Genomic DNA, 72,089 nt, shown 5'->3' with positions numbered 1-72,089 from the left:
GTGCCACAGTAATTTGTCATTTGGGAGGGCTGTGGATTCTGTAAGGGCAACACATCATGTGCAACGTGTGTTCTTTGTGTTTCAAGAATCTGGGGGGTGCACCAGCATTTTCTGTGGATGAAATCAGTGTGAGTTGGTTTCTAAAGAAATAAATTCCCCTGAACTCTTTGCTTTACTCTTTGTCTTCTGTAAAAGTGAGAGAGCTTAACGTGGGTGAAATAACCTGTTTGAAAAATGTGTCAAACTACTGAAAAGAATATGCAAAAAATAAAACAAAACCCTGCAGTGTCTGGGATCTTTGAGGTAATTAAGACAATTTATTGGTGGGTTTAGACCAGATATAGACCCACATTTCTGCATGTGGGAGCTTAATTCCTGCTCTGTCACAGGCATTGTCCGTGGGTGGTTTCAGAATATCCTCGTGGGTCATGAGGCCCTTTACAGACAGGTTTGACAAGTGTGTCCAGAAAAGTAATGGAACACCTCCAACAACATGCTTTCTACTTGCTTTGCCTCTAGACTTGAAGGGAGAGTATTTGGAGAGTGACAGCAGCAGAGAGTCAGTGGGAGGGGTGTGAGGAACAAGCTGGCAACTCTACAGGGACTTGCTTGGGGCCATGGTTGTACCTGCTGAGGGAGATTTTCCTCTAAAATCTGCTCAGGAATGGGACTTTCTGCTGCAAGGTCTTGGGTTGCTGGCAAAGAACATCATGAGAGGCTGGCTATAAACAGCCATGAGACAAGGTAGGCTGTTGCCTCAATGCTACCCCCATTCTGTGTTAATCAGATTTTGTTGTCACAGCAGCAGACAATGCTTTCAGATGTTGCTAACATGGTAAATATAAATATTGTGTGGCTGTGTCTAAAATGGTGTTTTTTCCACAGAGCAGCAGCAGCAGCTCATGCTGAACACATGTCATGTTTACAGAAGTTTCCATGATTTATCATCCAAAAGACACAAAGAGCTCATGGAAAGGAAAATTGTGGCTAAGCATCAGCCAATGACAAAAATTACCACCGCTCTGTAGGATAAATCATAGTAGTAAGGGAAAACACAAAAATCTAAAGGAACTTATCTAGTCTTACAAGTATTTATCCAAAAGGCTTCTTTTCGTGCACCTCTCCCATGAAATCATAGTCTTGCCACAGTGAGGACTCAGCAGCAGAGTGGAAGCACCTCTGCAGTTGCTTGAGAAGGAGGGGCTGTTCTGGCATTCCAGAAAAAATTCCCTGACCATGCACATGATCTCATCTATTCCTTGGGAGGTGTGTGCTATGGTGTATTAGTGTATTACAGTATTAATTGGAATGGGATGGAAGTAAAGGAATGCTTCCCAATGTCCAGTGTGTACCTGCACTGGCACAGCTTTGAACCATTCCCACATTCCTATTACTGGATCCCAGGGAGAAGAGCCCAAAACCTCCCTCTTCACTTCCCCACCTCAGGGACTTGGACAGTTCTGCCTTTCTAATGGACATAGAGCCTGCTGTAGGACAGCTGCTTGACTCTACAATTCTTTGTGTAAACTCATTCAAAACTTCCTACCCATGGAATCCTGTACACTGGGAATCACGCTGCTGATGGCATTATCTTTACTTCCAGTTTCACCTCATGCCAGAGCAAATCACTGGCCAAATGTCCTCATTCCCACCAAAGAACCAGTAGGTTTTGTCCTCTTCCATCTGCACATCTCAGCTACAACATGACTTTCCCAAAAAATTATTTCCTGCTGGCATTTCTCTGTGTCTCTGTTCTCCATCTCTCCTCCAGCCTGATGACACTTGAGAATATTTGTCCCAGCCCCAAGGTAAAGACAGCAAATTTTTTGAGTGCTAGCAAATCAGCCTTCACATTTCTCCTACTGACAGAGAGTTTATATTATCCAATTGTCCTGGGGGTGTTTCATTTCAGTATCAGACAATGTTTACCTGATACATGTAATTACTTTTCCTGCATGTAAAAGCAAGAACTAAATTTAAACACCAGGCTATGTATCCATTTTCTGAAAGCTTTTTTTTAATCAGCAGTTAATGAAACAACCTGTCATCAGCGAGCTGTGCTGCTGAAGTTACACAAAAGCAAAGCCACAAGTAAGTTTGTTTGTAGGCTTTCACCTAAGTTTGGGGCTGGTGGTGATTTGTTGTTTTTTCTGCAGTTTAACCTTGTTTGGTCTAGCTGGAGACGTGGCACTGGTGATGTCAGTATTTGCCAAGAGCTATACTTTTACAGGAAGCAGTAATGGACATAATTCAAGGTTCTGACAAGATTTCACACAGCATAGCAGGGCAATCCAGCACAAATTCATCATCATTCCAAGCCCATTCTGGGTGATGTGCTCATAAAGTCACACATGTGGCCCATGTGTAGCTGAATGGAACTATTCAGTCACTGCTTTGCCTGAAATGTTGGAATGCTGTGACAAATGTCTATTAAAATGCTTTGCTGCTAATGTGGATGTAGAGACATTAAAACATCAACACTCTGTGATACAGCATTGCTTGAGGTCACAAGAAATCAGAAAGCTCAGATTCAAGGATCATCATTTTCACACTATTTTTTTGTTCTCTGTGCTGCTGTGTGCCCTCCAAGCATTCTCATTGTCTTTGTTTTCTTCCTTTCAGATGTGTACCTGCCCAAAAGCAAAAAAAATATTCTTATAATTCTCTCCCTACTTGGTCTTTACATAGTTTGGCACATGTGAGGCTGATTTGTTGTTGGTGGTTTTGTGGATGTGTGTTTGGAATACTTGTATTTTGTCAGCTGATCTTGAATTATTGAGATCAATGCTCTTCCCTTTTCAGATTGCTAGGTAATATCCTGTAGTTTCTGGTCAGCAGGAGAAATCATTAGAGTCATAAGCCTAAAATCTATCACAGAGTGGCCTACATTGGAAGGGACCTTAAATTCGTCCAGTTCCAGCATCCTGTCAATGGCAGGGACACCTTCCACTGTCCCAGGTTGTTTCAAGCCCCATCCACCCTGGTCTGGAACATTTCCAGGGATGGGGCAGCCACAGCTTCTCTGGGCAACCTGTTCCAGTGCCTCCCCACCCTCACAGGAAAGAATTTTCTCCCAAAATCCCATTTAATGGTCCCCTGTTTCAGTTTGAAGACACTGCCCCTTGTCCTGTCCCTCCAGGCTCCTGTAAATAGTGTTTCTCCATCTCTTTTTAGCTATTGGAAGCCTTTTCTCTCCAGGCTGAACAATCCCAGCTCTCCCAGTATTTCCTCCCAGCAGAGCTACACCATCCCTCTGCTCATCCTGATGCCTCTTCTGGACTCTCTCCAGCAGCTCCAGGTCCTTCCTGTGCTGGGCCCCAGGGCTGGGGCAGCTCTGCAGGGGGGGTCTCACCTGAGAAGGGCAGAGGGGCAGTATCCCCCCTTTCCTGCTGCCCACAGGGCTTGGATGCAGCCCAGGGGGGTTTCTGGGCTCCCAGAGCTCATTGCTGGGCCAGGTTCCCACGACAAATAGCATCCCCTCCAATTCCAAAGGCTTCTCTACTTCATACCTTTCCTCATTTTATTTTATTCCCTGTATTTTTTCCCTATAGGAAAGGGATTGCTGCAAATAGAACTATATTTTCTCATTTTATATGGCAAATTCACTACACTTGCATTAAAATCGAGTTGCTGCAGCTTTGTGAAGATGACCTTGCAACCAGGACATTTTGCTGACAGTGATTTTTTTAGGCAATCAAATTTGCTAAATGTACAAAATGCAGGCCAATCACTCTTCAAAAGTCTTGACCTACTTTCCCCTTGAACCCATTCCAAAATAATAATAATAAAAAATAACCATGGAGAGAGCAGATTACACAGCTCTATAATTTCACTGATGGGAATGTGAATGCCATTAAAGCAAAAGTGCTTCCTGCTGGCAGCCCAAGTCTGTATTTGTGTGGTTGTAACTCCTCAATACTCATTCAGACTTTGGGAGAGAGACAAGGCCAGGGAAGGACACTCATGCTGACTTAAACATGATCTTTTCTACTCTGTGGGCCCTTTTATTGAATTTCTCTTAATTTATCTGTGTAAAAATGCACAGAATGGAATCTAGAGGTTTGGGGGTTTTTAAGAATCCACTTTTCACATGATTTAAGCAAAGTTTGAAGAGCCTTTTTCTTGTAAGAGTTTGTAATTCTAATTCATTATTGAGTCATTGCTGCTTAACTTGTATATTTTCATATAGATGTCTTCCTGGATATTCTGATTTTTGATGCTTTAAACAAACAATGTAGTGACATAATTCTTGTGGATTTCTCCCTTTGTTCTGCCTTTTCCATGTTAAAGTACTTCCTTATCTTTGGGGAAGGGGGGAGAGGGAATGTGCTCTTGTGCTCAAAGGTGTGTTTAAAAGCAGATCTGGAGTCTTGTGTTTTTCAAGCCCCATGTGAAATAGAGACAGGATGACTGTGTCAGTTCTGAAAGCTTTTAAGAACCTTGCTTTACTGGCAAAGGTATTAATGAGCTTTAAAAAGGGGCAAGGGAGTTGACAGGAAGAATTAATCCCTCCCAATCCTAAACAAAACTCCAGAAATGCTGCATTTCCTTCCTCCCAGCATCATACAAATTGTACGGTTTCAGTGTTCCACCCTTGCTTTAACCTCCCCCAGCTCCTCAGGAGAGTTATTCTGTCATTTCCAGTAGGGAGATGATTTGCATGAACCGGTTCCTTTTCATGATTAGCTTCAGGAAATCAGCATTATAATCTGATGCTGGTTTGCTTTTGTCCTGGAAGTTGTTAAACTGAGTCATCTGTCAAAATCTAATCCCATTTCTAACCATATACGGACATGTGTGGAACAGAGGATGAGGCTGTGTGGTTTTGTATTGGTGTATTTGACAAACTCAACAGCCAGATTCCTTCTAGGATTTTAATTTTGCAAAGCACTTGGGCACTGAAAAGTAATTACACACACTGCCTCAGTAGGCTCCATGTGAGCAAGGAATTGTCCTATAAGCATGATGGTATGAACAGCAGTTCAAAAGGGTTTAAAAATTAATTTATGGAAGGAAGATGCGTGCTGTAGTGTGGTAATTCTCCCCCTGAATCTGTTTTCCATAGGTTGTATTCTCCTCCAGATCTTAGCCCTAAAGAATTTTCTATTCAGCACAAATAGTCAATTTTGCCTTTTATTGTCATAAATCCTGGTTATGAATTGAAGAAATGCCTCCTGCCAGCTTCAGAGGGAAGTCTGCTCAAAGCAAGCCTGCACACTGTTGGACCTTTCTTCTTTCTTTCTCTTGTGTTGAATCATAGAATCACAGAATGGTTTGGGTTGGAAAGGATCTTAAAGATCATCCAGTCCCACCTTCCACTATCCCAGTTGCTCAGAGCATCATCCACCCCAGATTTAAACATTTCCAAGGGTGGGGTAGCCACTGCTTCTCTGGGCAACCTGTGCCAGGACCTCACCAACTCTCAGAGGGAAGAATTTCCTGCTACTCTCTCACCTGAACTTACTCTTTCATTTTTTAAGCCATTCCCCCTTGTCCTGTCTCTTGCAAAAAGTCCCTCTTCACCTTTCTTGTAGGCTCATGATATTTGAAAAATCCTGGCAGTCGGGTGAAGCCCCAGGTGACTGGAAAAAGGGAAACATCTTTTAAAGGGGTGGAAAGGAGGGGATTCCAGGAACTGCTGAGCTGTCAGCCTCAGTTTTGTGCCTGGGAAGATCACGGAGATCCTCCTGATAATAGAGGCCTCAATTAAGGCATCTGCCATAGAAAAACACTGAGTTATGGCCAAATAATGTAGGTTGGGATAGCTCTATCAAGGCCATACAAACCAAAGCTCCTCCCTCTCCTGGGGCTCTCTCAAATTGTCCCTCCTGCGGCCACCTCCATCCCCAGCCCCAGCAGAGCAGTGAGGCTGCAGGGCTGGCGCCTGCTCCTGGGGTGCAGGGAAGCCAGGGCTGGTTAAATTGTCTGCACCCCAAGCCAAAAGTCAGGAAATTATGACATTCCAAGTGGGAACAAAGTCTCTGTGCCATCCTTGTTTCTTGTACAGCTCCGTGATTTTCCCTGGTGTGCAGGGAAACCACCCTTCCCAATTTTGTAAGTTCTTTATTCCTACCCCGATGAGTCCTGACAGCTTGGGAAAGCATTGAGGCAAAACTAAACTAAGGTTTGGCACAAAAACATCGCTGAGTAGTGGGGCAGGAGTGGATGGGCTGTTATTTTTCATTGTTCCAAGATGTTTCAATGCAGTTTGTAGTAGAAAACTTACTATGGCAAGCACCAGAGTGTTAAATCTCAGATAAATCTCCCAGTTGCTGTGAACCAAAGCCAAGCCGTGGATGTCTGGCTGACCCTTTAGATCTAAGGACCCACAAATTGTTCTGTGGAGTCACTTTTCAAAGAGATGGATATTCTCTGGGGAAGGGAATATCTGCTGCTCTGTGGGTATCAGATTGCTGCTGTCTTGATCTCTTAAATCCCTGTTTAACAGACAGGAGTCAGGTGAATTTTTGATCCCCATGTTCAGCGCTGAGGTTCTCATCCTGCTCTTGGCATTCTGTTCATCTCCCAACACCATGGAGCAGGATGTGGACAACGACTGCACAGAAAAAGATGCTCTGGGTTTCAGTAAACTTTGAATATCTTCCCTACAGTGCTTGGTTTCGGCATTTAAAACCATGACAAAATTGACATGTTCACGTTTGTCCCCATCTTCTGCAGTTAGTTTGGTGTTTTTAAAACTCCATGGTGGCAGACTTGGCCAGAGGGCAGGCTGAAAGTGCAACAACGACCCACCTTTGCAGAGGAGATGGGAAGTAATGTGCTGATGTGGAATAGTGTTCTAAAAGCCCCAACTCACTGTGTTTATAAATTCTTGTAAGTGCTTAAATGCCTAGGACAGGACATGCATATTTTTTCATCATCACAAGGTCCAGCTTCCATCTGTCTCTCAGTGACACCAGAAGTGTTTAGTCCATGTAAATCAAAGGTGATCTGTGGGGAATTTTCCAGTGCTGGCCTGGCATCATCTTTACATTTTTCACACTGTAATAGGGTTTGCTGTTCAGATGCAGTGAAGGGTACAAGTTGCATTTAAACAGCAGCTAAAACAAACCCAGAAAACCTCCCTCCCATGAATTACCTATGAGGAGATAACATTTTGTCAGTGATTCTTCTAATTAGATGCCCTATAACTTTAAGAAACAAGCTTAATAATTTTCAGCCAGTGGGACAGAATTCCGGAATTTTCTCTTTTATTTGAAGGAAAGAATTCTCACGAGAACAGAAAGAACTCTACCTGTGAGATACAATTCACATATTCTGCCTTCTAAATGTCACTTTCTTCTTGTAATGGATTTGGTAGGAAACTCTGCCCTTTCCTTTGAGTGACTCATGATGTAATGTCCTCACAGATTAGAAACACGATTTGAGCAACGCACTCATGGCATTAAGTGAGGTTTTGCCCATTCTGTCACGTTTATTCTGGTGGAAACCTAACACTGCATCACTTGTGCTAATATTAGTGTGTTTAGGTCATTAGTGCAGAAAATCTTGCTGAAATTCATGTGTGGATATGCTTTCCCTTCATGCTAACAATGTGTTTTTTCATGTCAAAACTTTGAATTCTTACACTCGTAAATGTTATTGCTTAAAACTGAGCATGAGAAGCACTTTATTAATGCCTCATTTGTATCTGTCAGAGATGTCTAAATGACATACAAGTGCACATTTATTTTAATACGAGAAAGGTCTTACCTGGCTGATCTGGAATTCAATATTCATAATATTTGCAGAATTGAACAAGATTCCTAATAAGCCTGGTGAATAAAGGAGCTCTGCCATTGGACAGAAGCATGAATGTCCCATTTGTTTCTGCTTTGCATACTCTGTTTTTTCTTTTAAGCCATAAAGAGAGCATTTAAGTAGTATTTTATTTCAGAGGAGTGTTTCATATTTTGGGCTTCTGGTGCCCTGCCAACGTCAGAGAGGAAGGATGAAGTCACAGGCTTGATGCCTGTAGAAATGACAGCCCGCTCAGATGTGAAGTCATCATTTTCACAGATGGATTCTGTTTGCTCATGCCAAGGGCATGGGACATGTTGAGGACATGTGGCCTCTGCAGGAGTGTTGGGAACAGCCAGCTGTGGCTCAGTCATCTGGCAATTTCCTTTATAACTGTGAGATACTGAAATAGTTAATGGCTCAAACATTGTTAAAATCACTGAAGGACTTGGCACATTGTAGAAAACTGTGGAAAGAAGCAACATAAATGATCGAAGATCCCCAAAGCTGCCCCAGACCTTTTCCTGAGGCCTTCCACCAGGGTAAAACTCTCCCCTAGGGAGATACCTGGGCTTTCCCATAGATGCCTGAACATCCATTGAATTCTATTTTTTCTTGGGATGGCCCTGCCACTGCCTTAAGGGTGAGAAATTACCCTGTAAGGTTAAAAGTGGATCTATGGCAATCCCAACTCCAAAGACTTCAAAGAAGCAGACTTCAAACAAAATTTTGAACTCTTTCAATTGACATCCTCATGGGGTTTGTTGGCTTTTTTTTCCCCTATTGTAGCAATACCCAAAGAGGGAACTTTATCTTTCCTGTAATCTTTATCAAAGTGAAATTTCAAAGTTCATTGGCACGATCCAGTTCCCAAATGTCTGATGCCACTTGAGAGGCTCTGGGGACCAACCTGGCTCCAGCTGCCAGGTCAGAAAGGTCTGCTGGAGGTCTTGTCTCACATCTGCCACCTTCTTGGTAACATCTTAGATCCTCTGACATCTCAAATGACACCTGACAGTGTCTCTGTCAGGGGAGCTGAACTGAGCTAACTGTATATGTTAATGGATACAAACCTCAATTATCGTCAACACTAATAACACATGGAATAATTCAAATTTGGATTTGAGCTTATGCAATAAAGTCATCTTCAAAATCCATACACTGTTTTTTTCCTTAATGCTTTTAGTAGCTGATTTTTCAGAATGTGTAATTCAAAATCTATCTCTTCATTCATAGATTTCTCTTTTTTTAGACTATTTACCTATTTATCTTTTCAGATTTGCCACAAACCAGGTGTTATTTAAATGACTTGTTTCCAGTTCTGAAATGCATAAACAGCCAAAATTTCGATTCGGTCACTCAAGTACATTTATTTATGTCCTTGTCAAATACTAACTTGGAATATCAATACATAATTGCATGTAAATAGCTGTTCTTTTCAGAGAAAATATAGTATTTTTTCTGCACAAAATACAGTTTTTTAAAAGGTTCAAAGTGACGGGAGCCAAAAGGATGACACCAAAATGCTTTTACTTACAGAGTCATCCAGTGGAAGCCCTGACAAGAGAAGGACACTTACGAGGGCTTAAATTTACTACCTTTCCTGGATTAATGATTGAAGTAAATGTTTGGCATGTTATTAATTATTCTGCTGTGGGGAGGACAGCTTTGAACTTCTTCCTTAAAGCACAAAAGAATTGCTATTAAGAAGTGTTAAACAGCTGCTGTGTGGATGCAAGTTTTTCTTGGGAATTATTTGGTAGATTGGATGGCCAAATTTCTCAACTGAAAGAGAAGCTGTAATTGAAAAGAGAATTTGGATAAATATTCAGCTTCAATTTCTTAATATGAAAACATTAATATGAATAACATTATAAAATACCTTCATGTTTAAAATCAGCCAAGGGAGATATTTTGTGAGTTTGAAATCACAAACATGTTGAGGCATTAATATGGAGTAAAATCAACTCATACTTTTACTCAATTCCAGATTCCTATTTTCAAAGCTGGAGGAGTTGAATCAGTGTAATGAGAAAAATTAATAATCCTTTGGAGAACATATTTTTCCTACCAAAGCAACGCAATTTTTGCCTGAAGCAAAAAAGCTTGTCTGAAATCATGTGCCTCAGACCTGTTGAATTCCTTTATTTGAGAAGTAAATACTGAATGTATTTTTGGTGAAGTCCAAATGCATACGTTTTTATTTGCTTCAACCTGAGACGAAGCAGGAAGGAAATATTTCCTACAAAAGAAAAGATTTGATCTCAAAATATTTTCCCTCAATTTCTAGCCTCAGGACACCATCACATGTTTCACTGATATAATTTCTTTTTATATTAATGCTTTTTGGAGAATATATTAAAATTCTGCCAACAAGTACAGACCACACAACTGTTTGTCTGAAGTGCCTACCTTGTTATTTTGGAAGATAGAAAAATGAAGATTCTGAAGCATTACCTTGTGTCTTTTCTTTTCAAAAGTCATATATTTCTTACAGATCATTTCTCTTAACCTGGCAAGCCTTTTGAGCACTGCTTGTTTCTTTGCTTGGCTCTATTTTTGGGTTGAATCACCAGCAAAAGTATCAGAAAAAGCAGGTTTTATATAAATGTGAAAGTGTGACAAAGTTTTTTGGCAAGGTTCACTCTAGCACTTCCATTGTGTTTAAGGCACAGAGAGAAAAGCAAACTAAAATCTAAAATCAATTAATCCAAACCCAAAATCATCCCCAAAATTATCTGCATGGAGGCAGTTGAGGGAAGAGGGTGGGGAAAGGGTAAAGATGAAAAGGAAAAAGGAAGATGTTCCAGTTCACTCACAAGATTCAGAATGAACTCACTTGCCAAACTGAGCACTGGAATTGAAAAACGGTTTGGGTTTAAAGGTTTATCATCACTTAATTGATAGCTTAGGTTAATTTAACAAGAACTCATATAGATTTTACCATAAGCACAACAGTCACTTACAGGCCTGACTTGTTTAAAAGTCTAAAGTGCTTAAGCTTCTAAGAGAGCAACACTCACCTTTGTTTGGAAGCACCTTTGTTGCCCTGCCTGTGCCCTGCAAGGGCTCTGTCTTTGTGCAGGGTGTTCTCCAAAACTGGGAGCTGAAAGGCCAAATTCCCTGCCAATGGAAAGCTGCACTTTTCCTTGGATTTCTACCTCATCTTCAAGTGTGGCCTTAAAAATCATCACCATTAGAAAAACAAAGGACCACTGAGAGCTTGGTGAAAAAACTCAGAGGCATCAATGACTGTCTAATTTGGTGGTGTTCAGACCTGCTGGAGGCTGCAGTGTGTGCAGAACTCCTGGCTTGGGTATGGCATTCATACTGAAAATATACCATGTCCTTTGAGTTATGAGGCATTGGAATGTGATCCCAAACTGTATCTAAGTATTTCCTCATCCAGGCAACCTGGCTTGGACCAGGATATCCTAAGGAAAGGAGTCCCAAAGTGGACTCAGCCAGTAGCTGTCCTCTCACTGGGCTGTACTGATGGTGAGAGGTGTGATATTGCCAGCACTCCTTTACTTTGTGCTCTGGCTGAAAATAAACAACTCCCTCCTCCTCCTCCTTTGTTTTCGGTTGTGTGGTTTTGGTTTTGGTTTTTGCTGGGTAGATCAGAAGAAAATGAAGCAGTGAGGGCTAAACCCAACATTTTGTATCACATAAACATGCACAGCAATTGAAGCCTTTCCAAGCAGTGATATGGGCATAAAGGAACAATCTTCTCTTTAACAGGAATGTGTTTTCTCCTTTATATCTCTTTTCTTCTCATCCCTTTTTCCAAGTTCTGCCACTTCATGGTACAGATGGGACTGTTCCTGTCTTGCCTTCCTTTTCAGTCCTTCATTTATATCTTAACTCCCTTTTATTCCTCTGCTCTTGATCTCCCCACCATTTCTTTTTACCCACTCTTGGAGTGTGTTTCACCCTCACCCTCAGCTTCTGCCCATGCCCTCATCCAGACCTGGCTTCAAATGTTCCTTTTCCCTCTGGTAAGGGCACAGAAAATCCCTAGAGATAGATTTGTCTGTTCCTTTTTCCAATAGCATCCAATATTTGGTCCCCAGCCCTTTTCAAGATGTCAGGGGGTGGTTTTGTGTCACACTCTTTGGCAGAATCACAAAATCACTGAATTGTGTAGATTGGAAATGACCTCTGGAGATCTTTTAGTTCAACCCCCTTGCCAAGGCAGGGTCACCTACAGCACTTTGAGAAATTAGATTTCACCCAATATTCCTTAAAAATGCCATTTTTCACTGCCAAACAAATGGGATTTGAATTCCAAAGCAGATCTTCCAGGATCTGACCTTTCCTCAACACTCTGAAGAGCAGTCATAAAAATGTGGGGAAGTTACCCAGTTTGGACCAGAGCTGCTCATGGACTTCAGAAAAAGGGATCTGGAAGAAACACTGCTCATTTAACACGAGGCCCACAGTGTTTCCCGAGTTAAAAAATGAAAAGTATTTTGGCTATGCATCTGAATGAAGGTGGGAGGAAGATTGTGTTTCAAGAGAAGGGGTTTGTTTTTATTTCTTTATTTCTCTGTCTGTGTTATAGCTATTAAACCCTGATAAACTGATCTCATTTGCACTGATTTAGGTTCTTAGCTTAATCAGTTCAACAGATTTTGTTTTGGCAGGAGCCATCATAATTCCCAGAAAGAAGGATCTGAAGCAAAGCCCTATGTGTAATAATTTCAACTGTTTTAAGAAAATCCAGTCTCCTTTCTAATCTATAAACCAGATTCTTTGTTACTTTTTTTTATTTTAATAAAACTCAAGATCCCTTGCTTTGAAAAAAGGAGTAAATTACCTTTTCCACCTTGAAACAGAAATCAGCATTAAAAAGTGAGTCTATTTCAGGCAAGCAAAGCCTAATTTCTAAGCATGTACTTAATCTCTCTGCCAAATGTGCAAAGATAAGACGGTGGAAGCTATTTTCAGCTCCAGGTCCATTTCCACCTCTGTCTCACATTCCCACAGTTTTTAAAGGCAAAATTTTCCTCCTATTGTATGCAAATTCCAGCTCTGTGCAGGAGGCTCACCTAAGGCATGTCATGCTGCCTAAATTCTGCTAAAATCCACATTGTGGACAGAGACACTTTCAATATATCTTGTGTTTGCAGAATGAATTTTGCCTCAAGTTGATATTTTGTGCCTGAGACTGAGTACTGATCAAAGTGTATAATGGGCTGAAATCCTGTGTTCCATTTGCGGTCTGCTACAGCCAAGTACATAAGAATGCAAATCATATTTTTATAGTATTTGCAGTATTTTGGCCTATTTTTCTGTAAAGTACTGAGAATTGAGAAGGAAAAAAAAGGAAAATAATGTAGTTGTTTCAATCCCAGTCTATATAGATTATTAAAAATGCATTGAAAGTAATTTTGAGGATTATTGTGATAATCTCATGATGGCCTTTTTAAACAGATAAGATGGTCTCACATATAAAGAGGATTTTTATTTAAATACCACCTTGTTTCTTGTGTAATTTAAGGTTAATTCTTCTCATATGCATGATACCTTTCTGATTTTGACAGATACTGTAATTAAGCATTACACAGATGAGACTGCTCACACCAGATTTAATTAAGAGTACCAAACTTTCAGCCTTAAAGCTTAATGAGGTATCCCAGTTTCAACATCTATAGGATGGCATTGTTAATTATCAATTATGTCCCTTGCAAATAAACTGCTTCAGACAAGCCATGTACATGAAGTGCTTTGAGATATTTTTATGAGACATCATCATCTGTTCTACTTCAACCCCACTGTCTTGCACAGGAAACTTCTGCAAACTCATTTTTAATGAGTTTATAATGAAAAATACATGTACATATAGTGGAGGCCACTACTTGGCCCATTTACAATCAGTTGTTTTTGGGTTTTTTTGTTATGGGCTGTGGAGTCACTGTGCTTTATTTATTCTTTAGGCCTCTGGTATTTTTGCTGCTCCAGCCTATTTTTTATTTTTATTATATTTAAGTCTCCAGTGCACTGGAAGACAAACTCTGCAAAATCATCAGGTTATAATGGATGGCCAAGGATGATTAATGGCACATGTTAGCTTTGGAGGGCTTTGGGATGCAGATATAGTGCAGACTGTGGTGTTTTGAGGAATTTTAGTTTGAAGTGCAGCCTGTCCGTGTCCTCCACACATTGTTTGATGGTTGTCACTGATTAATCACATCTATTGCAGCTGTCACATTTCTCCTTTTATTTCCCATTTTGTCGTGCTATAGAACAAAAATTACACTTGAGCAAAATATTCATTCTGCCCTTTATGTGGTTTTGAAATGTAAAGTTAATTGACTGTGTTTGCTTTCAGTACATTTGAAGCTGGACAAGTTTATTAATTAAAGTTTATTCTGTAGGCTTTACCTACAGAATAAGTAGGGCAGTAAGGGCAGTAAGGGCAGTAAGGGCAAATTCTCCATTTCCTTATGGATCTTTATTTATTTTTATGGAGATATTGGTGCAGCTGAATAAAATGTATTTCCCAAAGATACTAAATCCTTCAGCTCCTATTGACACCAGTGGCACTATGGAGAGATTATCAAAATGAACAACTTTTGTGTGTTGGGTACAGGAACCCAATTCTAGACATACTTTTAAAACTCAGAATCTGCGATATTGATCCTTTGGGATAATTATGAATGGAGGATAGAGATAAGGGACTTTGTCAAACAACAAACGTTTTGCATCCAGTGAACAGGTTTTGTAAAATGACTGCTGTCATTTTTTTCATATATCCAGTTTTCACCTTATATAAATTAATTAAAAAGAACTTTTCTGGAGTAAGATTAAGTGCAGAACAAATTTTGTCCCATGAATGTATTTAAGTCACAGTTTATTACTAATTGGCAGAAGAAAACTAAAAGAGAACTTTTATGATTTGAGATAACCTCGTGATATCTTCTGGGAGATATTTTTGTCCCAGGGGGAGGCACTTGAGTTTACAACCTTAATTTGATGTATAATTAATTGTTTGTCCAAGGCATTGTGTTTCTGTATTGATCTGAAGAGGATCTGTTCATGCACAGACACTTTCTGGTCTTGAATTCCAAGATTCTTGTTGTTTGAAGAACATGATACAAAAAATGCATCGTGAACAAAGTGTTTTCCCCCCTTCATTAAATTCTTCTCTGCATTCCTAGTCTGTTCTTTGAATAATATAATAAGACCTCTCTGACATAGCCTGTTGTTTCCATAATCCCATTTTGTTTTTGGACCTCAGCACTGCCGAAGTTTCAGCGCAGTCATCACAAGTAACATCAGCAGCATGTGGTAAGCATTGTTCTAAATTCAAGCAAAATCACATCTTTAAGATTTTTTTCCTTTAAACATTTTAGGTATTTCTATTTTACAAACAAAAAAAAGTGATGGATTATATTAGAATTGGAATGATATGTCAGCCTCATGGAGTTTGGCTTTATGCTCTCTTAATTTATATCCATCATTTTGAAAAGAAAGATGAATGGTAGAGGCCATATTTGCTGATCTACCGCAGATTTTTTAACCACCTTGGCAACCCTGGCTTCAGTTACAATTTGTGAAATTAAACTTTAATGGGTTTTCAGATTCAAAGGGATATTGGAAAAAAAGAGATTATTTGTACTGGAAGAACTTTATGCCTGGTTTCTGGGAAACATCCCCTCACCATTGTACTCCAGCCCTGGATAAACCAATTTTTCTTTTCTTTCTTATTTTATGAACCACCTCCCACATTTTCATGTTTGCCCATGCTTTTCTACAATGTGGGTGTTATAAAAACCCATAAGCTTTGTCTGGGTTGGGGGCAGCCTTAAGGGTCAGCATTTTTGAAGGAAGTATTTCGTAGATGCCAACATCCAAATGTGGGCAGGGATATCAATATTTTATCACTTTCTATAGTATGCTCAGTCTTTTAATTGGTTATTGACTTGAACATATGGACCAGAACATATTCCATTTGATTAGAATATACAGACACTTGGAAAATCTGGTTGCACTAATTTGATTTTGTATTCCCTGTCTGACAAACACTGGAGGCCCTTGATTTTCAGTAATAACGAGTTTTCCTAAAGTGTTTCAGAAGGACATGCAAGGTCCCTTACCAGCATAGAAATTATTGAGGATTATTTCAAACTATTGATTATCAAGTGCTGCGATATTTGTGAAAATATTTATTGGCACAAAGAAAAATTATGTATTTTGCAGCTGCTCTTAAAAATGGATCCAACTATCCTTTTGCCTTCACCATGAAAACCACAATTTCTCTCTGAGTAAGATGTGTTTGTAATCAAGGTAAAAGACAAAGAACATACCAGTCATAGCCCCCAGTATAAAATGAGCAAATTATCTCTGAAGAAAGAACCTGAATTATTTGATTTTTGATTTGCTCTGTTGAAAATCATGCAGAGTCAGAAAAAATGGCTGCATTGACTAAGACTGGGACTGTATTTATGTTTGTCTTTGTCTAGGAATATGGGAATGAAGAAAGACCATTTTTTATTGCCATATTTTCACTGAATGCTGGATTTTTAAGATGTTAGGAGATGTCAGTGTTTAGCTAAGATCCCAAAGATTAGCAGGCAGAAATGGGGGTTATATTTTTCATGTTTCTGCACAGTGTAGTTGGAGTCAATTGCTAGTGGCCTGGCCTCATCCCTTTGGGATTTTTGATTTATTTCCAAACCCACTGCACAGACTCTCAGTCTCTGAATTATGCCAGGCCCCAGACAGTTTCAACTCCTCCTTCTGAGCAGCAAAGTCAGTATTGGATAAGAACACTTCACAGTCTGCACAAATGCACCTCTTAAGTCCTAAAAGGCAGGAGGTATTTTGATAAAGAGAGGAAAATACAATAAAGCTTTAAATAAAACAGGAATTGCTGGAAACCTTCTGTGTGTGTAAATTCTAAAGCCCATTATACCTTACAGAAATGACAGCACACATTGGAATTGCACTCTGTAAACTCAGGACTCTTGTTTATCCTTTAAATTCAACTGATGTGACCAAAGAAGGACTGGTGTTGCTGTTTCAGATTTTTTGGGACTGAATTATCTTTTGGCAACACTGAGATTTATTAGGACTCTTGGGTCTCATTTACTTGAAGACTTGCTTAGCACATACCTTTTTTTCTTTTCTTTCTCTCTGTGCTTCTTAGTATGCTGTCAACAACTAACTTCAGGAGATATCTGAAGGCCAGGACTTCTTTTCCTTGCCAGCATAATATTTCAGAGGAAAATAAAACTCTATCTTAATTTATGATTCCCTTTCGGTTTCCCAAAATCAGCATTAATAACCCCTGCAATTTCAGAAAGGAAAGGTGAGAGAAGTTTGAAAACTCATGTTGTGACTCAGTAGCAATATTGTTGGGGTTTAAATTAATGCACAGGTGTCCTTAGGCTGGGACTTCTTGGGAAATTCCAGTGAAGGAGGGGTTTGGGGTGAAAGGGGGATATGTCTTGACCAATTATTCAGGAAAACCAGTTGACATACAGTTTTACAGCTGGTATTGAAAAAGGTAGATTGCTGAGATGTGGAGATGAGAAAGATGAGAAAATAAATTTTAAAAGAGACCAAATAAATAAAAGACCATGAAGTACAGAGAGTGCGTTTATACAACATAAAGTGAGGATGTACATCAAAATAATTATATCAATCAGTTTATCTTTCTCTTTCTCCCTCTCTAAACTGAGTAGTGTCAAGTACATCTGAATACCAGTAGAATTCTCTTTTCAAAGCCACGTTCAAGCACATCTCTTTCCACTGCTGACATGTTCCCACTGTCATGTTCCCACTATACTTCAAAAAAGGATGTTGGACACTCAGGGGACAACATAAAGGAGTATATAAGGAAGTACATGATTTTACATGACCTTTAATGACATAAATTTGGTAGGCACTTTGTAGGGGGTGTCTTTACTCCAGGGATTACTCTCCTCAGACAAACAGTGAAATTCTGAGCAGCTGAGTCATTGAGGAAATGGGGCAGGTTTTCAAAACGGATCCCTGGCCATTGACGTCGATGTGAGAATAGAAACGTTTGTGTTTTACGGGAATGGAACATCCTAAGGAGAGGGGTGGGAAGGAAATCCAGCCCAACCAGGAGCACACATCACGTTCATCTCTGGCCTGCCTGGCCCAGGAGCCCAGGGCATGCCAAATATTTAAATTATAACCCAAGTGGACCATTCAGCCTGAGTTCTGTTACCTGGTAAGAATGGGACGTTCTGACACGCACCCCTCCCACTTTCTCTCTAATTCCAACAGGAAAATTAAGTCACTGGGAAGCAAAGACACACACCCACAGCCTGCCTGTGAAAAACTTGTGATTCTGCACTTCTATCAGCTGAGGGATTCATTTCCTGAAGGCAAAACCAGATTTTTTGGGGAAGAGATAGCAGTACCCACTGCAGTGAATGGAATAACCAAGAATATTTTAAAATATTAATATTGATTCTCACAAATACTCATTCCCCTCTCTATATGTATCTGCAGCAAAAGGGAAAAATAGCAAAAGGCTTTTAACAAAGTCACTGAGAGTATTCAGCAGCTCAGAGTTTTAAGCCCTATTCTGAATTCAAACACAAGCATTAAGCTCAGATTTTTGGAGCAGGCAATTGGAAATCGTTGCATTTCTTTGCCCACTCCTGATCAGTCCTTTCCAAAAGCACCACATTCCCACTCACAGGATGTGTAGGAACAATGTTCAGCTTCCCCAGCTGAAAACTGCCTGAGAGTTTTGTGCCAGCACTTGCAGCAGCAGCAGTGTTTATGTGCTGTATTGCCACTGGATGAAAGATAGACCCGAAAAAGTTTAGACTGGCAAAATCCTGCCTTCAATATGCAAGTCAAGATAAAATATATTTTTCACAAGAACAGTTAGGCAAAGAATAAGAGAGGAATCAGATACTCTGCATTGACTTGTTTAATTGCTTCAGACAATGGACCTCCTTTGTGTTTTTCTGTTTTCCAACAGGCCTAATTCTAAAGCTTTTAAAGCAATTGGAGAGCTTTCAGGGATTTTATTTTTCATATAATAGTGGGGAAAATGACCAAAATGTCTCAGTGTTTCTATAGAATGAGACACAGGCTGAGACTATTGAAGATATTTTTCAGAAGAAAACATTTTCCCTTTTATTTCTTTTGCTTCCTTTTACCTTTTGCAGATTTTTTTTTTTTTTTATCTGACCCCTACTCTATATTAGGCAGCATCTAGTTTTTGGATTAAGGCTCATAAAAACAGCTATTATTCCTGATGCTTTTGCCCAAGTTTGTGCAAGGCAAATTTTTTCTCCTTTAACTGCTCCAAAATACAACTGAGGTGCTAAGTGAAGAGGCCAGGGGTGCAGTCCCAGTTTGTTTTTGAGGAACTTGATGTGGAACACACATGGCCAAAGGAAAATGGAGATTGCAATTATGTTTTCTTGGGGCTGTTAGTTCTCAGGAGGGTTTCAAATCTTTTGTCACTTCGCAGATGGGCTGTCCCCTTTCCGTGAGGCAGATGGGCAGTGCCTCTCCTTCCCGGCATGAAAATGATCCTGGCCCTGCAGCTCCAGGAGAGGATCTGGCAGCCCTGCCTGCCAAATTTTTGCATCCAGGGATAGCAAGTTATTAAAAAAAAAAAAAAGAAAGACCTTTTTAGGCAGCAGAACAGGATTAAATGAAATCTACTTAGCTACTGCAGAACAGGCAGGGATGCTGGTACACACATGTTAAATGATTCATTGACTTCTTGCTGTGACCCCACTGACATTTGCAGCTCTGAAACAATGATTTCTCATACTGATATTCAGAATGAATTTCCCAGAGCAGCCCATCCCACTTGTTGGCTTTAATGACACCAGTTCAGGAAAAGCTGAACTCTTTATTGTGCTCTGAGAGTTTCATTCAGAATCCATGGAAGCAGTTACTCTGCAGGAAAGACCACTAAAAAAAAAAGATATTCCCTTAGTTTCACCTTTTCCTAACTTTTTTTTCTGTTTGATCTTGGCCTGCAAGTTGTTCAAATTCTTTTTAGAGGAAGAGAACTGTTTTATAGAGCATGTAGATGAAGCAGCAGCCTATGGTAAATCTTGCTTTTGAACTCATGGTAATGTGAATCTTCACAGTGGATGAAGACTCTTCATGTGTTGATTGATCGACACCAACTTTTCACAGGCTGAGACAATGTACTGAAGGAACAGAAGCTTTCCCAGAATTAATTTTTAGAGCATTTCTGAGGGAAATGGAAAAAAAAAACCCCACCCAAAACTACCTTGGCCTTGCAGTTGTTGCATCTTCTTGTAGGCCTTTTATATTGTACAGTTCTACAGCAAATGGAGTAAAATATTTATTGATAACCTAAAGACCTCTTGAAAAAATTGTTTTCCCTTGAGATGGTCATGATAATTTTATTTCACTGCTCCATTCACTCCAATAGTATTTCATAAAAATGACTCCTGCCTTACCACACTATTTAAACACACAGTGATGTGTTTTGTTAACAAAGGCAAAATCCTTCCTTCCCTACAGGGAAGTTTTTACCTGCTTTTCCAGCCAAAATTCCTGAGCACTCAGCAGATGGTGGTGCTGTGGTTGGGTTTGTAAAAAATGTACAGAGCTTTATGCTGGATGCCAGGGGTGAGTGAGGGTGAGCTGGGGCAGCGGTGGCCATCCGAGGATGTTGGATTTTGGGTGTTGCTGCTGCCAGCTGGGTGCTGCACTGAGCAGCAGAGGTGCTCACAGCTGGCACAGCTACAGCTCTGTCTTGTGGGTACAGAAAGGAATTGTTGTCATTTGTTCCAGTCTCCCAAAATAGAAAAAAAGAAAATTTAATTACTTGTAGTTTAAGCATTCAGAGGTCTCCTGAGGCTTCCAGAATTTGCTTTTTCATCCGGATACTTTCCCCTTTAAAGCATACACATTTTTTTTCCCCCAATAGCATACACATTTTTCAACAGCTAATATTTTCCTTTGCATAGCTATATATACCCCCTCTCCCCACGTGCTAGAGAAACACGTGCCCAAAGTGAAACCACACACACCATCTCACTCAAAATCCTCTCCATGTGCATCTGCTTCTCATTAGATTTTCCCTCTGCTGTACACACAGACTTTCCTTTAAGAAGTGTCATTACATTCGTTTGTGTTACAGGGTTATTTTTCACTCAGCTGGGCACCAGTGAGGTGACCAAACACTTCCTTTGGAATTTCATATGGGGTTTTGAAGACAGAATTGGGCCATTACTTTTGTCAGCAGCACACAGACATGTATATTCACACATCAAAGAAAGCAGCATTTTTAACCCATGTTTTAGCAAATATTGGGATTACATTTCCTAAATATAATGGATGTGTGGTGTGGTTTGTACCTGTATTTTCTCAGCATGCAAAAAGCTTCTCTGTGAATACACATGTGAGGGAAACAAGTACAGAGTCTTGACCTGTGTCTGCCTGAGCTCTGCATCTGTCCCCAGGTTCCTCTTCACTGAAATTTATTTAAGCGCCTGCACAACTCAGGTTAGGAGGGTGTCCAAGGGACCACCTGGACTAATAAAATCAGTTTACTATACAGAGTAATACTGTAAATATCAAAATATACTTATAGGTTATCAATGCCATGATATTGATTGGACACTATAGGCCTTATATAAAACAAACAAACAAACAAAAACCCCAAAAGGATATTTTATATTTATACTTGTACATTTTAACATATAGGCATTTCTATAGGAAGTTGTGCTACCTGAGCAAAAGAGCAGGAGAAGGAAAAAATAAACCTTGATTTAAACATTCATTACAAATAAAATATGGCAAAGAGCAGTGTCAAAACGCACAATGGTGCTTTGGGATTAAATTCAGTGATCATTGGACCATTGGCAAAATTCACCATTGCCTTGCTGCTTGTAAAAAAATTGGGAGAAAAGAGATAAAACACTTTTCAAAATTGTTTCTTTAAGGTAATTCTTTAGGCTTTTTATTCTGACTAATATTTTCCTTAAATCCACGAATGTACACATCACAGTTATTGGAGGGTTTCCCCAAGAATTGTTAATTGGCTAGGAAATAACAGACCTTATCAAGACAATTGAAATTTAGAGATAATATTTAATGTTCACTCTGTCTTTCTTTAATAAAACAGATATTTCTTACAAATAATTGCAGTAAATTTGGGATGCATTTCCCAGTGGTTTTGAGATGATTTTTCATCTCTGCCTTCTGCAGAAAGGTGATGCATCTGAAGGTCAGCATATAAAAATTCAAAGCTGGATGTTTTTTCATTCATCTGAAGAATGAATACTAAATGAAGTTTTTATAATTACTGGACAGGAGAAAATGTTGAAGCTTGTAATTAAATATTAACTTTGCTTGTAAAATTTGCCACAATCTACATGTTGAAACTGTACATCTGAAACAGCAAGGTTATTTCAAGCTAATTCTTGAGCTGGTTTGCATAATTTTAACATTTTTAATATTTAATATTTCAGTAGGTGGTGCCATAAATCCATGTACAGTTGTGCTAAAGCAAAATTCAGTGTAGTAAAAAGTAATGACTTATAATTTCAGGAATGGCAACATTCAATCCAAATTTATTGTGCTCTTGGAAAAGAAAGTGCACAGAGTCCATTTTTGGAGTTTTTAGTGAGTCCTTGATATAAAGAAAGTGCAGTGTCTTATAGAGAACTTGTCATTAGCCTGAAGTTTTACAGAAATGTTTCAGAATTCTGCTGACTGTGCCTGGAAGTGCTCATTTGCTGAGTAAAGTCATGAGCCCTCAGCAGATTCAGCATTTCCTTTAAAAGGTGCTGACTCAGAAGTCTAAAAGGCTTTGAACAAAGAACATTCCTCGTTACAAAATATGTGCAGGGAAACCACACGGCATTTTACACATGGAAATAGAAGAAAATGGTTGGATAGCACTGTTGAAGAAGCAATAAAACTATATTTAAAAGGCACTGAAAATCAACAGGGGAATGGGATAAACTTAGGGTTCTCAGAAACTGCAGAAAAACCAAGATGAATTCAGGACAAATGCAGTGCATGGATTTTCTTGGACATATTGTCAAAAGCTTTGGAGATGACTTTAGCAAGTCCACAAGTTTGCTGGGTGCTGCGTACCTTTGAACACAGAACTTTAGATGCAAAGCAAATGCTGTTTCTATGGCTCGACAAATGCTGGAATTTATTATCTTGAATTTCACTAAATCCAGCCACCTACATATCTCCCTGTATTTATGGGCAGGTGTATATACAGATGGATGGATGGGTGGATGGATGGATGGATGGACGGATGGACTCAGAGGTGTTTTTTGGGCTGCAAAACATCCCTCTCATACTGTAGAGGCTGCTTCAGCCTGCTGCTGGGCCAGTGCTTCCATGCTGGAGAAGAGTCTGAGTCAGTGTCTGGAAGGGGTTTCTGAACACAGGATTCTAGGCCCAGCTTCCCAACAAGCAATACTTTGTAGGATTTGTGCATGTGGCCCAAAAGTGTATCAGTGAGAACACAAAATTAAGGTGTTAAAGGATTTCTACTCTACCCTTTGGCCTTTCAAGCTGACCTTTGGGGTCTGTGAGGGAAATCTGTGGGTTTTGCTTTGCCTTTTATCAGTGAAATGCAGGTTACAGTGAAGGTCTCACTAGTTCAGTCCCCTCAGGATGTGGGTGGAGAGTGTGCAATTACCTCTCCAGCTTCAGGATGACAAAAGCAGGTCCTCCTGCAGATTGGTTCCCATCTTCCTCAGAGGCTAAATCTGCTGGGAAAGATCTGAATCCCATTTTCATGCATGTTTTTGTAGGTCCTCTGTCCATGATAGGTGCTCAAGCAGAGCTCCTGTGTGTTCCTGTGTATATTTGGGGCATAGAGGGAAGGTGAAATAATTTACATGGACTATGGCAAATAAATGTAAAAGCTGTGCAAGACCAAGTATCCAGTTACTGGCTGCCAGGGCAAAGGATGTAGCACATCACAGACTCCTTGAAGTCTCTTTATTTTTCTTTTGAAGTAATTGTTTCATTACAAAATATCTGTAAGCTTGATTTAAACAAAAACAAAAAAAAAAAAAAAAAAAAAAAAAAAAAAAAAAAAAAAAAAAAAAAACCACACCCAAATTTGAAATTGCCAGGATGAAAATTAACTGGGTATTTTTCAATCCAAAAGTACTAAAAGAGTCCTTTCCTTAGAAAATTTGAAAACTCTGATGTTGCTCCAACTGAAAAGTAATTTCTTTCTGTTTGCTGAGAACTGCCAGTGACTCAGGTACACATGTCAGAGCTTTGGATTATTAAACAGTAGATACATGCCTGAAACAGAAACAAACTTAGGAGCTAATAAGATTACACAAAATTAAAAATGGCAGAATAGTAAAATTCAGTGACAACCTGAGGCTGTTTCCCCTTGTCCTGTCCCTTTTCCCTGGGAGCAGAGCCCGAACCCCCCCTGGCTGTCCCCTCCTGTCAGGGAGCTGTGCAGAGCCACAAGGTCCCCTCTGAGCCTCCTTTTCTCCAGGCTGAGCCCCTTTCCCAGCTCCCTCAGCCCCTCCTGGGGCTCCAGCCCCTTCCCCAGCTCCGTTCCCTGCCCTGGACATGCTCCAGCCCCTCCATGTCCTTCTTGGAGCGAGGTGCCCAAAACTGGACACAACACTCCAGGTGTGGCCTCAGCATATGGGGATGAGAGAAGGTCCTGCAAGAGCCTCAGAAAAAAATTCTTCCCAGTGGAGGATTAATGATAACTGAAGAGAATAAAGACTTTGTTGTGGGGAACCAGGCCTCTGAGGGTGCTGCAGAGGGGGTGGTGTGTCTGGCACTTCCCTGGAGGACATCAGCTCCCTGAGGGGGTTGGCCAGTCCCCGTTACCCCAGTTGAATACTTCCTGGTACGTTAACTGTCTTGTTTATGATTGGATGTTGCTTTGTACCCCAGTTCTGTCCCCTGATTGGCCCGCTTTGAATCCCTTCCCTGGTTGGTTGGTTTCTGGTCTTTCCCTGATTGGTCCAAGTTTCAATCCCCTAATTTGTTTATTAATGTACCCTTTGATTGGTTCCTTTTCTCAACCATTAATCCCATTGGCTGTTTATGAAACCCCGCCCCTTTTTGTGACTGTATAAAACCCCGCTGACTGAGCACCTCGGGGTCTTCAAGTCATCGGCGGGGATGGAATAAAGAAGACTCTCAGAGATCATCTTTGGCTCCCGAGTGATTCCTCTGCGTCGCCTGAGATCGCCTCCACCAGGGAGAGCCACTTCGGCCTAGAAGCCTGGTTAGAGCTCATGGGCTTTTCCCTCACAATAGAGCTGAAATGACTGCACCGGGGTGCCTGCGCCACCTGAACTGAGGCTGCCTCTTTAGAGGCAACTCGCTAGGGAAGGTTGCTGCCCCCAGAAGAGCTAGCCAGTGGCCTTGGCGGGGTGGCAACACTTTGTCCTTGTGTTGGTATTTGCCTTCAAATCCATTCTCTTAGATTGAGCTAGGAGGAACACCATCTCTGAAGCGTAATGAAGCTGGGCCATGCTGTGGCTGTAACCAAATTTCTCTGTGGCAGTGCTCACTGAGGCTGTGCAGGTGAGATGGCAGCCTTTTGTCCTTTCTGTACATGGACATTTTATCACATATGGTGAAAACATGCATTTTTCTGTCCTACCAGGTGTAAAAGCCACATTGTAAGAGTGCTAACACTAAATTATTTGGATTTGCCCAGGGATGTGCCTCTGACTCAGTCCAAACATTGATAGTGACAAAGCTGTAATTGTTTTCAGGCTTCACTTCTGAGCAGAGGAAATCCCACTCTTTTGACCCTGAAAAGTGATTCCATTGGACTCCAGAGCTCAGAGAGAAAATACACCTGGTTCTAGGGCGTTCAGCTGGAAAAAGGCTGTACCTGTGTGCTGGTTTGACAGGGAATTGGGAAAAGAGCTGCTCCTTTGCATGGAGAATTCTGCCTGCTGCTCACATGAATGCTCCTTAGCAGCTCTTTAACAGACAGAAAATCAAATCATTAATTAATTAAACAAATACAGTTTACACCAACAGATATAACTCTTCCTTCCCCCAGGGGAAAAAAAACCTCAAATCATATATATTGTTTCCATGCTGCCACTGAAAAGAGAGTGGTAAATTTTATGTATTAAGTGTAAGGAACAAATGGCATTTTTAGGAATCTTGATGCAACCTGCTTGTGCAGTCGTGTTGTTATCCAAGTGTCTGATACTTGTTTATGAAATATTTTCATTTTCTAGGCAAGCATACTAAGCGAAATTCTAATTTTAGTGATGAAAAGTGGATGGTTGATAACTTCTGTGCTCCAATAGCTGCTGAGCATGTGATAGCTGAGATTTCATCACAGCTCAAGATCAAAGTATTGCTGTCATTTTCTATGTATCTAAACTATGTGAACATTAGTTATTTAACCTTTTTTTCTAACATGAAGAATTATTACACTAAAAATATCAAATTCTAGTACATTTTGGGAACTGTCTCCAAGTCAACTTTCATAGGGAGGCATAAACCAACTCAGGAAGGCCATAACATCTAATTTTGAATAAAACTCTTATATTTAATACTCTGAGAAGTTCTGCTTAAAAATAACTTGAGTAACATGTTCATAAGTCACTATTTACTGATAATTCTGTGACTGTGGGCTAGGATTTTAAAAGAAAGATAAGAAACTTTGACTCTTGTTCAAACAGAGTGGAAGTTAGGCAGCAGGATAGCTTGTTCCCATCGGAAACCTGAGTGATAATCCCCATGTTCAAATGCCTCTGAGTCACCATTTTCACATCCAGTACTCTGTTATAATAGAAATTAATGTGTCAATATTCTTCCTGGCTCAGCAAGGCTTCCTGGAAAATGTGGGTAAATTATCTCTTTTCAGTTTCTTGCCCATTGAGTTGTTGATCCAGGTGTTTTCCTTTCTTCTCTTCCTTATGTTTAACTTATGAAAATTAGCTGTAAAAAAGGAGGAACACAAAGAAAAAAAGGTGGGCAGCAAGAATTTTGCAAAGCTGCGTTTTAATGGGGAACTCCAACAAGTGTTAGAGAAACAGGACTGATTTTTTCCAGCAGTGTGGACAGGGCAAGGCCATGACCTGGGTTATTTTATACCATCTCATGTCAGCCTGGGGGATGGGGGAGTGGTCTCTGACAAGTTGTTTAATGAATGTTTTGCATTTAAGAAGTTTATTGCAGTTGGTACTGTAAATCTTTAAGCTCTCATGTCCACACCTTGAGAAAGAAAAAGAAGAGAGAAGAAGATCTGTGACTGTAAGTTGTGAGTGGTAGAATTAGTAAAGTCTCAATGTGACTTTAGAAATCAGAAAAACTGAAATCTATGCCCAGAACTCAGGAAACTATTTGTTCCTGGTCCCAGAAGGGTCAAGATTCATCTCATTTGGCCTTTGCTGTTTGTCAAGTAGAGTCAACATCCTAACCAGGAATCCCAGGCTCCTTTAATTGTCAGAGGAGACCATGAGGATATTTTAAGATTTCCCTGACCTATTCTAGATTTTTACTACAGGATGAGATGTGTAGTGGCCTACATTCCATTGACTGGGTGAAGTCAGGGTGAATCAAACTTCCCCTTAAACTTGCTGAGCACAGCAAGATTGAACTAAAAATAAAATAATATTATTTACTGAATTTACTGATCTCATCTGGAAGCAAGAAATCTGCAGATGGTGCTGATGATAGCCAAATATTATTGCTTCAACATGAGGTGGTCAAGCCTTTGATCCTTACCCGTGTCACCAACAAAATCAGAGTGCCTTTTGAAAAGTTACACACACGGTTGAGAGACTCAAGCCGCCTGGAACAAGTGAGGTTGTGACACTGAAGCAGAGTTCAGAATGCCTGCAGAGGGAGATCAGTATCCTGAGCCATGCAGGACCAGGGAAAGAGTAAAAAAGTGCTCTCATTTTGCATAATTGCTGTGCCCACTAATTCTGGCTAAAGGGCAGCAACTCATAAGTTAAAACAAGTTTGGCCTCAGGAAATAAAATCTTAGAACATCAATTTGTGCTGCAATATCTCTGCATGGGTATTGTTTTTAAACATCTACATAAACTCTGCTTTCAACAGGGTATTATGGACACCCTGTAATGCACTCATACATTGATTTTGTTTAACCTCAGTTTATTAGTGAGCTGGGACATAGCAGAACAGATGCAGGGGAAGGAAAACACTACTGACCAAGCAGTACCTTGGTATTTGTTGTTCTCTGTAAGTTGCTTTTATTGCATACCATTGGACTCCTATTTTTTCCTTTTAAGTATGTGTCTTTTTTGGAGGAACAGCAGTAAACTTGGTTTTTTTCCACTTATACTTTAAAGCTCTCTGTGTTTAATAAGAAATGGTCATTAATTCTTCTCTGACTAACACTGTGGTCCCTGGACTTCCTGTAAAGTGCAAATAAAACCCTCAGGCCAAATGGTAAAGTATTTAATTTCATTGGAGACATCATTTTAGTGTTACTCAGGGCAAGATTTAGTCTGTTGAAAGAGTAAACCTCTGGTTTTTTGGTGTCTGTTTGACTGCCCTGGTTTCAAAGCCATAACTTGTAGTTCTTGTGAGAGCTGAGTTGTTCTCATGTCAGGGACTGAAGTCACACAGAGTTTTCTCAGTCCTTTATCCCTTTCCAAGGGAGGACACACTAACTTGGGATAGATATGAAGCAGTTGTTACTGAGCATAATATTTCAGTACCCACTATTATCTGTAGTACTGCTGATATCAGAGAAGGAGCTGAGGGAAAGAGGTTTTTTAAGGGTTGCTGACTTTTGATGTTCCAGTAAACTTACAGGGATCTTTCCTTTTGAACTGCCACCTATATGTTAAGCTAAGCTGTAAACTGTAGTTACCTTTAAATTTGCAAATTAAATAGTTCTCAGGCTGCTCTTTCCTTCTTAGAGCTGATGTGTTTCTCTGAGGAGCATGTGTACACAAATAAAGAGGCACCAAATAATATGTGTACACACTTGTGAAAAAACAAAGCAAAACAAACCAAACTAAACCAACCCAAATAAATGGATAACGTACTTTAAATGAAGCATTAGGATGTAATCTTTACTCTGACGAAGTTTCATCAGCTGGCAAGCTCCCTTAGCTCATGAACAGGTCATTGTATAGACAGTTGCTCAGAGTATTTCTATCTTGTGTTCCTGGTTCATTTCCAAAGGAAATGGATGTTTACAGTCTGGCATGAAAGGAGGATTATTGTCACTTTTAACCCTTTTCTCTATAACGGTGTTGCTTCATTGCATGAACAGAGAAGGTAAAATATAAGTTGGAAAATTCTTGCTTCTTGGCTCTTCTTTTTGTTTCTCACATCACTCCTGTTCCCTTTGTCTTTCAGATCTCTCAACTCCTTTTCCAGTTGTCTCATGTCAGTCCTGTCAGCTCAGGACAAAATGTAAATTGGGGTCGGGTTGCCATGTCTCACCCACACCCACCCATCCCTCTGGGCTGTGAGCATCTCCCCAGGGTGGCACCTCCCATGGAGGGACAGCTCTGCTGCAAGCCCTGTAAAATTCTCTTCCCCAATCCCTGCAGATTCCCAGAGATCCCCATAGACTCAAGTGTTTCCTGCTTGCCCCTGAATGTGAGCACACCCCAAAGCTACACTGGTGCAACTGAAACCTGATTTTCTCTATCTCCTGAGAAGGCTCCTACCCCGATATAAGCAAGTTCTTTTCATCAGAGATGTTTGCTTTAATAAGGAAAAACAACCCAAGAGCTAATTCAGTCCTTTCTAATGCTGTTAAATTGAGAAAACAATGGAGAAAACAATTTGTGAGTCTGGCAGAAGACAAGGACACATGATTGTGTCCTTTCAGGTAGCTGCAGGTGGCTGTGTCTGTCCCTGTCTAGCAGGAATCTCTGCTGACCATTTGTTTCTCAGCATCCTTCTTGCAGGCTTTGGCTTGTTCTGTGGCTGCAGACTGAAACACTTTATTAAGTTGGTTGATATGTTCTCTGGAGCTTGCAGGCATCACATGAAGCCGATGAGGAGCAGTGGAGTCATGGCCTCACAGCCCTCACCAGAGCTGGGGCTGATCGTGTTGCAGATCCATCATGGGCCACTTTTAAACTCTGGTGCTTCTCTCCTGCTCCTCAGACAGGAACAAAGATTTTAGGGGAAATGTTAGAGCCCTGCAAGATGCAATGTTAAATAAAACCAATTGCATTGAGTATAAGAGAGTACTTATTCCTAAATGCTTATATCTATGCATAAATAATTAAAACCATTCTAGATCATGTGCAGAATCCTCTACTATCAGCTTGAAAACTTTGTAGTGATATTAATGCTTAGAAACTGCTTTTTCAATCAGTGTGGTTTTTTTATTTTAAATTAATCAGACATTTCTGTAAATATTGACACAAAAATAAAGGACATTATTAACATTTGGCTTTATCCACATAAATCTGTCTTACTGTTTTCCCCCAAAGGGACAGCTTCTTAAATTATTCTGAGAATCAAATATATTTGACGTAAAAAATCATTAAGTGTGACGCAGACTATGCATTAACAGAAAACTTGAAAGGGGCATTTGGCACCCAACTTATGTCCCAAAATAATCAAAGGACTGGTGAGAGAGAGACACTTTCTTGCCCCAAAGAGCAGTAATGACCAATGTGAAACCCCTATTGCTATGTTGAAATATTTCAGTTTAATTTAACTTAAGAACTTATGCTTTGGAGGTCACTCAGTCTCAATTCACTCTGCATTTCCTAGACATAAAGTAAAAGCATAACTGAGCTATTTGCTTTCCTTGAAAGATCCTGGGATGGCACATGGCAAAGTAGAATAAAAAAGCTGAAGGAGGAGTCATTCTTACAGGCATCATTAATTAATTCAGCATCTAGGTTTGACTTGTGACAGTTTCAAAATACAAAATGGAAGCAGTTTGTATAGTCTTGGAAAGGCATTCAATTTTGATCACACTGAAGTGAGGAATATCCCTTTTCTGCTCTTCCTTCATTTTCACTGGAACAGTGCAGAAGGGTGATAGAAGATTTTGCAGTGCTTTTTTTATGATAATTGTTCCCAGTCAGAGGTTCCCAGCTGATAGGAAATATTTATTAGCTATTGGGCATTTTGTGCAGAGACAAAGGAAAAAAACCCAATCACAAACCTCATTAATGACCTTATATTTTAAGAAAAAAAGGTATTTATCTCTCCAGCTGATACCTACATTTCAGAGCAGTGGCAGCTATGGGCATTGGAAGTGGGAGCATCTGCAGGTGAATGTATCACATCAGCCAGCACTGATATTGAAGCTTTGGCTCCTTCTTTGATCTCCTCTGCAGCACCCAGATGAATTCATGACCCACAATCTGCAGATGGAGAACTACCTTGACAAAGTCTGCCTGATGAACCTCTGCTGAGAGCATTCACCATTTCTCTCCAGCCCATCCTTTCAATTAAAGAAGCTTAGCAAGAGCATCTGAGCTCTCTTTTTCACTTGGAGCCAGGATCAGGAAGCCAAGCTTTAAGGAGAGGAAAGGATCCCTAAGTAACTCAGCAGAGTCAACTCTGAATTCAGCAGCCAAGAAGCTCAGGGATCACAAATGTGTGCTTATACTTTGAACATCTGCAGTGGCTGGGAACTTCACAGGGGTTGAGTTTGCAAGAATACTTTGCATTTTTCATTTCTAGCCTGATTGCTGATCAAACTGTGCTGTTGTCTGCCTTGTTGCTTCCAGCAATGAAAATTTTCCATGGATCCAAAAGGAAGATGAGCAACTCTCTGACTGGGACAGGCTTGAGCCAGTGCTCTGGAAAATAAATGCAAAGTGCTTCATTAGCAGCAGCAGGCGTTAGATCAGACCCACTGTCTACTTATCCAATTATGCAGTGCGATTAGGATAAAAATTGCTTCCTGGCCTCCCTTGTAGGTAAACTTTAAGAGTGAGGGTTTATTCTCCCATTTTACTATAGTCTGCATAGCTTGCATTACTTTTATTATTGTTTTACAAGCATTCCAATCCAGCTCTTCAAAACCCCTGCTTCAATAGCAGTGTCCCTGAACCAGTGGCTTCCAGGTTATGCACTGAAAAAATAATCTTTATTTCACTAGAGCACATTTTCCAGGTGCATTTTTGTTCTGATTCTGGAAATAACAAAGGAAGAATATTTATAATTATTCTGTTTTTCTACATAATTCAAAATTAGTAAAAAAAAAAAGTTTCTAACTAATTCACTTGCCTGAATTTATATGAATTTTATATGAATTTATATGAGATTTAACCTGACAATTTAAGGAAGCCACACGACAGTATTAAATGACATTACATGCATGAATGTACAAGATTTTTAAGTGATGTCATTGCCATTCAATTTACAGAAAAAAAAAAGTAACAAACAAACCTCTGGCAAAACTAAACAAACAAAAGAAAAAAGTATGTGTGATGTGTACATGATCCTGCAAACCTTACATCTTAAAATAATCAGTTTATGGTTTTCTTTCCTGTTGCTCATTTGCCAGTTCTTTTTTCAAATACAGTCTCTTCATGGAAGCTGCACATATGATCAACATGTCTTATGATCAATTCCATTACAATAATTCTGTGTATTAAAGGATTCTAAATCCCCCCCTCCCCCTTTTTATGCCCCTTTGCATAGATTTTAATAGGACTATGACAATTTTTAAATAGCCAGATGAGAAGAAATCATCTCTTTAGCTATGGGCCACCTGACATTTACATTTTGGCTTTCAGTGTGGTCCATTGGGCTGCGGAAAAGACAGACCAATGTGAGAATAAACATTTCAAAGATGAGATGACAGTGATGGATTTGGGTGTCCCTGTCTGTCCCTCTCCCACAGGCCTATGAACTGCTGCAGTGTGAGTTTTTCTGAGCAGAACAGAGACAGATGTTACAAGGATGAGATGGAGATGGACACAAGGATGTGCCTGGAGAGGGCAGGAGAGCTGAGGAAGATCTGTGGAGGGAGGCCTCTCCAAGGGTTGTTGTTTGCTGTAGCCACCAGCTTGTCCTTGTCCTAGCCACCCTCGTGACTGTACAAGGCAAACAGGAATGATGTGGAGGAGGAAGGTGGACAGGCAGAATCTTTTTCCACTTCATCTCATCTTTATTTTTCACTGATAGTTCTGGAAAAATAATTTCTGGCTCACATACAGCATGAACCACAGAGGTATCAGCTGTAACAAGTCCCCAGTCAGGCCTGGTACACTGATGACAGTTCCTTGGCACCACAGGAGACCCCACAGAAACTTGCATTGGCAGCTCGTGTTTTGTGTTACTGCCATCCTTGGTTTCCAGTGGTTTGCAAGTCCTTTTAAAACCTCTCAGCAGAGTATTGCTGTGCTGTGGTAGAACATCTCATGTGTATTGTTCTGGAAGAATTTAAGAGCTCAATCAGACAGCACGACATATAATTTCTAATTTCCCTAAAATATGTGAATATCAATTAATTTTTTATGTTGTTAGTGGATTCATCTTCAAAAAGAACGAAGGAATTCTTCCTGTTTCCTTCTGGACCATCTCACCATGGCTTTTACTCTCTCCCTCTACTGACATTGCTTTACGCTCTTATACAAAGTTTTTTCCAAGGCTGCATGGTTTGCTGCTTAGCACTAAGATCAGATAAAGCATGGTAGCAAAAAAAGTAAAACTAAAAAGGACAAAGAGCTAAAGGAGTAAAATAGAGATATAGCTTTGAAAATATTTGCCTTCCCTTAGAGATATGAGTGAAATCAGACTTTCGTGTGCAGTTCACAGAAGTCACTCAAGAAATGGAGTGGATGAACATGGTGACCAGAGTAGTAGAGAAAAGATAGAACTGCAAATAATTTCAAGAAAAAACAGTAAATCAAATCAATTTAGGGCATGTCTATTTTTTCACACTTAAGTACACCAAATATATTACGAAAGTTAAAAAAATCTCAGGGCTAATTCTTGTCAAAATGAGACCTCATTAAGCTATTTTAGTGGGGTAAAATATTCTTAGACTGGAAATGAATTACAATTATGTCTATCTTCTACTTGACCTGAAGTGTACATATGACTCAGGTGTGTATTTGACTAAATACTGCAAAATAAATGTTGCACATTTCAGATAGTGTTTGCTAATTTTAAATAACATTGCCGAGAACTCAGTGCTACTTTGGCCTGAGGCCTCTGGAAAACCTGTCAGGAACAAATTTATAGTAAACTCAAATGTGTATTGGCAGCCTTGGTTTCATTTAAAAACGTCAGATGTTTCTCCAGAACAGGTGGCACTAAAAAGAAATTGGTTATGGAAAATGAATCCTGCTTACAAGGAAAATATCCACTTTCACAGATTGGGAATAAAAACCATTGCACAGCTGATCTGTGAACTCGTGGTGCTTTTAATGTGTTTTCCTTAAAATTGCTTTGAGAAGTTCATGGCCAAACCTTCCCCTGTTACTGTTTGGTGTTAGGTTTCTTTTATTCCATAGTTCAGTGTAGTGAAGCTTAGCAAGTGAGACCTGAGCCATTAAAGAGTCTTTATGTATGATCTTGGCACCTGGACCAGTGATGGGAACACTTGCCTGCTGCTGTTACCCCATAAATCACAAAGGACTTACTGTGTCTTCAGACTGGGACAAACAGCCAGGATGGGGTCTGCAGTCATGCAGCACTCACAACAAATTATTTACTTGGTGGTTCCCATCACACATCTCCCTTGGGCTTGTGCTTCCCACTGTTTCGCGTGAGCAGTGTATAAACAGTAAAGGACTGATCACTGAGTTTTATTCAACCCCTCCTCCAGCAACAATGGTTTGCCTTTAAACTGAATAAGGAGAATCATGTCCTCAGATTTCATCACAGTTTTATTTTTACTGGCAATTTACCAACATGGCACTGTGTTAAGGTCAGAGAAGCTCTGTGTCCTCAGCATGCTTCAGCTGATGGCACAGCCCCCCTGTTTTTAGGTTCTCCAGGCTGTGTAGCACAAAATGTACTTCAGAGAACACAGGTGAATAAAATAGAAAGAAGCACACGAATACAATAAATGAGAAAACCATTAACTGTTTTTCCATTTTTTGGTATTGCTATGGAATATTTGAGTTGCACTTCCCTAGCAAGGCACAGCTGCCCAGCCAAGATGAGCTTGCCTACATATGAGCAAAAAAAAATGACAGAAGGTTTATAAGAGTCCTGAGTGTATTAATTCCTGAAAAACTGGCCACACACCTCCCTGGCAAAACAGGCTGGTTGTATCTTTCCAACCCAGAATCCCTTACTCCCTTGGCATCTGTGGGACATTGCTGCTGGTACAAGCAAAAAATCGTGGTATCAGAAGTGATGGGGTTTTTTCTAGCATCCCAACATTTCCCATATGAATCAGAGGTGCCTTTCAGAAGATGAGTGGCCAGGAATTAAGAGATGGTAACTCTCAGGATAGTTTCTCTATACCATCCCCACATTTCTCATGGGAATACTACTTAGTACCAGAGCATGTGACTCACACAGAGCATCACAAATTAATTTGTGATCTATGTAGTTACTTTACAGAGTGAAGCGGGAGGACTTCTAAATGTTTAGATATTTAAATTACTGTTCTCCTCTCTCTTTCTTACCTGGTAAAAAAAAAATCTTCAGTTCATTCAGCTTTTTTCACTTGTCACAGCAATTAGAGAGTGGCTCAGAGTTACAGGCAAAGCATATTCCTCATGCTTTGCTCATTCCAGTTCCACATGGCTGGCAAGGAGTCTTGCTAATTGAAACAGAATCGTGTAGGCAGTTTGGCACCTTCCTTTCCTTCCTTCCTCCGTGTCCTCTGAGGGGGATATGACATCTGGGGTGTGGGCTCTGTGTCACTGCTGGCACCGTGCTGCAATCTACAGGGTTTAACCTTTATCAGGTGCTGTGCTCGAGGTTAAGAACAATAAAAAATAGGAGCACTGGGGAAGGGTGTATATAATGGACCTCAAAACACCCACTGTGGGCAAAGCTCAGGAAATGCCTGACCTTAAAAATGTCCTTCTCAGTTTCATGTAAAGAAAGTAAGAAAAAAATACTCATTCTCTCCTAGGCATTAATATCAAGGTTATTAAATTTAAGGGTAGATTGAGTTCTTTCCTTGCATTCAGTTGCCTTTGTTGAGTAGTGGTATATTCTGGTTCCTAGCAGCACACAACTGTTTACGCTGGTTACTAAAGGAATAAATTGTTCTGAGGATGCAGATGTCCAAGCAGTTAACATTACAGCCTCCAGATATTGCCAAGGAAGTAGGAAAACCTGAGTTACTCTCCTGCAGAACCACTTTGTTAAGCTATGTTTCTAACTTATGTCATCCTTAGCTCTCTCCCTTTACGCAACATCCCCGGGTGATGTCGGTGGGTGCAGAGCCCTGTGCCCAGAGGTCACAGCTGGTGACACAGATTTTGTGAGTCTAGAATGTGAGCAGAAGCGATGGTGCCTGTAGAGGCCTCCATTTTGATTTGCCCACCTTCAACACCCTGAAACCAGCCAGAATTTAAGTCTGGGTCTGCCTGAGCACCCAGAGCAGCAGATCTGTTGAAAATCACGGAAGGTCACGTAAAAATACTTGTAAAATTACATCTCATGAAGATCACCTCTCTATTTCAATGCTTTATTTATAGGCTTCTGGCTTCAATACTTATATATTTATTAAATGTCCTAATATCTGGTATTTCTGTCTTTTAAACTTTTCCAAGGAATAATTTTATTGTTGTTTATAGAAATAGGCACTTTGTAAAGAAACATACCAAAAAAAGATTCCAGTTGAGTCCAGAGGATATTTCACTGACTTCTTATAAAGTTCAGGGAATAATGGGTGAAAGGAGATTCAATATATTGACATCATCTAGATTTTTCCCATGGTAATTCATCTGGCTAAGAACCATCAGTTGTTGCTAATTAAAAAGTGTCTACTCTGATTTTTCTAATTTTTCCTTTTAACATGAAAACTTGCAAGGAGTTTGTGGAAATGTCCACATTTTTATTCTATACATTACATATATATTTATATATATATATATATATATATGTAAAAAACACAAGGTATTTTAGCTGAAGTTTTGTCTGGTACAAAATACTGGAAAGGCAGGAAATTTAAAGTTGAGTCTAAAGTTAATATAAACAATCAAAAACCAATACAGGTTTGGGTCTCTGTGAAGTCTATGCACTGTTAGAAATGAGGTATGAAAGGAGATTTGATTCTTTTCATTTTTATACCATCAGAACCAGAAATGGTCTTGGTGTAACACTTGCAATGAGACAGGAAAATGGGATGAAAAAATTAAAAATTCTAAAATTGAGACTCTTCAACAGTGATCAGGACAGGGAGAGAAAACTGAGTGTCCTCAGTGCCCTCCCTGCTGTGGTGAGTTCCTGGCTACCTTTCCTTTCCTGTGGAAAAGTGATGTTACTCTGTGTCGCTTTTTGTATTCCCCTTTTCTCCAGGGTTCCTCAGAAGACCACGAGGGAAAAAGGCAAAGCTCCAGAGTGCTCAGTTGTGCATTTGACCACCAATTCAAGCACCCACCTGCATTCTGTCTGTCACCATCTATGACCCTTGACAATCTGAACTCAGCAGCTCCTATTTAGAAGTCCAGAAATGCACCTGGAGAGCTGGAAATCCTTCCCAAGAGATCTCTTCTGGGTGTATAGAGACAAATTCTTTTCTAATTTAAGCAAAAGATGCCAAATTTTGGCACTGTCATGTGGAGTTTTTTTAACTAAGGCCACCATTTTAATAACAGGGAGTGTCTACTTGAGATCAGATCTTGTCATTGAGGTCTCCAGGCCCAGTGACAAGACACATAAAAAGCTTGTCTTACCTGAAAACTACTTTTGGGGTGCAATTTAAAAGGAAATATTGACTGAATTTGCATGACAGTTTCTCTCACTAATAGCAACAACCTGTGGGAGAGGGAAAATCTCCATGTCTGGCCCACTGAACATCTTAATCTCCTGCTGGTGTTGATAGCTCATGGCATCCACAGAAATTTTTCTCAAAGTTCATGGATAGTTCCTTCCATTCTCATTTCAGAAGATTGAGCTGTTTTGGTAGCAAATAACTTCACTGCTACTCACAGGACCAAGTAATTGCCGAAGACAATGATTTACAAAGCTGCTTGTAAAAACTCAATTGTGGTGTTGCCAGATGCCTGCTCACACAGATTGTGCATCCGTTCTGCAACAAGTCAGGGGGCATCCAGTGCTCCTGATTTATGTAGCCCTTCAAATCTGGGCTGGGACAGCTGCAAACAGCTGTGTGCTTTATCACTTTTTGCCTGAATTTTCTGTAGATGTACCTCCAAGGTCTGTAGGGAAGAGTAGGCCAGTAGCTGCTATTTCAATGCCATAAATGCTCAATCTCCCTTTTGTTCCTGCTCTAGCTCAAGGGCTTCTTTAGCACTGGGGTCATCACTTAGCGAAGCACAGTTAATGTTTACATGAGATTCTAGGAGGAAATTTTTTACTGTGAGGTTGAGTTCTTGGCATAGGGCACCCAGAGAAGCTGTGTCTGCCCCTGAATTCCTGAAAGTGTCCAAGCCAGGTTGGACAGGGGTAGGATCAACCTGGGATACTGAAAATTGTCCCCGCCCATGGCTTTGGTTACAATGCCAGCTCAACTCACTGACTTCAGCTCAAAGCAGCCATTTTCTTGTCTTTTAATGCTTTGGAGGTAGAATTACTCCATCCAGACCACATGCTGAGAGAACTAATTTCCAAGGGCCTCTTCTGCTGTGAGCAGCTGAAATATGAAGATCCAAGGCTTCGAGCCAGGTTTTGATTTCTGTTGAGCTGGCATGAATGGAACCACTCCAGTTTTAACGAGCATAACTAGAGCTGGAGAGTACTTGGGCCTCCTCAAAGCAAATTTCTGAGAGTCATGCTGGAAAACAAAGGTCTGTCAAACAGCTCCCTGTTACCTTCTGGGTTTGAATGGATCAGACTGTTTTGAAAACTTGTAATCTTTGAAATCACAAAAAAAGAGTTTGTTTCTAGACTTTGCAAATGTAGGGGAGATTTACTGCAGTGAAAAATAAAAAGCTTTATGGTATAACAGCTTCACTTGAAGTGCTCAGAGTAATGATGGACATGATAAATCACACTTTTTAGGGCAATAACATTACCTCATGGGCTAAATTTAATTAAAACCAGCGATACTGTTGCATAGCTTGCTTGAGGAAATGAGAAGGACACTGGCTAACTTTCACCACTAATTTTTGTCATACCTTCTGATGCAGACAGCTGGTCTTGAGTTCATCATTACAAAGTAGCAGGCTCAGACTTGAGGGTGTCCCATAAGGGATATCAGCCCATAAATTCATGGCATAATGTATGGGCTGTTGAGAAAGCTGACAGAACAGAGCCTGGATTTTTCACAGGTCATTTCCTCACAAGGGAAGATTTTGGAGCTGTGACTGTTATTTCAGAACCTTTCTTCCTGGTCATGCTCAATACAGAGCTCCTTTTTGGGGGGAGGTCATGCATTGGTTGGCAGAATGTATCTTGGAGCAAATGCTGTTTACAAAGTGGAGGTCATGATCTTGGAAGTGCAAGTGGAAATGGGGTCATGGGAAAAGCTGAGAATTGTTGGAATGTGGTGAAAGCAAAGTAATCTATAGATGTTTATGTTGACAGCAGCCACAAAATGGTTCCTTGAGGAATTCAGATGGAGTTATCACAGGGAGTAATGGCTGGCAAGGTTGAACTGACATAAATAGCTCAAGGTTTAGATTTGCTGTGCTTATAAAAAACTTTACGTAGTTCAGCTCTCTTAAAGCTAAACCATGGGCTGTGATACCCTTTTAATCACAGAAATCAGGCTTTGTGGGGAAATTTTCTTTAAATGCACAAGCAAGATCACTTCTTTCTGGCAAACACGAAGCTTCCTCTCCTGATAGTGATAACACTTTCACATGTCATGTGCCACAGTCATCAAAAATTTTCACCTTCATTTTGTAGTAAATATTTCCATATATGCCTATGTTTAATTTTTCAGCAAAGGGCTCTCCTGCCCTCTGAGGTGGGAAGACTAAAACTAGAGGAGTGTTGGTTTTCAGAAGAGAAATTGTGGGTTTGCCTATTATGTACAAATCCTCAGGTCAGCAGAATTTTTTTTCAATGAGCAGATTTTTCACACTAGAAATTTACAGCACTACAAAGCTGTGTCTGTGTTCCTGCAGAATGTAGGTGGCTGAGTTGTATGATTGCCTCAAATTGGGTCAGTTTAATGTTCTCTTTCCTACATATGGCAGTTTGCTCATCCCACTGAAAAATATTCTCTGTTCAATAGAATTTCAATAGATAGCATGATTGAACATTATTAAGAAGTAATCAACTAATACATAGGAAAAGAATTTCAGATGCAGAACACAATCCTGAAAACAAGCCCAAGCTTGTTGAGTGTGTAAGTGTCCTTTTGCATTGCCTTTTGTGAGGTGAAATTATTGCATGATTCAGTGGAAGACACTGGCGTTTGTCATTAAAATTATAAAACAAATGTCTAATAAAATGGCAGTCTTATAGAAAATAAAAGTTCAATCCTTAGTGTTGCTATTATAAAAATGTTTTACTTTAGACGGTATTAGGCATCTAACATAAAAAACCCCCCATTTCTCTTGTATTTCCATTTGACATAATGATGTCCACAACAGACAAAAAGATCCCATATTTCCTCTGTAAAACATTTATAAAAATTCTAGAGTGCCGGACTGAAAAACCATCAGGAAATCAAAAGTGCCTGCCTTAATCAAGTTACCTTGTGCTTTGTGGAACTGGCAAATACACACAGGGCACTGTGTAAGCTGTAACCTTTCCTGCAGATTCAGCCCTGCAAACCCAAGGGGAATTAGGCAACTGAAATCCAAATCTAACACCCACAAGCCCCAGGAAGTCACATAAGCGAAGTAAGTATCAGACTGATTTTCACAGATAAAACATTGCCCTTGCCAAGGCAGGGGCTGTATTTCAGTTTTAAGCTGGCCAGCATGTGCAGTAGTCTGGAAAACAAGTAATAATATAATAATATAAGCAACATGTAAATTTCGAACTCTGGTACCAGCCTTAGGAGGAAATTCAGCCAATGCTGTCAGCAATGGGTTTCCATAAATGAGAATTTCTACCCCCTGCCTCTTCCATCTTCCTATCTCACAGTACCCAAGTACTGAAATTTCACCAGTCCTTGCACTGAATGAAGATCAACTAAGGCAGTCATTTCCATTTGTATAACAGTATGCCTGCCTTAAAGACAGAAAAATTTTGCCTTCTCTGTTCCTTTTCCATGTTATCAGACAGGAAGATGGGAAGAAGAGGCTACCATTTCTCAGGAAGATCAAACATTGCTCCTCACTGTTACAAACAATGTCGTATGTCAAGACAGGCAGGATTTTCTTGCCCTCACAAAGCCCCAGTACTCATTCCAGACTCTGCATTGTCCATGGATAAACTCCTGCCTGGGCTTTACCCTGCCTGCACCAAACCAAGCAAGGCCCGCTCAGCGAGGTGAAAGCCAACAATGAAATTTGTATCTTAAACACAACAGCAACATGCCTGTTGCTTGTGGCTCAGTGAGGATGACAGGGTGACACATTCGTGCTATTTCCAGCTCTGGAGATCCCTTCTGTGGGATGTAAACAGGCCCTGCAGGAACTGAGGTGCTGAGCGAGTCCACAGGGCCTGACATCTGCACCAAGGACAAGAGGCAGCGTCCACACAGTCCCAGACCGAAAAATAGACTTAAACTCAGCCACAACTGAACTGTAATAAAAGCAGCTCTGTAGAAATTTTCTGTGGATGGCAGGGACAAGGAACTTTGCAGACTTGAGATGCTCTAGAAACACGTGGCTTTATTATTACAAGGGTCGTGGGTAAAGAGGGCCTGCTTTTAGCCCCCAGCCTCGGCTGGAGCAAAGCCCTAAAGAGAGAATGGGGAGAGAGAGAGATAGAAGAGAGAGTAGGGGGAAAAAGGGGAGAGGCAAGAGGGCAGAGGGGCAGAACAAGAGAGAAAAGAGAGGAGTGGGGAAGGGCAAAAAAGAGCAGCCAGAGAAAAGAACGATCACCTTGTTACAATACATTATATCTCTTTTTGTGTTGAATATTCTAATTTACAGCGACCAACCTGTGCAAGATACAAAACTTACAAACTTTGCATGCAGCAAGAACTATAAGAACTATTACATTACTATGTCATTTTATATTCTAAACTCTATAGACTCCTTTTTTATGTACTTGTTCCCTGATGCCTTTGCAGGGTGGAAAGGCAACATTCCTGAGTTTTTTGGTTTTTTCTCTTTTAACCCATCTTCAAGCTAATCACTGTCTTCCTGCCTGCCATGCTTATATCTCGAAACTAGCTTTAATTTCTATTTCACTCACAGGTTTTACATTTGCAGTATTTCTTACCACGCAATCATATTCATATGGTCCTTCCTGTTCCGTCTTTCCTAACACAGCGGTAAGCAGAAAGGACCGGGCCTGGCTGCAGGCATGTCCCTGGTGTCCCCAGGGCTCAGCACTGGGCTCTGTTGGATGAAGGGGAAAACGCCTCCTCGGGAATTCACTGAGGACACAAATCTGGGAGCAGATACCCCTGAGAGCCGGGCAGCTCTGCAGAGACACCAGGACAGGCTGGAGAGATGGGCAGAGGGGAACTGTCTGAAGTTCACCAAAGACAAGAGCGGAGTCCTGCAGCTGGGCAGGAACAGCCCCAGACACCAGCATGGGCTGGGATGAGCTGTAGGAGCAGCTCCGGGGACCCTGGGAGACAATGAGTGTCCCTGAGCCATCAGTGCCCTGGGGGCAAGGAGGACAACGGGATCCTGAGGTGCTTTGCCCAGCCCTGGGAGGCTCCTATGGAATGCTGTGTCCAGCCCTGAGCCCTCAGCACAGCAGGGACAGCCTGAGCCATCCGGGGATTCTGTGACTCTGTGAGTTCACTATGTGGAGGAGGAATTCCTGCAGGCAGGTAAGAGGAGATCTCTTCACTTTGTATCTTGGATCCAAACCCACATAACTATGACATGTATTCTCGGAAAACTCACATTTAAAGGGCAGAAAATATCTGAACGCTTTTTTCTTCCTGAAATTAGTGCCCCCTTTCTTTATTAGTGAGTATTTTAAGGCTTATCTCTGTACTTTGCTGACTTTGACCTTTCAGTGAGTGATTACATAATTAGTCTTTGAACTTGTATATCACTTCACAGCTTCTCACTTTCCCACAAAGGCACTGGTACTCTGTGGCATTTCCACCTCTTCCTACTTTTGTACGCACATTTCTGCCTGCTCAATACACTGTGAATCCAGCCAACACAAACATACTTTATACCAGCTGATTAGACTTTAGGTTGAGGCTGAGGAAGTACTTTGATGCAGAGTCCTGATTGCCATCATTTTTTAAATATTTTGTGGGGGAAAAAATTCTTTGTCGGTTTTTCAATTATGCTTTGTAAAACAATTGAGAATAGCTTAAACTCCTAAGGTATTCCACTTAAAGAATGTTTCTTCTTGTTGAATAGAGTACAAAATAATTCACTCTTAATTAACTTCAGATTGGGTATCATGACAAAGAACACTAACCTGGATTCTTTATACAGCCTCTTTTTGGAAAATATTTCAGAAGACATTGTTGTGAATCTTTGTGAAAGAAGGTATATTATACAGAGAAACTGTTTCCTCATGATTTTTATGGAAATACCATGATTTTTATGGAAATACAAGGACAGCAGGATCATTCTGAGACAGAGACTAAAATCCTGAGCATCCAGAAGGGTACAACACAGATATCTGCAAAACAAACCATAATATACAAAAGGCATGTGAGAAAATAACTTCCCCTCTCTTCTGCAACTCATATTTATCTCTTAGATCAAGAGCATGGAGCTACAATCCTTCTCAAAAAGGTCTGAGAGGTCATATGGCAACAGGCAAAGAAACAGAGAATTGGTTGAACAGTGCATTTTTCACAGGATGCCCACATCAGGAAAGGTTTTCAAAATTGCTGTTCAGGAAAATTTTAACCATATGCACATAGCTGAAAGGGGCCACATGAAAAAGGGAAGCTAACAATGTTTGTTTTTAATGTTTTCAGATCTTGCCTAATCATAGATTCTGCAGGACAGGGGTTGTTGTCTCGTGCTTTACAGCTCTCCTGTCTGCCTGCTCTAACAGGGCAACAACATCCTTTAGACATCACACAAAGAAGTTGCTTTTTGTTTCCAGGGCAAGAGAAGACATCCCATTGAATTTCAGACTTAAATCCATCTGTGGGGTTTACCTTGGGGGTTGATTGTATTTTAGTGGAAGAGTGAGAGTGTGAATTATTATTATGTCATATAAAGCATTACAAATATTGACAACATACCAAAGATGGATGACATGATGATCAAGTTGGGACACTTTGTACCAGAAACTGTTTTCTATGAGTATTTAATCAATGCTACCTTTGGAAATATCAATTTAGGCCCAGCAGGAGTGACATGAGTGGGTAAAAAGGAAGGCACCCTGTGATAGGAATGTAGGAATGGTTCAATGCTGTACATATTTAGAGAAGAAAAAAAAAGTCTAAATTGCTATTAGCTATTTAATCTTTATGAGTCATTTTCAGGGAAACTTGATGTCCTGGGTTGTAGTGTGGGATATACACAAAGTATTTATTCTATCACCATCTTCATGAACTGCTGAAACCAGGTGGAGCAGTGCTCTAGTGTTGGGCTGTCTTCTGCTAATGGCCTATTAACGCCTTGCCCATGACTCACAGGTAACTCCCTCCAGGGGTTATCTCTGTTAATGGACCATCAAGGACCCACTTCACACTCATCATCCCATTGTGAGATGCTCCGCCCAGGGGGAGGAGCCAAGCATTCTCACCTGGATATAATCCGGGATTTGGGACAGCACAAGCAGTCCTTACCTACTGGATTCTCAGAGGAGCAGAGCTACTAGACCTTTCTACAGGATCACTGCTTCAGGAAGACCACCTTACCTGGCCTGCTTCCACCATCCTGCTCAGGTTGTGTTCTGACTCTATCAGTGGTCCTTTGTGTTATTGCTTTTATTTTATTTTTACCTTTTTTCTTATTAAATTATATTTCTGGCTTGGAGCCTCTCACTTGTTTTGCTTTCAAACCACAACACCTGGTTTCACATTCATCTCAGAATTATTCATATCTAAGAGAGCAGGATTTGAAGATCATTAATAAAAGTGTATATGCACAATTAATAAGATAACGAGATAAGTGTTTTGTTCTGTTTCCTTGTTTTAATCAGGCTACACACCTGGTGATAGAAACAGACCAATAGGGGCAGAATTAGTGAGATTGAATAATAAATCCCACAACTGCTTATTGCTTTATCTCTGGATTTTTGGGTCACTTCCCCATGTTTTTTCTCTTATTAAGAAGAGTATCTCCATTTTCATGAATAAGCTGTAAAACTCATGGCATGTCCTGGACTTCTGTACAAGCAAAAAGTAGTATTTTGTATTTTCTAGCCTATGCCAATGAAAATTATTTGACATTGGTAGCTAAAGCCATACTTAAGGTATATGTGGCTTGCCTTTGTGCAAGAGAACAGCTTCTGAGTTATGGATTTTGGAGGGTTTATTTTTTTGTTGTTGTTGTAATTGCTCCATTATAAATATGTTTACTTAAACCAACCAAAGCTTTTCCTGCCAAACTGGCAAATTCTGTATTTTATTACTATAATAGCCCACATTTTCAGACTTGGGGCCTCAAGTAGCTTTTAAGGTATGCAACAATTTTTGATATGCTGACCCAACTGGTATTTTGATTTATATGGGTCTTCCCATCATCATGTATCTTAAATAAAGCCACTTAATTATGTCCTAAAATGTAGAATAAAGAATCTAATTTTAAGAATAAACACACTTGTCCTTCAAGAGGTCTGACTCAGGAGCAGATTCAGATCAGTCAGTACTTGTAGATTTAATTCCAAAAACATTGTTGGCTGAAATGTAAGTAATGGGAATTTTCAAAGTACCTTTCATTCCAGTTAACATCAGAATGAGATGGTTTTTTGCTTGGGTTTGTTTGTTTGTTTGTTTGTTTTTTGGTTGTTTTGGTTTTTTTGGGTTTTTTTTTTTTTTTTTGTAGTTTGGCCTTTTGAGCTGAAAAGAAGTCTCATAATTTCCCTGGTACTTCACTGATTTCACTGCCTATTGCTGTGTTTCGTTTGTGTCTCTGCAGTTAAGTTATTTATTAATTCCTGTGTCAGAACTCAGGAATAAATCATGTTTGAGAGAAGTAAGGCAAGTCAAAGGTATCTGTGGAATGGCTGCAATGACTGTGTGTTATTTGCAGTATATGGTTTACCACTCCATATTTCCATGCTCTGGGGGGATCTCAAGCTGCATGGAAGATCATTTGCTGCCACAGCTGGTTTTGGGGGAGGGTTTTGGTGGGTTTTTATTATTATTATTATTACTGTTTCCTGTTTACTGTGCTATATATAGAACATTTGATACATGAACATTTCCTGTCCTGTTAACAATTCATACTAATTTAGCATTCCTCTAGGAGCACACATGTTGAAACCTGGGCTTCAGTTCAGCAAGGTATTTGAATGCATGTCTCAGTTTGGGAATCAAATAACCTCAAAGCTGAGCTACATTAATTAATCAAGACAGACAGAAAGCATAGAGGGAGTCAGAAATACGAGAATATCCTTTAAGTAAAAGAAAGATTAGGTTTTCATTGGAAGCTACTGCACCTCATGACAATTTCTGCAGATTGTTGGCAGTCGTTCAAAGTCTATAAGAGCCAGTGAATTTTCAGTAATGGAATTTTACTTTGGAACACTTTCCCTTAAATTAGCCATATCCCTATCAATAACAGTAAGCAATCTGCAGGCAGGACTCCAGACTCTTTGGCATATTGGAGAGCTACGTGCAATGCCTTCTTCTCACTTGCTATTGCTCTCTTGTGGTTGTTCAGATCCTGCATTGACTCGAACAAGTGAGGCAGAACATTCTTATTTCATTAGCAGCAAATGGTCCCCAGGCAAAGCTCAAGCTGTAGCTTTAATGTATACAAAATGTGTATAAAGGTCTTCAAAAGCTCCTTATCTAGGTCCTACTTTTTGGCCTTACTTGTTGATTAATAATTTTAAAACCCCAAATGTATTGTTATGGATATACATCTTGTGGTGAATGTCTAAAACAAAAGGTATATGAAAATATTCCTGCATAAATCCCACACATTGGTAGTATAGCATAGATAGGTGTGTGTGTATCAATATAATTCCTTATTTCTAATCAATTTGGAATCAGTATGTGGTATTCTCATTTTCAAGCAACATCCAGTGCTTATTTACAGAATCAATATCTATGGGATTATATAAAACTGTATTATACTATTATATTGTATAAAAGTGTATTGTACTACAAGGATTTAAGATGCACTTTGGTAAAGTGAGTGCCTCATCAGGGAGCAACTTTCTGAGAAAGGCATTGTCCATTTAATCACTTCAGATAGGCTTGGGATGGAGAGAAATCAGTATTAAGACTTCCATTAATGAAACACTAAGCCTGTGGTTAATTTTAAGCAAATAAACATGTCCCAAATGAACTTTTATCTAGTTACAAAATACCTAAAAGTTACAAACGACCTGCACTGATAATTTTTTTTAAATTCTCTTAAAAGATAAAATTAGCTCTTTACCAAGTTCCGTCAACATGTTTCTCAGCCTTTTACCCATGTTAAAATACTGTGAGTTTTTTGACTTTAGAACAGATCTAGCTGGAAACATTGCTCCAAAGTTCTCCACATTTTTCTCCCAGTGTTTAAAAGACAACATTTTAAATGAAAACCTATGCTCTATTCAGCCATTTCTATTTTTCTGAAGATTTTTGAAGTTACTTTGTGGCCCTCTGAACATGGTTTTGTTAGAAAGAAAGGATGAATTGCAGTGGGCCTAAATCTACTCTGCATTATGCTGGGGAAGATTAACTAGAGTGTTTTAAGAGATGTGACTTTCCCAAATGGCTACACACAACCTGAGGCTGCTCATTATTTCACCTTCCATGGCCTGTTAATATGAGCTTGTATTAACAGCAAGCAAACAGAAATCTCTCTTCTCCTCTCTCTGCATTCTTCCTTATTACTGAACCTGGAGTTTATTTTTAACTTTATATAAAAATAAATTAATCTTCCATATAACCAGATTGATCATTGAAATGATTTGTACTCAATGCAATAACTCATCCCAAAAAATATCAAATATTCTTTATGAATTTATATGGATTTATATCTAGAATGAATCACATTTCCACTGTTCCATCAAAATTATATAAATATTAGAGTTTGGGGGCAAGAGGGAGAAAAGGATGATTTATTTATATTTTGTTTCCTTTGATAAAAATACTAATAGGAGCATTTCTTTCTGCTCCCTTGAGGGGAATTCTAATTGAGTGGTAGTTTTGAAGTCTGCCGTAGACTGCAGACATGAATTTATGACTTGAATTCATCACTTGAAAGACTATTTTGACAGCAACTGTAAATGTCACCATGTGCCTTGAATAGACAGTTCTTAAGGCTGGAGGAAAGTGAGGTTGCTGAACATTGGCTTTTAAACATTTTGAAAGATTTTGACATTTATTTCTCATGTTAGTGGATCTCAATAAATATTTTCAAGTCAGCCACAAAGAGATAAGTCAGTGAGACCTCAAGATCTGAGGTCACATAAAATTAGTTATAACTAAGGGAAACAAAGTGTTTTTTCCTAAAATGTGGGATGTTTAATAAGTTTAGATCACATCAGTCATAAATCTCCGGAAGCAGTTTGCAAATGGTTATAGTGATGGTTTAGGGTACGTGTTCTAATTAGAAATGAAGCTCCATGTTTCTCATCATCCACAAAAAAAATTGATTTTTATCAGTTTTCCAGTTCTATGTAAATCCACTAACATTAAATCACAAGAAAATTAAAGTAATTTAATTTTGTAGCACAATTTATGTTTTTAGAACAGGCTCAGGATTTTTAGGCTTGCTAATATAGCTTTGCTTATAATGACCTCTGTAACCAAGGAAAAAAACCTCACAAGAAAATCCCACCACAAACCCAATGAAAAATATTTTCCCAGCAAGTGAATACTTAATGAAGATTGTATTTAGAAATTCCTTTTCTATCCTTCCACTACCAAAACTAAAAAGTAATTGGGCTGCTGCTGCCTGAACCTGCTGTTGGTGAATGACAGGAATCTTAGAAGTTCCATAAAATAACTCCTTAGGAGAGTACTTAATGAAATGCTAATTAGGCACTTAACTGCTATGCAATCTGGACATTTTTACATGATTTTTCACTATCCCACGTATTTACCAGAACCAAAGACAAAATCTAAAGCAAAACGGGAACTGATAACGTGTTTATTTGCCATGTTACATCATCTCGGGGATGGTCATAAACCACTGGAACAAATTGTTCAGAAAAATTGAATTGTCCATTGACTGAAGTCTTTTGAATCCAGGCCAGATGCCATTCTGGAAAAAAACTGTTATGCAAAAGGAAGATATCAAGCTTAAATCAGGTAGTGCTTGAGGAATGTTTCTGTGTTAAACAAGCGTTGGACATGCTGAGCTCACAGTCTCCTTGGATTAAATAATCTAAACCCCAGGATTAATTTACTCCCATCTAGACATCAACACTGCAGAATTCCATGCTGAAGATGGTTGTCCTGGATTCCTTTATAACTTGGGAAATGAATAAACACCTCTAGGTCATGATTCATCTCACCCCAATGTAGACATCTGAAACTATGCTTATTTTTCTCCACCGAGGAGTCTAGACAGGTTGTTTAGCCATAAATGGTACATTATATACATCTGAACTGAGGCAAAATGAAATGGAACCATAAATCCAGATGTCTTGTCTGTACAGCAGATATATTTTACACACACATTATAGCACATATACAACATATATATATATATGCAGTGTGTGTTTGTGTATGTATGTGCATTTCTCTTGGTGTCTGCAGGAAAAGAAGGCAGTTTCCAGGCCAGTGAAATCCTCATGATAACCTCTCATCACCAAAAATCCTGTAAAACTAACCAACTAGCCAGGAACTTTGGGTGAAAGAAGGTTTTCATCATTTGCCCTGAATACTAGATGGCAGCATTGCACTTCCTAAACACCTCACTGGAAAATAGGAACGATGACAGCACTTCTGATCTGAAGAGCAGAATGCTGTCAGTAATGAAAATTCAGATAGCCTAAATAGTCATATAATTAAAATATTATATTTATGAAGGGGTTGCCTGGAACAGAAGGTGCATTGTACTTTCTTCTTTACCTAACAGCTGAGAACAGCATTGCTCCTATTTTATATTTACATTATTAATCTTCAGGATTAGGCCTCTGATATGTCAGTTTCTTGTGACTTAGAGCACTCAGGAGGAGCAGTGATTTTGCAAAGGGGGTGGGTGAACCCTACCCCACTGACACAAGGATTTAAATCTTGCATGGTTTTGTCACAGCTGAACAAGGCAGCCTTGGTTGTCTCAGTTCAGGTATTAGTGGATGAGCATCCACCTCACAGAGTTCTTGATCCAGAAAAGTGACTTCTGGATCAAGTTGACCCTGGTAAAGAGCCTGAACTCTGCAGTGGTCCTGGATTGCCTAATCCCCAAGTCATGGGGCTCAGGCAGTCATGGCACCCTCTACCATTGGTTTCCAAACTGTGAAGGAAAGCAGTAGTGGAAAACTCAAGCAAAAGAAAACTATTTTGTAAGAATTGGGAATAGAAACAAGAGCTAGTTGATAGCTTGGGGGTAGGCAACTCAGTGTGAGGGGATCGTCCAGCTGGAGACTGGTGTTAAGTGACAGTCCTGTACCCCGATCCCAGCCCCAGGCACTGGGAAGCTGCACATCTGCCTAAACTAACAAAAAGAGAGTTCAAAAGGAGCTGAGAGACGCCAAGAGGGTAGGAAATCAATGCAAGATCAAAGTCTCAGGATGGATGGAGGCTGAATCCCTGGTTGCTTTGAAAGAGGACAGTGGGGGAGTTGCTGTATGTATTGATCAGATTTTATTGCAGCATTTTGGAGAGGATGTATTCTGACAAGAAGGTGAGAGGTGAACCACCCCTGTCCTGCAGAGAACAGAAGTTCTCTTGCTGGAGCAAAGGAGATATGTCTGGGACTGTGATGCCAGAAGGATGTGGAAACAGAGACTGCAATCAAGCTTAGTAGTCTGATTTCCATGGGAAGTGTGGTTCCTCTGAATATTCAGTGGAAAATTGCGAGGAGAATCATAACTCCTTTAGGTTAAAATATAAGATGAACTGATTCTAATCAATCTTGGGAGCTTTTATTTTGTGTGTGTAATGACTCCATTTGTGCTGTAGGGTTTTTTCAAGGCTTTATTGCCTTGTGGCAGCGCACAAAGGTAAACATTGACTTCAGCAGCAAGTAAAGGTCAAATATACATAAAATAGGAAAACTTACCTGAGTACAGGTTATTTTTGTAAGAACAAGACTGTAAAATCAGGCCTAAATGTCAAATGTGTTTTAGAACTCAGTCATTCACTGTGACTACTCCAGAGACAGTGACTTCATGTTATTCAAGTCAGACTCTAGTCCTGTGACTGGAATGATGTTTCTGTACCTGGCTCTGCTAGAAATTATTAGGGAATTAAACCCGTAGTCCACTGGAAAACTGTTATTCTGTTTGTCACCAGGTTCAGCATGAAATAAGACTTGAGCAGCTTTTTAGAGTCATTTGCAGTAGGTTTATAAGGCGAAACTACATGTAAGTCTTGTGCAGATCTCACTTTTGGAATGGTTTAATCTCTGACGGCGTCAAGTGATCAAATTGGTCATACATTGTTTGGTCTGGCTTTATTTTAGTTTTCCTTTTTCTCTTACCATGGAATATTTTGACATTTGTTGAAACTCCCCAACTTCCAACTTTCCATTTGGAAGTTAATTGAAGCAACATAGTTTATTTTCAGTAGAAACTGAATTTATGTATGTCAGACTGATGTTTCAGGGCTGCTCTGATGCCCTCTAGGACTTACCCTTCCGATAACCTCCTCTCTCAATCTTCATTTGAGCAAAACCATGCAGGAGTCTGTAGTATCTGGAACTAATGTCCTTCCTCTTGTAGGAATCATAGAAAAGAATTCCAGAATGGTTTGGGTTGGAAGGGACCTTAGAAATTTATTCCACCCCTCTGCCATGGGCAGGGGCATCTTCCACTCTCCCAGGCTGCTCCAAGCCCCATCCAACCTGGCCTTGGGCACTTCCAGGGATCCACAACTTTGGGCAACCTGTGTCAGGGCATTACCACACCCACAGTAAAGATTTTCTTTCTAAATGAATGCTGTGTGTTTTTTACTCAAGGCACTGAGAGACAGCTACGATCACTGAAAACTCAATCAAAAATACCCAGATTTTTCCTTTACATCAGACCTGAATCTGTCACGTGGCTAATATTCATTAATCCTCCACGACAGGCCCTGAAATAGATATGTCTCTAGCATGGCTCATGTATTTCTAACAGAGTCCAAACACAAAGCAATTTTCACTTGGGAGAATATCAGAAAACACATTTTTATTGTGAAGTCGATCCAGCACTGGCACAGATTGCTGAAGGAGTCAGCAACCTGTGGAGTCTCCCTCCTTGGAGATATTAAAAGGTGTCTGGATGTCGTCATGGGCAGCCTGCTCTAGGTGACTCTGCTTGAGCAGGACAGCCAGAAAGAATTACTCCAGAGGTCCCTTTGAACCTCAGCCAATCCCTGACTCTGTTATCCATGCATAAGGGTAGTTCAGGGAGAGAAGAGCTTAACAGGCAAAGCAAAACCTGTGCACTCAAGGAAAGCAAAGCTACAAATTCAGCACTTCAGCACCAATCCAAAACACAGCCCCACCAGTGCTTGGGAAGTAGGCTGACTCTGCCCCAGACAGAACCAGCACAAAGGGATAATGAGAAATATTTTATAAATTCATTAGCCTTTTCAAGTATTCTGATAGTTTTCTGATAGTAAAACCCAGCTAGCGAAGTAGTGCAGTAATCCTTAGTGATGTGAAGTACAGGACTATTGGGTATTTGCTAGCAGTAATGAAAGCCAATTTTCCCAGTTGGACAAATTGAAGAAAAACTGTCTTGGGGCCTCTGTAGGAGAACTCCTATCAGTGGACTTTCCAATGCTAAGATAGTTTCTCCAAGATTTCTAAGGCTTACCCAAATCCTGTGACTCTTTTGTTTCCCTATAAACACTACTTTCCATCTAGGATTTTATTTTTGGCAAAGGGAGAAAAGCTGTCTAAATGTTTTCTCTGCCTTCCCCCACGTTTCTTCTTTTCCTTTCAAGAAATTAATGGCATGACTCATTTCCCACCCTGTGACTTGTTCCCTTGGGCTAAAGTTCCAGGAGCCTGGCCACTGTGTCCTGCAGCTTCCTCCCAGCTTGCTTGCTCAGGTTTCGTCCTCACAGGAGATGGACACGGTGAGCAACTCTTTCTCACTGCCATAGGAACAGGGATGAGATCAGAGCCTGAACATGGTGGGGGGGGGGAATTTGTGAAACCCTCTGGATTCACAGCTGGATCCTGACATGTTCAGTCTCTTCTTCCTGCAACAGTTCAGAGCTCGTATTTCTGTGGACAATTCTATTCCTATGCTGACATTTGGGTCAGAAAAGTCCATTTTGCCTGTTCTTGCTCATCACAGGTAGCAAGGAGGCTCCCGATGCCTTCCCTTTCTGATAGCCTGGTGTCACCAGATAGAGCTGTAACACGATTCAGAATTGAAATCGGATGCACCATTGCTAATTTGTCAACTGTCAGCGCCTTATCTTGTTATTTTGTTTACTTTGAGGGGTATGCCTTGGGGATATATTTAAAACAGAGAGTTTTGACTGTTGTTTAATAAAAATCTTAGTGGTCTTTAAAGGATGAGGAATTCCTTACCCTGAGCAACTATGTTGCTTCCCATTTCTGTGGGAAATGCAAGAGACCTTTTCCAGTTTTTGAGAAAATTTGTTTGGTGTGGTTCCACGGTTCTCCTCCCAGAACCCTGTTTTTCTTTAATTGAGAGAAGCATTATTTGTATTCTATAAAACAGCTGTCACTGTATCTTTTTAATCAGACATTAAAAAGCAAAATTAAATTTTGCTTGGAGATTGGACTATTCTTTCTCCTCTTCTTCTCCCCCTTGAACATTTTCTGGCAAATAAGACTTCATGTGTGACTTCAATGTTACTTTTATGTTAAAATGATGGAACGATCTTGTATGCTACTGTCCCCTGACTATTTTATTTGCACAGCTAGAGTGGCCTATTATCTAAATTAATTTTTTTAACTGATTGAGATTGCAGTTTCAGTAAAGGCAACCACACAATCATACTCCTCCTGGATCTTGTGCCAATAGCCTGATTTTGGCACTGCAAATGTTTAACAAAATATAACTTATTTCACCAGCTTCCAAACTTTTGGCTTTTGCTTTCCTGTTTGAGAAGGATGAGGCACTTAAATCTTGATCTTTGCAATCTATTTGAACCTATTTGTTAAACTTTTTTTCCCTGGCTAGAATGATGGTCTGAATTAAAATTCCAGTACTAGCTGATATCTGGTTCATTGTGGATGTTTTGATTTTATTTTTTTCTTTCCTTTTTTTCTCTGTCCTTCATATTTCCCTGCTGGGGATGTTTCTCTCCATACGGTGTCTGTAATGCCTGCCCCTGACACACCAGGAGAGGGCAGCTGGGAGAACCTCATTGCTAAAGCATATGGAACACGTTCTGGAAAAACATTAAGGCAGGGAAAATGCAGCTGTGGAGCACAAGGCCTACCTGAGGCCACTTGTGCTTTGTGTACATGCTGTACGAACTGGGAGAGAGCACAGCACACAGGGGATGGAGAGCTGGATTAGCAGATGTTCAGCTCCATGTGCCCTGTCAGCTCAGCACCAGGTCATGACCAGTAATGGGATGAGGCCTTGCTGCAGCCAAAAGTGTTGAAAACAAAGTCAATTTAATAGGAGCTGAAGCAAGGAGGCAGGAGAAACAGTTTAGCCAAGTTTGACTCTTCAGTGTAATCACTCAGGGAAAATTTCAAGCTGCACAGAAGTGTGGCCAGTAAGTTTAGATTGGATATTAGGAAGGAATTCTTGCCTGTGAGGGTGGCCCCTGGCACAGGGTGCCCAGAGAATCTGGGGCTGCCCCTGGATCCCTGCAAGTGTCCAAGGCCAGGCTGGACAAGGCTTGGAGCAACCTGAGATGGAGGAAGGTGTCCCTGCCCATGGCAGGGGATGGCACTGGATGATCTTTAAGGTCCATCCCAAACAGAGCCATTCCACGATTCTATGACATACTGAGGATTGCTGCAACCCATTTATGGTTGCAAGGCTGCCAGGCTGGTGCAGGAAGGTCAGTGAGGGAACAGGGATTCCTTCAAAATAAAGCATGACTGCCATGATAAACTGGTGTTCTAGAAGAGTGAAAACAAAATATGTGAAGGGTCTGGAGGGGAAGGAAGGACTGTGAGGAGCAGCTGAGGGCACTTGGGCTATTCAGCCTGGAGGAGACATTGTGGTCTTCAGCATCCTCGTGAGGGGCAGTGGAGGGGCAGACACTGACCTCTGCTCTCTGGGACAGTGACAGGACCTGAGGGAATGGCTGGAGCTGTGCCAGGGGAGGTTTAGTTTGGGTGTCAGGAAAAGGTTCTTTCTCCAGAGGGAAGTCAGGCACTGAACAGGTCCTCAGAGAATGGGCTCAGCACCAGCCTGAGAGAGCTCGAGAAATGTTTGGACAATGCTCTCAGGCACAGGATGTGACTCTTGGGGTGTTCTGTGCAGGACCAGGAGTTGAACTGGATGATCCTGATGGGTCCCTTCCAGCTCAGCATATTATGTGATTCCATGAAAATAGAGCAAAATATCTGTACAGACTGAGGAATGAAGGGATTGAGAGGACCTTTGTAAAAAGAACTTGAATACAGGGTAAAAGATATTGTCAGAAAAGGTACATAATTTGACAAGTAACTTTTAGATAAAATGTTTCTTTTCAGAAACAACAAAAGAGAAGACACTGTGGATTTTTTTTTTCCTTCTAAAGTTCTCTCAACCCTGTAACCCGGTGTTATGTCCAATTTGGCTATTTTACAAGCACAACTTAACTTACAAGTACAGCCTTTTGTCTCCCTCCTGAGACTGAAAAGTTCACCTGAGGTTCTTCACATTATCAACTGTAAAAATATTCCACCAGCAAAATTAATTGATAAAAATTAGTTGATTGATAGCAGGATCTGATAATGAGCCCAGAGAGTTTGGGGCTTTAGGTAGGCATCACTGGGAGGGTATTTTATTTCAAATATTTGCACTTTTGGCTCACAAAGAAATGCAAATATAGTTGAATATTCAGATTCTATGTTGAAATTTGTAGAGCAGGTATTATTTAAGCACTTAGGAAAAGGGCTAAAACATAAAGAATCTGAATAGACATCAATCATCAAATCTCCTGCAACTCTTGCTTGCAAGAGATCTAAGAAGTGGCACAACTTTGCATGGCAGGTTTGTTTTTTCTAATGTTTTGCAAAGTCCACGTCAACAATCATGCGGGTTTGCTTTCTTATAAAATCTTTATTGTGCTTTAGCTCCAGTTTCAGTCCTGTTCTTGGACTGGAAGTGTGCACTGGCTCATCAGCCAGAATGCCTTTCTCTGGAACACATTTTTTCAATTTCTGAGCAGAAACAGCAGTAACCTTCTTTTTGTTGTTGCAGGTCTGTCTTCATCTTTGTTATCAGATTTTGTTGCACAGCCACATTTGAGAATGCACACTCAGTGATGTCAAAAGAGTTTTGCTTTAGACGTGTTGTTACAAGCAAAAAATTATTAGATGTATTGGAGTCCAAATAGTTCTCAGTTCATGCATCCTCAATCCATCAATACTGTGTGTTTTAAACAACTCATTTGGAAGGGAGCCCAGCATGCTGACTTTATCAGGAGTATTACGTGCATATTTAGACTCAGGCACATACAGTCCTTATACACAGAAGAAAAATCCTCCTGCACAGCCAAGATCATCTTCTGTGTTACAGCAACACTGTCTGGAGCAGCTGTGTTGGAAATCTGAATGTGTGTTCCTTGTGCATGGATGTTTCCTGAAGGCAGACTCAGAGTTTGCTGCATCCACAATGAACAACGTCTGTGGGGGGCACTTATATATGAACAGTTTTTTAGATGATCCAATATCTGTGTGTTCATTGACTCATGGAATGGCCTGGGCTGCAAGGGACTTAAAACTCATCCAGTGCCACCCCCTGCTGTGGGGAGGGACAACTTCCACTATCCCAGATTGCTCCAAGTGCCAGCCAACCTGGCCTTGGAGACACTTGCAGGGATCCAGGGGCAGCCACAGCTGCTCTGGGCACCCTGTGCTGGTGCTTTTTTGTTTACATGAATCACCTTAAAGCAAATTTGTGCACTGAGGATGTGGGATAACAGGGATTTGAGGAGCTAAATTTTGACCTGAAGAGGGCATGGTGATTCTTATCCCCAATGTTGCACTCAGTTTAGTCCCTTTGTGCAGTAAACATGGTTTAGATTAAATTACTGTTGGGCTCTGTGCACCTGAAGAAACCAATGGTATCACAATGCTTCCATCTTCTGAGAGTGAAAAAACAAGGCAAGAGACAAGTTTGTTTTCAGTTGTGTGTTTGTTTGCTTTTTTCTCTGAATTGTGATTCACTTCTGGGATATTTGTGCTGTTTGCAACCAACGTGACTGTGGCTGTTCATGAGGAAGCAATCAGGTAAAAATGTGCAACTTGAAAAGGAAGACAAAGGTTCCTCACAGGAAAACGCTGCCTTTGATGATACTGACCCTTCTGATGGCCAAACAGCATTTGTTTGGCTGATGGTCAATGGCAGTTTTCTGATTTTGAATATACTAAATAAAAGTGTTTTCTAAATATACTAAATAAAAGTGTTAAGGACTGGCTGTTTAAAAAGTAATAGTGCATCATAGAATTTATATTCTTCAACTACTTTAGACAGATTTATGATCAGCCAAAGGACCTGTATAAATCTTGCCTTGAGCAGAGTGCAAATCTTTTTCTCACTGAAGCCTGTGGACAGCAGCGTTGGAGCAATGCTGTGTCCTGTGTGTATTTGTGTTCAGAATTAGATAACAATTTTTATTCACCAAGATTGTGCTTTGAAGTGATCGCAACACCATGAGTTATCTCATTAAAAGTCCTCTACTGGGTTTCATATGGCAAACACTTGAAATTTCCTGTCATTCCAGATTAACATGCTGCTCTCTGCTCCAGTAGTGTCTGATGATCTCACAGGAGAGAGAATTTTGCAGAAGTGAACCTTGAGTCTGTTTTTGTTTCAGTGACAAGTTATTGTATATTGAGCTTCAGAATTCAGAAAGAAAAGCCACTTAGGATTTGAAAAGGCTTTGTGGAAAATTTCATTGAACTGTCCATACAATACAGAATCCTTAAACTCAAACCTGCTTGGTTTGGTTTTGTATTTTTTTCTGTTTATAGTTATACCATTTTTCCTTTCAGGGTTTTCGTAAAAATACTGGTGAATATTCTGTTGAAATCTAGTCCCTGATATGATGGAGAAGGTTGCACTCAGAAACAGGGAAGTTACAGTCCAACCATGCAGCCATTTGTTTAGTAATATTCCAGCAGAATTTCCAGCAAAATATTTTGAAATAATAGGGACTATGATCCAAAGCTGGCCAAGAATCAGTCTTGCATAACCAAGAGAGTATTTTTTAAAAGATTTTTTTTCTATTTTTTTGTCGTGTACCAAAAAAAGAGATGTAATGATCCTTTCTCTGTTCTGAAGCATCCTTCACTGGAAATGCCAGGAACTCTGTCTGCTGTTCATTGATCTTGCATGAATTCTAAAATCCATTTTAGAGATAATAGTAAACTTTGAAAAGGGAAATTAGGATGAGTTTTTCTTGCAAGGTGCTCTGCCAGAAGCAGAGAGTATCCCTTGAGTATTTTCTGTGCAGAAATTACTTCAGTTGTTCTAGAACAGATTCACTGTGTTCATTTACATCGAAAATCCTCTCATTTAAGAGAAAGTTTATGTGTCCTTAGTGTATCCCAGCTGGGGATGTTTATGATCTCTTAATCAGGGCAGGATAACCTGCAGTGCTTCTTGTCTGGACTCATGTTCTCCACAGTATCCCATAATATATCCATGAGTTCCAGCACCTGCATTGTGGCCATTTTGGAGTATTAAATCAAACAACAAGCTGAGATACTGAGCATGCTGAAGGGCTGAAGGAAATCCCAGGAACTTTAATTTGTAAGGAGTAGCACTGAGGCCAGTCTTACAGGATCACTTGAAATGCTGATGTATTGATGCCAAAAGGGGCTCCCAGCTCTTCCATCAATACATTTTCATGAGGATGACCTGTTCAGCATGTTCAGATTAGCTCAAGCCCTCTAGAATAAAGACTAAATCCACTAAAAAACACATTTGAGAGATGGAGAAATATAAATTTATGTCTGAAAAATTGCAAATCATGGGATTTAGATTCCAGCCTCATTTTGAAGTGGATGTCTGCTACTTTTTTTGTGATGTATTTATTTCTGGTTTGTTTGTTTGTTTTTGTTATTTTATTTTGTTTTGGGTTTTGTTGTTGTTGGTTTTGGTTTTTGGTTTTTGTATTTCCTTAGGGGGTGATCTGACATTCAATTCTTGAGATGCTGAAAATGTAAAACACTGAAATCACAGCAAAAAATACCATTTAATTTCCCTTTAATCTGGGTAAAACTGAACTATTGCCGTTTCTCTCTCTCTATTTTTAAAATTTTTAAGTTATTACTATTTTTATTATTATTATTGTTATGGGAAATATAAATTAGTCCATTTGAATGGAATAAGTTGCCGCTTTAAAAATTCACGCAGCCTTGTGTCAATGCTGTTTTGAGAAGCAGTAAGGTGGGCAGATCTTTGCCAGATGTCTCCATCAGCCTTCCTCTTTTACATCCCATGAGCCCTGAGGGAAGGAGGGCAGGACAGAATTCCAGTTTTCTGGCAGTGTGAGGAGAAGGCACTAAGGAGATTTCTTGGTGGCCCTTTGAAAGATGGGAAAAGCAGATGAGGGTCCTGCAAGGCAAAGCGCAGCAAGGAGAAACGGAAGCAGAGGGGAAGCCATCAACCCACTCACCTCCTGGGAAGGGCATGGAGATAATCAGGGGCTGTTTGGGGGAGGACTTTGCTTTTGGGAGGAGAAATCACAACTGAAGGAGAGATGAAAAGGTTCATTTGTTGACACTGAGCACAAATGATGTCTCTCCCTGCAGATCCATCTGAAATCAGAGAGGGATTTCTGTGTGGGTGGGAAGCAAGAGTTTATAGTCATTAAGGTTTTGTGCATTCTGGATGAGGGGGAAAATGGCCAGCACTTTGTTCATGCTACTCAAATAAAGGTGAAAAATCCTCCAGCACCTCATGGGCTGAGCTCCAGCATTGGATTGTCAGTGTAAGTGTGAGGGAAGCCCTGTGGTGTTACCTTGTTAGTTACTATTAAATAGTATTAATTTTGGACACAGAATCATAGAATGGCCCGGACTTGAAGGAACCTTAGGATCATTTAGCTCCAACCCCCTTATCCTAATATTCAGCTTTTTCTTCCTTGGCTATGCTGTATGTGGTGCCCACTACATGCACACCCAGTGTAAAACATGGAGAGACAAGCAATTTAATATTGTGACCTAAAATTAGATTAAATCAGTAAATCTCACTCAAATGGCATATTTTTTGGGTCCTATGCTGCTGTTAATCTATAAAAGAAAAGGATTTTTTAAGAACAGATAAGCTCACCTGTTGGATCGCATAATTAAAACAAATTCCCTGCTATAAGGATTTTCTTTCCTTAATGAAAGCGTTTAAGTGCTGCAATGGAATTCCCTGAGAGAATTCCACTGCTGGGGATCTCCAGAAAAATCATTGTAAAGTTACATGGGATGAAGGAGGAGAAAGGGAGAAACTAATTGAAAATCTTTTTCACAAAAACATTTGAGACTATCCATAGATTTTTGTTAAATGATCTCGTAACAATGATTATTTCCCATTCTCTTTCCCACTCAAATGAGTGTATCAGTGACATATTTGCTAAATTCCCTTACCTTTCTTATTTAAATTTTCTGCAGTAAATATCTTCACAATTACTCTAAATTAACTATATTTAAAGCTTTTAAAAAAAATATCACTAGGGACCAGAAAAAAAACCCACTTAAAATTAATGTGACACAGCCTCCTGTCCCATGTGTTTTTCCTTGCTCATGTGGCTCACACATGAGACATCTTGGCAAAGGACCTTGTTACAAGCACTGGAGACTTCTACATTAAAAAGCTTTTTTATATCCTACATTCCCTAATTTGAATTTTAACCCAGTCCTTAAATTTTTGTCTGTGTGAATAATGTACTGTTCTGGAAAGAAAAAATTGGAATCATAAAATTGTTTGGGTTGGAAGGCACCTTAAAAGTCATCTTGTTCCAACGCCCCTGCGGGTAACACCTGGGCAGGGACACCTTCCACTATCCCAGGATGCTCCAAGCCCTGTAAAGCCTGGCCTTGGACACTCCCAGGGATGTAGTGTTTAATTTCTGCAGGATCTACAAGAAAAAATTATATTCAGTATCATCTGTTTTAAGGGGGGTGTGAGCAGTCAGGTCTTGAGTACCAGCCCTGTGTGTGTTATTATTAACATTTCTCTGTTGGAAACCAAGTCACAAAGGGATTTGATACACATGACAAATGGATTTGAATCAACACTTCTTTGAAAGGCTTTTTTGAAAAGAAAAAGAAATTAAAAAAAAAAAATAAAAAATGAGGGGTGTAAAAGCCTAAACTGAAAAATAGCAACTTTGCCCTGCATGTGTTTGTATTGGTGCTAATGAAACATTGAAATGTGTCATATTACATTGTCCTGATGACACAACTTTTCCCCATAAGATCTATAAATGCAGATGCAATCTTTCTTTGCCAAAAGCTTCCCTCCTTGCCAAGTGCATTGAACCATTCCCAACTCACTGGATGAATCCAGTCATATGTAAATACAATTATTTTCTGACTAAATAAGGATCAAACCAAGTTGATAAACTTATCACATTTCAGTTTAAACCTAATGCATTTTCTCAATGAATCTTCTCAAATTCATCACTTGTCAAGGTGTGGGACAACTAATGTTACTTTGCTATGAAGTTGGGTATAGAATTACACTTAATGTTGCCAAACAAGCAGAAGTGGTGACATTTTACTCATAGAACTGAACAATTAAGCAAATTGCTATTTTTATGGTTATCCTAAAAACCTAGAATGAGTGTAGTCTAAGGTACATAACATAATCTTTTCACACTGAACTGGCTTCACCTGGAAGTCCATCCTTCAAAAAATGAGAATTCCAGACAACTTGGAAAGCGAAAATTGTACTTCAAGCTAAAGGTCTTGAAAGAATTAGATATTTACTTCATTGAAATAAGGGCTAGAGGAAGGGGGAGCTCATTTGCTTCTATTTTTCTGAAAAATATGTTGTAAAATACACAATATTGCTCAGTATTCAGTATCATAAAGCCTTTCTGGAGCTGGTGCTTGAAAGGTATTAAACACAGCCCTGGTCATAACTTGTCCTTTTTTCCCCTTCCAAATTTGTGCTGGGATTGACCAGATAGAGCTCTCCAGAATTAATCTCGAATTTGGAAAGAGAAATACATAATTCTTCCCATCAATGTGGAAACTTGAACAGCTGTAGGAAGCTTTGTATGCCACAGAGAACTAAATTTGCTGGAAGAATGAGATAATGTATGTTTGAAGTTAGTGAATCCTGAAAAGGCATGCTATGGACTGGGAAAATGGATTACAGAGGCAAAATACTCCTGGTGAAAGTTCATCCACAGGACTGGCAATAAGTAGTCCTAATTCTGGTTTTGCCAGAAACACAAGTAACTCGTTTCAACAAAGACACAAAAATATATGAATGCAAAACTCTGCATGAAGGATGGAGGAATTTTCAGGGCTGCAAGTGGAAAGGTCATTCTGTCCTGAGAGTGAATCCAATTAAATTCTGTGCTGAGGCCAAGGAAAATGATTGGCATGTAGATTAAAGGCAAGCTCAAGTCTTCCCAGAGCATTTACTGACAGCCATGAATTCAGAGAGTTGCAGGCAATGAATTTTCCAAGTTGTGTTGGAGGACTGTCTTTAAGCTACATCAAATGAAAAAACTGAAAGTTGTAGAAGAGGAAGAAGGGGAGATTCACAGACTCATGTGGAGATCCTTTCCTGACACTGTGATTTCCAAAGCAACAAGGAAAAAGCAAGAAAAAATCCCATTCCTCATCATAAATCAATAAAAACCATCTTTCCATAACATTTTTATTATTCTGATAACAACAGTTTGACATTTTTGCTTTGGCTCAGTTAAGTTTTTCCTATCTATTGCCTGCCAGGAGAAAAAAAGTTCCATAATTTCCATCTACTGGAAAGTGGTTTTTTCTGATTAATAATGAAAATGCACACAGGATGATTTCACATTGTCTATTCCGAATTTTGCTGGATAAAGCAGGATAATGATTCAGATCATGAAAAGAAATTGTAGGTTATGACAACAACAACAATAATACAAACAATAATTATAGTTTATTCTCCCTTTTTATTATGGAGTTAATAGATTTTTATTATGAAGTTATTGATTTAGAAAGGTGACAATGGTGCATGAGAATTTTTAGAATGTATCTACAGTATTTAGCACAGGCCACAAGTCGTTTAAACTCTCACCATAAAAATCCTGCTGGTGACCTGCTGGAGAGGACAAATCTCCCCACTATTGCCCCGTCCTTTGCACCTTGCACAAATCCAACCATGGCATTTTAGATCTCGTGCTAATTGTGGTTATGTGCATGTAATGCCCTGGCAAGTTTATTTTAATGATTAAATATCTTTTTCTTAAGACTGGAAAATGGCCTTCAGCCTAATGTGTGTGCAGGTTTATCTCTAATCTCACATGCCTGCTATTTTCACGTGCTCCAAATACTTCTGCAAGGAAACAAGAAAATTGATGTATTTCATCGTGATTGCCATCTATTTAAATCAGGTTTTGTTTAAATCTGATTAACTCTAGGTTTACTTATTTCATACGTCCAAGTAAAAGTTGGGCTCACTTTTTCTTCTCTTCAAAAGCACTATAACTCACTGAACAATGAGGAAAAAAAGGTTCATTTTAAACCATTTTTGTTGTGTTTTGCCATGGATGTTTGTCCAGCACAAGAGAAGGCTGGGACTGTATTTTCCACTCCTAATGTTGGTTTAAATTGATCAAATTCTTCTCTCAGGCACTGGCAAGTCCACACACACACACACCCTAAATATTAAATATTGAGTTGTGGGGAAAGAGCTCAGGGAAGCAGGGATGGGTCAGAAATTTCCCTGCACCGAAGCCAATCCATCATAAAACAAACCAGGAAGAAAGTGAGCTTTGTTAGGCCTGGTGCTTCAGAACAACTTGCAGACATAAATATTTTAGGTTAATTTGAAGGGTCTATAGAACTTCTTGCATTATTCAATTGGTTTGTTTACTCCAAATAATTGAGTTGGTTCCTTTTTGTGTATAACTTATACCACAGATATGTCATGGTGATACTTTTGTGCCAATAATGACTTCAGCATTTGTAGGGTTTGGTTGTTTTTTTGGTTGGTTGGTTTTTAGTATTGTAAAATCTAATCAGTTGAAAAGTTGATTTTTAATGACTTGGATTTAAAAACAGGTTAATTTAAAACACCAAAGCAAAACCTGGGAGTTCACATAGTAGGCTGGGATTATTCTCTCTCAATTAAATGGACTAAGGAAGGTGGTCATGGTTTTGCAGATTATTTCAGGGGGAGTGGTAGGACTTGAAGGCTCACAATTGAGCCAGAGGTTGTTGGGGTCAAAGTTCTTTCTGCAAACCATAAGAGTTTTGGGAAGGGAGCCTGGAAAATTAATAAAGAGAACATGGCTCTTATCTCAGATCTGTGAGACTTACAATATCTCCTGCAGTAAATGGGGAAGAACAACATTATTTGTTTTCTGGGCTAATGTGAGTTGCAGCCTCAGTACAATAAACCTGTGAGTTAGTTCAAAATGCCATCATTTGTTAGGTGTTTGTCCTAGGTCTGATTTAAAAAGTATCTTTTCTGCAGTGTTGCAAGGTGAGAGGAGTTCAAACTGGCCAGATTTCCTTACCTCAAATGTCCATTTAATGGCTTAAATTTGGGCTATTCAAGCTTACATAGAAAAGGTGCAGATTCAAACTTTCACGGCCCAAAGGGTTTAGGAAAGTGGCTCCTGCACAGTGAGAGAAGTGGCATTTCAATCAGGGTAGATGAACAGAGCCACTGGAAGATGGACCTGTCTCACATCCCCTGCTTCCAGCTGTGCAGCCCAACCTCTTCCTACCTTCAGTGAGGCAGTTCTGTTCCCTGAATCAGTCTAAAGCCAAGAGAAGTTTTATAGGAAGAAAAATTAATATTTGTCCAAATAAGTATTTGGACTCTTATGTGAAGTACGAGATAATGATGTAAGCACTTCCATTTCTCCTTCCCCGTTTTCCACAGGTTTTATTCTATGTTTTCAGTAAGGTGACTGTATAATAAAACTCTCATGGGGGGTTTTGTCTGAGTTATATTTGTGTGAGTAAAAGTCCATATGCAGCAGGAAACTTGTTCTCTTGGGTGGTTACACGTAAAATTTAAAATTTCTTGTTGTTGCTGTTGTTTAGTTTGTTTGTTTTTTTGTTTTTTGTTTGTTCCTTTTTGGTTTTGGTTTTAGTTTTGGCTTGGTCTGGGGATTTTTTTTTTTTTGCATGAGCTGCAATGCTTTTGTCACCCTGGTTCACCAAACGATTTGGTGCCAGCTTTAGCACAAGGTGTCCTGTCAGGGAAAGGCAGAACAGAAGATCCCACTGTTTCTATGTGATGGTTTGACCTGGTGATTTTTTAAGTCTTTTCCCTTCTAAATGATTCTGTGATTCTATTCTTGATTATAGGAGTAAGGTTTCCTTCAATTACTACCTTCTCCCTTTCTTCTCCTTTGTGCAGTCTGCTTTCAGAAGGGTAATTTTGCAGATGGAGAGAGCTGAGTGTAGATCCTGCACTGTTAATTCACCTCAGCCCTGCAAACATCTGTCAGCTACTCCATCTACTTTCCTCTAGTAAAAATCAGGTTTGAAATATGGGGATGCCTTTAATTTTCCTTCTTTGTACTGAAGATGTACTTCCAAGGATTTTCTGTAATTCTGAGGTTTGGTAACTTCTTAAAAATGAAAGGGGATATTCTCAAGGAAAGCATATGCCTTCAGAAAAGGAACAGAACTCTCTCCACTCCCCCAGCTCCACACATTCCCTCTGTTAAGCTCGTAATAACAAGCAGTGATATTAAGCACAGCTTAAAATCACACCATAATTTTGTGCTATAGACTTTTAATTAAGGCTTGGGAGATCTTCCTTCTCTCTGCTCTTTTACCCTTTCTGACTGTAAGTGGTATTTGAATATTTTTTTAAATGTAGATCACGCACTGTGATTAGATACTGATCACTTCTCTTTGGGAGTCTCCAGATGCTTTCACAAACTGATTTCACACAAACCAGTGGACAGGGATAACCTAAGAGTGCCTTTTGAGAAATATATTTCCATAAAAGCCTTAATAACCTCATATCCTGCCCTGTCAATATTTCCATTTCAATTTACTTATTATTAGAGGCTCAGATCTAAGGAAGCAATACTTTATTCTTACCTCTTGGAAGACGTTGGTAAATGAATACAGAATTTTGATAGTAACATTTATTTAGAACTCAAGTTAGCAAAAAATATTAATTTTTTTTCAGATTCCTTGAATTGGCAAAGAGACAGATTTTTCTCCATCCCTGGATTGAAACAAGGGACTTTTTTTCAAACAGTTCTGCTGTAGAAATATATAATTATGTGTGGGTAGAGCTTGGCGTGGATCTCTTCCCCTTTAGGGATTTGAAGAAAACAAGCCTTTTCAAATATCCTTAATAACACACAGGTAAATAATGAGTTCAGACCAAATAACTGCTAAATATGAGAAAAACAGCATATTTCTACTCCTACTGCAAGCCAGAAAAAAAGATCAGTGATTACCCATATCCTGACAGTGATATTTTACACAGACCTCTCCACTATTTTCAAGTGGGAGATCAGTGCCTAGGCTGATGGCAGGATGTGAACCTTATAAAGTATTTCCTGCTGAAAAGAGCACTTTGGATTGTTGCATAGGCTAAAATATCATTTAACAAGCTGGATTATGAAAGGTGGACTCCTACACACGCAGGACTAAGTGTAAACTGACATAAGAGTCCTGATCTAGCAGAAAAAAACACCCTGATCAGGCATATCCCCAGGTCAGCAAGAAATCTCACTAAATTCCAGTGAGATCTTTACACGGATAGAGTTTGTGGCAGTAGGGACTTAGCTCAAAAGGGCAATATCTTAATAGCCAAGCCTCATTTGTTTATTTTCCTGTGGGCATCCTGACTATGAAGACAAGATGAGAAAGGTGGGCTGCTCAGCCTGGAGGTGAGAAGGTTGTGTGGAAACCTCACAGCACTCCCAGTGTCCAAAGGGGCCTTAAGGAAGCTGAAGAGGCTCTTCATCAGCAGCTGTAGTGACAGGATGAGGGGGAAAAGCTTCAAACTGAAAAAGGGGAAATTTAGGTTACAAATGTAGATTAAATTCTCCCCTGTGAAGAGGAGGAAAACTGTGGCACAGGTTTCATAAAAGAGCTGTGGCTGCACTATCCTGGAAGTGTCCAAGGCCAGGCTGGATGGGGGTTTTAGCAGCCTGGTCTAGTTGAATATGTTCTTGCCCATAGCAAATATAGTCAATTAGACAACCTTTAAAAGGTCTCTTCTAACTCAAATATTCTGTGATGCCATGAGTCTATGCTCTTTGCAGCTCACAGAGTGCTGCATAGGTCTCACTGTAACACCACATGTTAGTAATTCCTTGTTATTAATTCCTAGCAGTAATTATTAATTCATAGTTAGTAATTCATAGTAATAACTTTCGGTATGGAAGATGACACAAAATTTAACTTTGCTGTTTTAAAGCTTTTCCATTTATAAGCTATAAATGTTTTTTAATTTCTCCATACTGTTGTAGTGGCTGTAGATGTAGGAGCTTTGTCTGAGTTTTCTTTTTTTTCCTGGCATGTGTTGAAATGTACTACATATTAATAATTGTACGCAGTCTGTGAGGAGAACAGGGGAAGGATGATTTTCCCCAGCTTTTCACCCTCCTTTCCTCCTTCAGACCTCTGGCAACAGCTTTTGGGAATTCTGAATTCCCTTTGGATGTTAAGGAAAGCCTGTTCTTTTTGCTTTGTCTGCTATGTCTCCTCAGTGTGGTCCCACAGCATGTTTAGAGCCAGCAGGGTTTACACCATGTTCCTGTCAATGGTTTGTGGGAGTATTTATGTCAAAGAGAACTCCCAGATTGGCCTAAATTCATTAGGAACATTATCCTCCCTGGTCATTATCAAATTAGGCTCTGTACTGCAGCTTTCAGAATTACTTTGTACATTTTCTTTGTAGACAAAGTGTCCTCTGACCCAGCAATTCTCGTTTCATCATGCAAATTGGTCAAGTATCAGTAACCTTTCATTGTGCGAACACAAAGAACTCTGCCTGAGATAGATTTGGCCTAGTGAGGCCATAAAACTCCCACAATATTTGTGTATAAAGGAGATTTATACATTTCTTGAGTGTTTTGCCAAGAAAAACCCACAGCAAGGACAGGCAGACTAAAGCAATAAGCAGGAAATGTATCGTTAAAGTTATGGAAGAGGCTGTTCCCTGCATCAAGGGCAGAGGGACATGTTTGGGACTAAACTGAGGGGCAGTCACAGTTCCCACCAAATAAGGACAACCAAATCTGCTTAGAAGAGTCTCTGTTGGTCAGTTTGTGCATTTTGAATAAACTTTGGATTTGTGGGAAACTTGTTAAAGAAGAAAGGTTTTCAGATTCCGAGAAAAGAAACTATTTATTTCTTCCTTATCCTGGCAGTGGCCAACACTCCTTCCCTGTTCACATCCCCACTGACACTACCATGGAAAAACAGAGCAACCTGTGGTGGCAAAAAGGCAGCACAGCCTCTACAGGGGGATGGAGGGAAGCATTAGCATAAAATCAGAGCATGCATGGTGATGGTAATGGATCTGCTTGTATCTGAAGGATTTGCTTCACTAGGAATTGCTCTGCATGATTGTCAGGGATTCCTCTTGTGAAAAATAACCAGTGAGGAGTTGGCTTCCTGCTCCAAAGGAAGAGATATTGCATTTCTTCCTTTTCCTGAAGCTGCAAAGGCTTTAGGGCAGCGATGTAATGCTGGCTGGCTGTGTGGAGAGTGTAGTCCTGCTTGTGCACCCACACACTAAACAGGCAAAGATTCAGCAGCATGCATTCACCTTAGTGTGAATTTAAAAAATGGTACTAAATTGGAGTTAGATGGGGAAAACAATGAGTTCATACAGCTGCAACTCCTGAATTTGGGAGCTGCTGAGGCACCTCTGTTCTGCAGGAAGGCTGGGTGTTACCAGGTGTGGTATTTCCCTCCCCCACAACATGTAGGCAGTTTTTTCCCCCCATTATATGGGGGCAGCTCTCTCTGTCTCCAGGTTTCACTAGTTCAGAGCTCCAAGAGTGGTTCCATCAAGAGAGCATTTGCCATGTGCATGAGGGGTCTGGACAATGCTCTCAGGCAAAGAGTGGGATCCCTGGGGTGTCATTTTTGGGGCCAGGAGCTGGATCAGATGATCATTGTGGATCTCTTCCAGCTCAGGATATTCTGTGATTCTGTGTAAATATCCTCATCCCTCCTCCAGCTTCCTCCCCCTTCCTTCCTCTGCAGTGCCCTGTCAGAAGGCCTTGGCTCAGACTGGAAAATCCAAGTGCTTTGTGGTTCTCACCATCTTTCCTTCCCAAGCAGGGCCTGGCACAGGGGGAGCTGGGCCCTGCCACAACACAGTGCCAAAGGCCAAAACCAAAATTTGCAGCATTTGTTCCCACCCCTGTAACTTTTCTAATAGATCAATGATATTCTCTTTTTAGCCTATATATTGCACATACTTACAGTAATATTAGGTTAAATTTTTCATAGACTGTACTAGCAAACACAGCTGTCCATGATATCTGTGTGGATTTCTTTATGCATAGCTATATTTAACACAGAATTTCTTGTATCTAATAATTCTATTTTATCTGTTCCATGTCTTTAAGGGTAAACTCAGGTATTTGAGTATTAGTTAGCATTAGGCACAAAAACCCTATCAAGAATAAGCAGACATTTCTCTGGAGATAAACTGATTTATTTTGGGGCTAGCTTTCTTGGGAAAGAATATGGGCAAAATCTTTAAGTCTCCAGTCCTGCAGCTTTTGTACTTGTTTTTACACAAGTACAATTGCTTGCAGGGCAAAGATTTCTTAGGCCTAAAAGCCATAAAAGCCTTTACTTCAGTAACTCTATAAACACTACCCCAAAAGAAATTAAAAATCATCTATAAAATTATGACACTTCACTGAAGATCAAGAGCTAAGTAAACAACTTGTTGGGTGATATCTCTCAGATTAATGATTGGTAATAAAAGGCAAAAAAACAGTTTAGAAGTTTACAGCTCCTGGATGTTTTCCACATAATTTTCCTTTTACACACGCTAAGTAGAAGCAGATTCACTGGTTTAACATCTGCTGGTGACATTGTGTTTAAATTAAAACTGTCCACATAATCTAGACCAAAATGATTGTTCTGTCAGGCAAATTTACCTTGGGATGGCAACAAAACTGAAAGGTCTGTGGTGGAAAATTCAAGAAAGGTTTGCCTTGTCTCAGCATCAGTTATAGCAAAGTTCCTGGTTTGCCAGCAAATGTTATTAAATGTTGGATTAATGGACTTTGACTCACTGTCATCTATTTTTCATAGTGAGTGCTGCAGTGTGGGTAGCATGGACTGTGAAAGACAAAGGACATCTTCCCTATTATCGCATTAAGTTTCCCTATTATTATTTTATATCCCTATTTCCCTATTATTGGCTTACCATCTAATTTTATTACCACAAGCTCTATCTCCAGGCTAAGACTAATGTAAATGTTTGTCATTTCTGTGCAGTAAAAGCTGAAGGCAGATTATTTTTCCTTGCTAAGAATATTTTTTTTAATTTTTGGTTTAGGATTGCGGGATATTTGTGACATTATTTTACAAAAGCAGAAAAGCAAACTTCGTGTAAAAATACCTGATCTGTTCACAGCTTTAAGCTTTTTAATTTTTTGAACTCTGACAGGGGATTCTGCTGCCTCCCTCTCAGAATATGTTTCTAAGTAAATGAGATACCAACTTCAAATGCAGTGCCAACTTCCATATTTCTAGGGAAAAGTGGATAAAGACTTCTGGAGAAGTCATTGTTTACTATACATCCAGGGAAAAAAAAGATCAGCAATACCAGATCTTATTTTATCCTCTAGCTTTTTACACCCTGGGACCATATCCCTACAATTGCATATTGGCATCCTTCCCCTGGCTCTGGAGAGTGACAGCAGCTGAGATTCTGGCAGTGCTCTCCAATGGTACATTGTATTTCCAGTGGCACGTTACTCCAGTGCGGAGTTTTATCACTTCTGCGGAATCCCTTTGTACACGGAGCAGAGGGAATACTCCTCCCGACTTGGAAATAAACAAGAAGCACGGAGTGCTTGCTGCCAATCACTGTAAATAGTTACCTCAGGTTTATTTTCTCCCCAAATCTGCTGGTTGCCAGAAGACAGGACACTTTATGTGCAGGAGAACAGACACCGTGTCGCCATCGCGCTGAGTACGTGAGCAACAAAGAAACTTATTTTTAACAGCAACACAATGTGCTAAATTTAGAGGCAAGCAGCAAGGGGATACAGATTTAGCCATATTAAAATGCTGCAGATGATCTCGAGATGACCACAGAACTCATTTTTTTGTTATGTTGTGCATAGTTATTCTGGCAATTTAAGGTTCATAAGAAAGTCACTGCAGAAAAACAGAAAATCTTCTTATTTCTTGTGTTCCCATCTAATTATAAACTTTAAAGCATGAACATAAGTGAAATCTGAACAAGATTGGTTTAATTAATATGAATGTGATTTTTAGTTGTCTGGCCTGATACTTCCCCAGGATTTAATAATGCTGATTTTGTGGTTGAGATGGTATTTCAAGCTCATTTATGTTAAGATTGGCTTCTTCCCCACTATGCCCCAGGCTTTTGATCATGATCAAAATGAATGAGAATGAAATGAAAATGGGTGATGCCTCCTCTTGGGATAGATTCTAGAAAAATAAACCCCTTTTAGCCTGACTAAAAATATCTGATAAAAAATGTCAAGTAATCAACTTTCCATTGTTTATGAA

The sequence above is a fragment of the Zosterops lateralis genome (genome assembly GCF_965231275.1).
Source record: "Zosterops lateralis genome assembly, chromosome: 2".
Lineage (NCBI taxonomy): Eukaryota > Metazoa > Chordata > Aves > Passeriformes > Zosteropidae > Zosterops > Zosterops lateralis.
This window is presented reverse-complemented; position numbering follows the sequence as displayed.